The 72,089-nt window shown below is 40.1% G+C and overlaps 4 protein-coding genes across 6 annotated transcripts in view; 3 read left to right on the top strand and 1 right to left on the bottom strand.

The window, feature by feature from the left end:
* The first annotated feature begins 40,391 nt into the window (after positions 1-40,391).
* srp9 (signal recognition particle 9) lies at positions 40,392-42,405 on the top strand. Its single transcript, XM_044048602.1, has 3 exons — positions 40,392-40,579; positions 40,741-40,809; positions 41,593-42,405. The coding sequence occupies exons 1-3, from the start codon at positions 40,508-40,510 to the stop codon at positions 41,710-41,712; spliced, it is 261 nt and encodes an 86-aa protein (XP_043904537.1). The 5' UTR covers positions 40,392-40,507; the 3' UTR covers positions 41,713-42,405.
* Positions 42,406-44,565: 2,160 nt separating this feature from the next.
* ephx1 (epoxide hydrolase 1, microsomal (xenobiotic)) lies at positions 44,566-52,321 on the top strand. Its single transcript, XM_044049305.1, has 9 exons — positions 44,566-44,671; positions 48,067-48,261; positions 48,337-48,517; positions 48,606-48,824; positions 49,400-49,529; positions 49,704-49,918; positions 49,997-50,105; positions 50,190-50,312; positions 51,380-52,321. Exons 2-9 carry the CDS (start codon positions 48,079-48,081, stop codon positions 51,579-51,581), a joined length of 1,362 nt encoding a protein of 453 aa, XP_043905240.1. The 5' UTR covers positions 44,566-44,671; positions 48,067-48,078; the 3' UTR covers positions 51,582-52,321.
* A 78-nt stretch (positions 52,322-52,399) lies between these two features.
* On the top strand, positions 52,400-59,219 carry LOC122784167 (transcription factor 23-like). The gene is made up of 4 exons (XM_044049307.1): positions 52,400-54,532; positions 55,892-56,044; positions 56,772-56,936; positions 58,690-59,219. Exons 1-4 carry the CDS (start codon positions 54,359-54,361, stop codon positions 58,825-58,827), a joined length of 630 nt encoding a protein of 209 aa, XP_043905242.1. The 5' UTR covers positions 52,400-54,358; the 3' UTR covers positions 58,828-59,219.
* Positions 59,220-65,993: 6,774 nt separating this feature from the next.
* Positions 65,994-72,089, bottom strand: part of slc5a6a (solute carrier family 5 member 6a) — a 24,703-nt gene continuing 18,607 nt past the window's right edge. For all 3 annotated transcript variants that reach the window (XM_044048971.1, XM_044048970.1, XM_044048972.1), the window contains 6 exons: positions 72,063-72,089; positions 71,831-71,917; positions 71,538-71,731; positions 71,338-71,441; positions 70,594-70,715; positions 65,994-70,520 (listed from right to left, as the gene is read on the bottom strand). The exon at positions 72,063-72,089 is cut by the window's right edge and continues 41 nt beyond it. In XM_044048971.1, coding sequence (XP_043904906.1) covers positions 70,356-70,520; positions 70,594-70,715; positions 71,338-71,441; positions 71,538-71,731; positions 71,831-71,917; positions 72,063-72,089 — 699 coding nt within the window. In that variant the 3' untranslated portion in view covers positions 65,994-70,355. The remainder of the gene's footprint in view (positions 70,521-70,593; positions 70,716-71,337; positions 71,442-71,537; positions 71,732-71,830; positions 71,918-72,062) is intronic.

The following is a 72,089-nucleotide window of genomic DNA, read 5'->3' as shown; positions in this document are numbered from 1 at the left end:
AAAGTCATCCCAGTTTCACTCAGCTAGTGATGACTCCGCCCACGTTAAGTAGGTACTTTTTGTCATTGAGGTGCAACCGGCCGTGCCGAGGCGAGTAGAGCCGGTGGAAATAAGCAATAAATAACGATGTATAACCGTGAGGAATGTCTGATCGTTAATCTCAAAACTGTCCATCGTTTGGTTTCAAACTTGGCAGGTGACTTGCTAACGACACCAGCGTGCGCAGTGCCAACTCTGGCGCTGTTTGAATAAGACATGCACGAGATAGCGGCAGAAATGTGACAGCTATGTTGTTAAAAGTGCCGTTTTCCACAGCCTCAAAAAATAAGCACATACCGAACGGCTACTGCACAAGCAAGGGGAGGAGATTAAAGCTGGCCATGATTATAAAAGACAGCGCAGAGCTGCCTGCCAAAGCTTCATTAATCATGAATGTAGCTCAGCAAAGTGTCCCTGGGTGACTGGTTGTCCCCCTGTTGACTACGGCAAAAACACTGGGAGACGAGACAATTGTGACAGAGACGATCAGGTGACAAGGAGGAGGAGGTCACAAACTCATCCATCGCTGTCAAAGAGTATCCTTGAGCGGACAGTGAAGCACAGTAACCCCAACAATAACACACCCTCCTGCTGCTCAGAGACACACAGGCGTGAGTGTCAGGGGACATGAATAGCTAATAGCCTCCATATCAAGTAGCGGACAGGTGCACCGCGACTTCCATGGCGCCGGTTTCCCGGTAAGACTGCGCCGGCACTGTGATAACAATGGTGCATTTAACTCTCAACAAAGGAATCCTGACAAGACATGATGTAGTGAACTGTTCTCATGCTACAGACTGGACATGTGAGCAAAAAAGAAAAGAGAGAGAGCTGCCAGAAAGAACTGCCAGATCTGACAGTAGGAAAGGAAAGCTTTTGTCCTTGAATAAGAGGCCGGGATGTTTTCAGGTACATGCTGAAATGCTGGAAGATCATTTTACACGAGAGCTCAACAAAGAATGACCTGAAACACAAGCTGATGTTCTGCTTTGGCATTTTTTGGATATTGTATAACTCATTTAATTTCTCAGCTTGACCTCAAAGCGACAGCGTGAAGCAGAAGTAGATTGAAGGCTTGTTTGCATGCAAATTGAAAAACTTAATAAAGAGGAACGTTTCAACCTTGAATTATAGGCCCTGGTGGCAGGTCTGTCTGTCTGTCTGTCTGTCTGTCTGTCTGTCTGTCAGGTGTAATATCAGCTGTAACTACTAATGTAGAGTGTTTGGGTCACTAAGTCATTTTCATTCGATTATAAAAAAAAACATCTGCAATCATACCAACATTTCAGCCATGTATCAGAATCATCTGAACGCATACTAACACATCTTGTGACCATGTATGTACACCATGCATGCATATTTTCACAAAGTACTACCAATGAGGAATAAATAGCGCAAAGTAAGATCAAGAATTTCTATTTTTACCAAATTTCTTGAAATTAAAGGTATTAATGGAGCTTTTCATTCAAAGCTGATAGTCGAGTTGAGGTCAATAGGAGCCAATAAGGTGGTGAAGAGAGCATCGTTAGCTGATGTCATGACAAACAGTCGGGAATTTTCAGCAAATGTTCTGATTCCACCTTAAAATACAGACAAAGCAAACATACCAGACAGAGAGATGGGAACCCAAGTGCAACAGAATCCGCTTATGTAGTAATCACTTCATATCAGGTACAGAATCCAGTGCCTGCTACCTTAAATACATGTATGTATATCAGAATACTGCAGGTCTGCAATAATCTCTGCTACAGCTGTGTCCATATTTGCGAAAAGCACCACAAGGGCATAATAAGCGTCGGACGCATTCAATCTGTCAAGTTTCGTGATAAAGTGCTCGATCTCCATGGATTTACAGTGTGCAGGGAAAAACTACACTAGCACTGTTCATTTTTGCAGAAGCTGTTCCTGCAACCATGGTGGTGTTACCAACTTACATGGCACCCAGAGCTCTACGCGGGGTAACTGCATCATTGTCTTCAAAGGTCTCGGTGTCCAGAATAAAATGCAGCCCAAGGGTTTTCAAACAAAAAGAGTTTGTTTTTTAAGGGCTCAAAAACACTGGGGTATTGTAGAAAACAGGCGTATACAAAGTAGAATTTGTGCATTTTCAAATGAAAATGGTGTAGTTGGATGTAGCCTATATCTAATTTCCATTATTATCCCATAACGCTTCTAATCAGGAACCAGAACCCCTAACTCCATGAGGAAACAAGGGGCCAAAGGATTACATCATTGACAACAGCCTTAATGTGAACTTATGCTGCCCTATGCTTCTGTGTATGTTTGTTGGTAATGTCACTTTGTGTGGACTCTCTCTGCCCACAGCTCTTCTACTGTACCCCTTAAGGATTCAGGTACTTTCAACACAAATGGATTTGATAAGGGGCAGAATGTTTTTGGTCAAAGACCATCTGGTGTGGGTGTATCCTGTAGTGAGGATGACTGAGGCTGCAACAAGACAAACATGAAAGACTGACATAGCGTACACTGAATTTACAGGTCGTTGTTTGCTTCAAAATTCCTACTTTAATCCGACATTCAAAGTCCACAGAGCACAGAGACAGCGGGACACTAACGTTTTCTCTGTTGGACAGAAACACGACTCTGACATGCTGTCATTTGACCCGCACTGCTTTTGTTGTCCAGTCTGGACAATGATGTCATTGTTGCTGGGCGAGCTCGGCCGGCCGGCCGGCGGCAAGAACAGTGGAAGGTGACATGCAGATAGATGCTTAGTCAACGCTGACTGAAGCTTTTTACGAAACTACAGAAAAACATGCTCGTACGCTTTGAAAATCCACTACTGACAAAATACACTACAGCGTACAAGGCTGGCAAGGTGTTAACTACAAAAAAAGCTTGTGTTTACAAGATGAATGGAAGGGAGTGCTAATCTGCATGACCTGAAAGTAATGAAGAAGTAAACAGAACAAAAAAAAAAGCTTTAAAATGGATTTTGCAGCATTTCCACAGTGTTCACACTGATACAAATCAAAAGAGACATCAAACTAACCATCAACAATATGATAAGATCTTTTAAAACATATTTCTTCACATCTTTTAGGAAAGAAATCCGTAAAATCAGAGGTGTCCCATCAGCAGACTGTATGTGAAGACTTTAGCAGCCGCAGCAGGTCTATAATTATAGAAGTTTCCCATCCGGTGAGAGCGGCTGTTGTCGACAGAGCCTTCATATAATGAATGAATGAATAGGTGTCGTGCTAAAACGGAAAGCTAGGTTTATATTTTAGTGGGTAAGACAAAACAAACAAGAGCATGGACAGACGGGTAGAAGTAGAGAAGAAGACAAACTCAGAGACTGGGGAAATCCTTAAACAAATAAGACTATTTTACAGTCGCTAATAAATTATTTTGACTACCGCGATGTCTTGGCCTGTAAATTTCAAAGAACCGCTAAGACTTACGAGTCACGAGTCATCTTGGAACGGGTGAATCCGGCACCTCCACCTCAGAGAAAGTCTTTCTGTTGGAAGTCTAATTCTTCCAATGTCCACTTTCTCCAGCTGACTGGCAGACTGAGCAGCTGCTTGGCCTCTGGCTGTGGGACTGGTTGCCAGACTTCAGTGGAGGTGGTGTTGGAGGGGGGGGAAGTCAACCGGTGTTCAGACGGACAGTGACATACATCCGTCCTCCACTCGCTAACCTCGCTGGTGCCAGGGTTAAAAGTGGAGCAGCTCTGTGAGGGGGAGGTTTGGGATAGTGGTGGTGGTGGTGGTGGTGGTGGGCTCCAATGAGTCTTCAGTTGAGGAATGCCTCTCAACCCTGGACCAAAATAGATATTCTGACCTGCACTCGTCATCAACCTGGATTAGGTGCCGGATTGCTGAAACGCAGCCATGCAACCATCTGCTACTAAAAAAGGTAAATGAGTCATGTGTAAAAAATGTCAGTGAGTAAATCAATGACATCATACCTCCAGGATTTAGTCAGGCATGTGTGTTTGCCACAGTTTAAAATGTTAACCCACATTCCAGTCAGTCCTCAGAGCCACGTTCCATGTGCCAAACTTCTCTATAAAGACTAGGGAGGGGCATTAAAAATGCTTTTTGAATATTCAATAGTATCATTGGTTGAATATTTAAATAGTCTTAACTCCAGTGAATGAGAGCTAGTGGACGTAACGCAGGGTTCACAGCATGTTGAGCAGCGAGCGGCTAACGAGATGCATTCAAAGACCTTGGCTCTACATCATGTCGAAATCTCATAAAATCAGGCCGTTACTGGAGAACAGACATTTGTTTTTACAAATGCAGTCATTGATAAAACATTGATGTCGCACATTTTCAACAGATTATGAAAAGCCACAGAAAGTGATGGAATTTTTATAATGAAGCGAATAATCCAACAGTCACGTGTCAAGAGAGACACATCCTCGTTTTGAAGACTGATGTAATCACATTTTTGAGTTTAAAATATAACTAAGTGATGAAACATTTCCGCTCTTGTGGACACAGTCGCCTGAAGGGGGCATGGAATGAATGATGGCTGCTTGAGTTTCAGGGGTCACTTTCAAGGTCCTAGTTCATGCTGGCTCACTGTCGAACCAGCACGGCTCACTGGGACACTTGAATATGTCACGTCACAGTTGATCACGTTCCAGGACGAGTTGTGAAACCATGAGCAAGACCAGTTTTTGCTGTTTTAGCTGCTGCTAATCACTGCGACAATGATTCAAGACAGCATTGTGTGGCTTTAGGGGCATGTAAATAACAAAGCAAAATGTCTACAGACATTAAGTGCAGTTTGTCCTATTGTGTTTGACACGATTTATTTCGACACCAATAAAATGAAAGTGCAAATACACCATATAGTAAAGCAGCGTTCAATTATTTTAATGTGCTGAACAGCCAGGCTTTACTTATGATGTCAATTCATTGTGTATATTTACTGACATTTGTTTAAGGTGTGGTTAAATGTATTAAGTTCACACGCTTTACCTTAAAGCTGCAGCGTACCACATTCAAACATACAGCAAGTGAATGTCTGTTACATTTAAGCCGTTGCCAAACGGAAAAGGAGACCATGAAGCATTGCAGGAGTTGTCTTCAGCCCAAGAAGAGCAAGACTGAATTCTTAACATTTTAAAAAACTGACAAGGGAAGCAAATTTGGATTCTGTTTTTTTAATTTATTGACAACATTGTGTTTTATGTTGTAGTTGAAACTAAAATGTGTAACTTTTAACTATAAAAAAGTGTCCGCTACATTCAAATGATTGTCGAATGACATCACGCAGTGTTTTGACCCCTCCTACACTCTTTTCCTGCCTTCTCATTGCAGGACCCAGAGGAGGAGTGCAAACTTTGTTCCCTAGGCTTTTCTCCTTTTGAACTCTCTCATCGCTTAAATTGCCCCTCGGGGATAATAAAGTTTTCTGAATCTAAATCCGAAATTGTTTGCATGAATTCACACAGTGTTTCTCAATCTAACGTGGATTTGAAGCTTGTGTCACCCATCGAAATTCCCATAAAATTAAATCTTATGTCAAGACTGATAGAGGCATTGAACTCGCGTATCGTGACGGCTGCCACAGGTTGGGGTATGAAACTGGATGGAGATTGAAAACGCTCATGAAAAGTTTTTACAAGTAAATTCTACTACTCAAATAATCAAGATCTTATGTGAAATAAGTTACTCACAGCAGCTTTAATATCATTTGGAGGTTTGTGCACCATTTTTAAAGTACTGGTTTATCACCAAATGAAACCTAACACTAGTCACTTTTAATGTGAGAACGTCTTCCTGCAGAGACCAGCTGTCCAGCACACTGATTTGTTTCAGTTGTTCAATGTGTGAAAATGACATTTCTTAACGCTCAACTGAAAAGCAAAGACCTTCAAGACGACAATGAGACGTCATCATGACAACAAGTCAGTGTTGTCAGTTGTGCTCTGTATATAACCATCTTGCACTCAGTGATTGATTTGAAGCCCAATCAACTGAAACTAACCTTGGGTAGCACCGAAATAGTTCCCATCATGAACCTCATCCCAATTCCCTTGTGAGGAGTAAATGGTGAAGGATGCTGTCCTTCACAGATGGAGAGCGACCACCTGATTGGATGTTGTAGCTCATCATTCAGACAAAATGTGGCAGAACACAACCAGAGTTTTAACTCTATCACTATTCCCCATGTTACGGGATCTGAGTTCATTTCAGTTCTGATTAATGATCTCTCTGAAGGTTCCTCATCCAGGATTTTCAAACTTTCATGAACCAAAGAGCAAAAAATAGACGCAGTATGTTCTTCTTCCTCTTTGACAATGGAAGACAGATTGATTGGACGAAGAGAATTGAATGAGTCACATAGTATAATTATATTCATGAAAGGTGCTGAAATAAATCACCTAATCATCCACATAAGAGTTGAGACCCATCACTGCAGCATCCTAGTGAGTTTTAACACTATTATGAGGAGATTAAGTTGAACCCAAACCATGTTCTTTTCTTAATCCTTACCTGGTGCTTTCTGTGCCAATAATCACATCCATAAATCAGGGTGGCTAATTTAATCAAATTCAGTTCCTATTCTGATTCTGCTTATTGCAGGTTCTTATCTATTCAAATTTTCGATTGCAATATGTTGGAAAAAGAGAGGGTCAGAGATGAAATAAGTAAAAACCTTAATCATCATTATTTAGCAGCTGGATATTCTTACAACATTATACATCTGAGCTGTTCACTCTTGCAGAGACATAAGGACAGCATTTGAGCAAGCTGCAGCGGTCATTGACCCATGAACAACTCAGGACCGGACTATTGTCAGCATCGCTGGACGATGAGCCATCGGCATTTGTTGCTGTCCTTGCTGCAGTTTGCCTTGTGGCTGCTGACTGATGCAGTGGAACCAGACTTACTTTAGCCATGTATGCTAAGCGATGTAGTGTATCCTAATACAGATGCTGATGTCCTTGCAGATACAAAAAAAGAAAGAAAATAATAATAATATAACTTTTAGCCTGGTACATGGCATTAGGTACATGGGAATCACTTCTATTAGCAGGAAATGGTTATCTTCATGCTCATTTCCTCAAAATCCCAAAAGCATATAAAGCAATTAAAGCACTACCATGTTGATATTAGAGATAGGCATGAGTATTTGATTATTTGCTTGATTATGAAAAGCAGATCGGTTGCTGTGATTACTCATAATACCTTAAAAAGATACAAAACAAATGTTTTATCAATGATCGTTGTGTATGTTTGCAGAAGTGATGTCATTTATGAGATTTCTTGAATGCATCTTGAGGCTTCTCCTCTAAGCTCAGCACACTGCAGATCCCCCATGCTGCGCTCATGCACTAGAGTTTAGAACATTCAAATATTTGACAAAAACAATATCATAAAATATTCAACTATCATTTTTGCTAAGTGTCGTACGTCATCTGTAGCTAGTAAGACTATGCTAACAAATCAATACAGCAGAATAAGAACACTAGTTTTGAGACATAAACACTACCTACGGTAATGTATAGAGCAACTGACATGATGTCGTTCGGGCATTTAAAAGTTAATAAAGCAGCTGCTGTAATAAACTCTATGGTCATTATTCAAGATTACAGTGTATCGTGATATGTATCGTATCATGAGATTGTAGGAAATGCCTTGCTCATGCAGCAACAACCAATCAGTGTTTACTTATATAGCCCTTTACAACTCACACAAGGCATCCAAAGTGTTCTATATTAAATACTACAATAAGAAATAAGAAACATTAGCTCACAAGTGTTTGTAGTTTGCAGAAATGTAGAAGAAGACAACGAAACAGAAATGGAAGAAAAAATACGAGAAAGATACACACGTAGTGGCAAGGAAACCACAGTTATCTATGGCAATAAACCTTTCTCACTCCCCCAGCCTCCTTCTGCCCACTCTCAAACACTCCGTCCATTCATACACTTCTTTTATTCACTTTATTGCTTTTTAGCCATAGCTGACACTTTCCCCGGCAAGAAGCTGCCCTCTACAAGTTGTGTCCCTCACAGAGCAGGACCTGCTGCTGCTGCTGCTGCTGCTGCTGCTGCTGCTGCTGCTTTTGTTTCCCATACTAATCCTTTCTTTCCTGTTGTGAATCACCTATTTTCTGTTTATAAACAACTCTTAATAGTTCTTATGAATATAATTTTAGTCTGGCAGCTTTAATAAACTAGTGTGGGTGTCTGATGTCTCTCGGTCTGAAGTTTAGACCGAGAGAGAAAGAGAGAGGCCAGTGACCTGGATTTTACCTTTGACCCTGACGTTAACAACTATTATTTCCCTGCAGTTCATTCCTGTTGCTCCACCCCTCCCTCAATATCTTCTTTTTCCCCACTCTGTCCATCTTGCTCTCGCTCTCTTATTCACAGCCTCTCCTCAGTTCACCTCTTGTGCATTGATGTGGTCTCTATGGTGATGGGCTTTTCATTCCATTGAGAGACGAGTGGACCAATGGGCTGACAGGATTAAGGAGACACAGGGTGGGTGTGTGTGTACACATGACCCAATACATAGTTCAAAAACAACTTCCTTTCCATTAAGCTTTAGTTTCTTGGGCTTACACCCCAATGTGTTAATTACATAATATGAAATTAAGTTCTCCATAAGCACTGTGTTACAAATTGATATGTTCTAAGTTAAATTTATTTTTGTTTTAAACCTCTCTATTCACGCAGAGTGGAAACAAATCAATTCCATTCTTGAGACAAAAATCCCACGGTTAATTTAGAGACAGACAGATACAGATTCTGACAAGACATTCACAAAGCAGCGAAGGGTTCGAGAGGTCACTGCGACCAATGACCTTTCTTAAAGCCCAAGAAAAGCCAGTTCCCACCATTTTAAAGCCCAACTAGTTTTGGGGATGAACACAGCCATTTTTGACAGTATTGTGCAGGTAAAGAAAGACGACTGGAAACAGGCTAAAGTATGAAAGAAAACACAAACAAGAGTTTCAGAAATGAATTCTACTGCTCAGCTGAGATAAACACTTCCTGTCAACACCCACCCCAACAGTTGTATTTTCAGATTAGAGATGCACAATTTTGGACATTTTGCCAATATGATAATAATAATATAATATCATATACTATTCTTTGCCGATATCCAATAATACATTTAAAGCCAATATTGGCCAATATCGATAATTTGTGCATCCCCATTTCAGATTAAGAGCGTAGCATTAAAATAACGTTGCATTTTTTCTGTTCACAAAGACAAAGCAGAATAATAACAATCACAAATAAGTTACTTACTGCAGCTTTAACTTTGACTTTCATAATATTTTCATTAAATCAATATTAGCTACTTTAAGTTAACCTCTGCTAAAATCATTTCCTGGTGAGGTACTCATACTTCTACTCAACTGTGGTTTTCCGGTCCTACACTCAGGGCTGCATTTTCCTGCTCCTAGTATACTTCTAGAAGATCAGTTTTCCTTAAAACAAACCTATAAAACATTAAACATAACATCTTTAGTGGTCGGCGTGAGTTATCGGTTGCAGTGAAATCCAAAGGCAACAAAGTTTGTGGGAGAGGAGCAAAAGTATCAAATGTACATAAAAAAAAAAAAAACGTTGCTGCAATATAAACCACGACGCTGCTGTCAATCCATATGCTCAGTTATGTTCCAAAAGCTCAAGAGTTTTTGCCCAAATATAGTGAAATCCACTGCCTCTGACGGGTGATGCAACATGAGAGCAGTGTGCTAAGCTGCATTTTGATGAAACTATGAGTGTTTGGAACAGACGGAGCATAATCAAACACTGAGTCAAGAGTAAGAAATGTCTCAAAGCCCTCACTCTGCTTCCTCAGCCTTTCATTATTGAGACGTTTGTTGAACACATGTACTTTTTCACCGGAGCCTGAAAAACGGCAGTAATGTGGTCGCTGTCTGCTACGCGAGTGAGATGACATGAAATTTAATGTCAGGATTAAACGGACCAAAATAATCGCAGATGACGATCTGATTGTGGTGATTGTAAAAAAAAAATCGGATTGGCGCTCAATTTGTGAATTCATGAGCTGTCGGAAAATACAGACGATATGAATTAATCACATTAACTAATTAGGAATGCGCAGTATTATCGGCACAATATCGCTAACGGCAGATATTAGCTTTAAAATGTATTATCGTTTGGTCCATAAAATATCAGAAAACCTTAAAAATTGTTGATCGGTGTTCGTCAAACCTGGAAATGATGATGTTCTCAAATGTCTTGTTTTGTCAACAAACCAAAATGACTTATTTTTAATGATTTCTTTGTTATCCAGAGCAAAGAAATGAAGAAAATACTCACATTTAAGAAGCGTAAACAATGGGAAATCTTGTTTTAATCATGAAAAAAGCTTCAAAATAGTTGTCGATTAATTTAGTAATCGAATGGATGAATTGTTTCAGCTCTAGCTGCACGAGTATGCATTTTAAAGGGGAACAGGTTCTGCAGTCTTCCTGCCAGCACATTCACTCTTTTCCATCAACAGCAAAACTGCACCCATCAGTGTTTTTAATATAAACAGCAGATCGAGTGAATGTTTGAGGTCTGCTGTACCTGCAGTTCAGGTGCGTCCTCAGTGGAGGACAGGGGGGCAACTTTCCAGTTTTCCACTGTCTTTTCCACGTCTTGGTCAGGTCAAAATAGAGACCTGCTGTCTGTGGAGAGGAGGTTTTGTCTCGGCCGCCTCTGCAGCCAGTTTGTGCTGAGAACGAGGAATTCCTCTCACACTGGGTTCTGTTTGTGAGTGTGTGGCCGTTTCATTTCACGGACTCGTTGCCTGGGTTTTGTGAGGACATGCGACCTCGGTGTACAGTTACACAGGCTGCTGCTCCTGTGCAGAGTGATGGCATCTGCAGACAATTAAGGAGGTCAGAAGATACGAGGCCTCCACAGGAAAAAGTGGACACACTAATTACGTTTCTTAATGAAAGTCTCTCCAAGAGACAATCTTTGTTCTAAAAACTAGAGGGTCAACATATCGTTAACAGTTGTGGTTAAAGCTGCATTAGGGCAGGACACATAGACAAACAGCTGTCTGTTTAGTTTCATCTAAAGGCTTTTAATAAAGTACCATTTTGTGGTCGTAGCGCTCTGTCCTGAGCTCCTCGATTTAGACGAGCGCAGATCAACACAATCATTTCATTCGCAATGGAGGACTACAGGCAATCTTTCCATGTTCTGATGTGTTTTCTTGTGTTTATTGTCAGACTCTATTCCCTTTTATTTTGAGGTTTCTTTCCAGTTTAGGCAGTTGTCACCAGTGCTGTTCACACTACTATTGTGGCTACTCGCACTGGCTTTGTTTGAGAGCTCCAGGAGCTGTGTTGTACTACGTTGTTGTTTTTTATCGTATCAGCTTTTTATCCACACGGAACCAACATTTTGGCAGCACTGAAATGCTATTTTCGGAAAACGGGTCGCAGAGTGGGAAAATCTCAAAACGGCACCCATGCGTTTTCATGTAGACAACCAATCCGCTATTTTGGGGAAACGATGATGTCATAATCCCACCTCTCTCTTGCGCTAGTATTTGCTGCAGCTGAAGACATTCGTCTGTGGCGCCTATTTACTTGGACTTTATTTGGTCTATTCACTTTATGATAACTTTTATTTTCTTTCCTTAGTCGCCCTGGCTTTCTTCATCTTCATTCGGTCTCTGTGACTGTATCTGCTTTCAGGAGTTTAGCGTGGATGAAGACAATTCTAGAAACAATGTCACGTTTTAGTTTGAAGGCAAATTACAGCTAAAATGCTTGTCTGCATGCATTTTATTTGAAAACTCAGCTTTTAACTGGAAACATAGTGTGAATAAAGGCATGCATTTACAGTAATTGGACAGAGTCCATCAAATCAATGGATTTACATTATGCTGAAAAGCTGGAATTTTGATCAATAACGCCAAGAAATTCAAATCCTGCCTTCTGTACCTTTTGGTAGTAAATGTAAAAATTTGACAGATGGTGTTGTCAAAATAAAAGCACCTACAGTATATCATGGCCAACAGATCACATTCCGGAATGGGAGAAATTACATAAGTAATTTATTCATGTGGAGATGACGTGTAAGCAGAAGGGTCATCATTATAAGCCCCTTGTGAGGTTTTATGGTACATTTAGTGCTGTGCAGCTAATTCATTTATGTTCCACATATTAGCTACATGTGTCCCAGTCTTGTGCCCGTTCTCTGCCAGGTTTTCATCTTTCTTCTGAAAGCTTACTGATGCAGATGAAACAGAGGAAATGTAGTAGTGCAATGGGAAATGGGGACAGGGCACAGGTAAGAAATCACAATAATGGTGAAATTCTTCCACAAGAGACTATGCAAGTTGGTAAAAACAGCCGCTACAAAATAGTAGCCTTAAGCATAATACCACTACAACTTTCTCCACCACCACTATTACCATGTTTGTTATGCTGCCCTGAAAAGTAGTGGTTAATTAACGTAAAAATCTAAGGGTTAATTATCACAATAACAGAAATTCACCACAATTAACTTATTTTAAAGTGATTTATATCATTCCATCACTGGTCCAGACTGTAATAATATTATCAAATAATTTCTTTTAATCAGAGCACAATATTTGTTAAACTGTTGGTGAATTACGTTTTTGAAAAGGCCGGTTATGCATCGGCACAACTGGACTGATATCAGTATGCAGACAGTGTTACACACTGGGTCTGAGTCTCTAACCCAGGCTCCCTTTTAGGGCCTCAGCAGTTCATCCAGACCATGATATTAATAATCCTCAGAGACGACAGTGGTCAGACCATGGAGCTCTGATCCAGCCTGCTGCTGTAGTGTGGTGAGAGAATGAGAGAACGACCACAGAGGCTGCTAATAAGTTGATTGATGGTGGCGAGGCACAGAGAAATCCAGTCTCCAGAAAGGAAGCAAAGCTGTTTCGCAATTTACACGTTTTAGCTGACAGCTTTTTTTTTTTTTGTCCAGGCTACAGCAGTGAGCAGAACACGCCTTCATTAATCATCTTGTTCTTCCTTTTTATCATACAGTAGCACTCTGGTTTCATAATTTACATGTCATACACACTTTTTGGGGTAAGGGTTAGAAATGCATCACAAACACTATTGTTAGTTGCATGAGGAGGATTTCTGGATGCTGTAGTGAAATTAGGTTCTACAGTTAAATCACACCGTGCACAGGGAGACTCTTAGCTGATCATGGTTTTGCTGCTAGGGCCAACATTTTTTTATATCTGTCCCAACTTGGAGGGAAAGTTCAAACTCAAACCTTAAAAACCCTGTTAAAAAATATACTGCCTAGAACTGCAACAGACTGTCTGAAGTAACTACCGTACATCATCCAGCAGAGGGCACTGTGAGAACAGCTTGGCCTTGGATCCACTTTGAATGCCCTGTTGGCTCAAGAGGGAAAAACGGCGATGTTGATTTGCCGTAACAATGGAGGACACAAAGAAGCTGAACCGCTAAACGGCCAATCACAACATCAAAGCAGCTGCAAAGCACTTAGCAATACTAAGGGTAAATAAAAATTAATGAACTAGTGTCACAAAAAACACATTTAAGCATTTAAGCATGATTTCTGGAAATGTGACAGCCCTATTTGCAACTCTCTTGTCCTGTTGATGAATAGAAGAAAAATATTTTAAAGCTACGGTGGCCAGGATTGCTTGAAAAGTAGGTGATTATTGAGTTAAATTTGCAGTTAATCATGTTTTATTATCAACATTATTATTTTGATATGCTGCTTTTATTTGTAAACACTACATCTGGTTCCTCCATTGAGGAGAGACGTTTATGGAATTATTGATCAATCATGCCAAAAATCTTACCAACTGAAACTTTAAAGCCATTGTCCAAAGGTAATGAAGCTAGAGGGGAAAAAATTAAGAGGAAAAAAACTGGGAGAAGCCGATTCCTCTGGGTTTCTATACCTACTTGTGGTTTATGGTCCTGTGATTGGGTCCAGATGAGATGAGACCATGCTGACAGTCTGAACCAAACACATAAATCACCTGGGGAGTCATTAAACTTATTGGAGCACCATTGGAGTACGGTGTGTGTGTGTGTGTGTGTGTCCGCATATCTTGTTTCACATTCCTTTACGAAGTCTTGACAGTCAGTGGAAAAATTCAGTACATGTGCACAAACTGTAGAATAATCCACCCATGTGGCAAGATGCAAGAACTACTACACCACAGCAGGAAAGGAGGGGGGAAAAAAACTCGACTTGAGCCATCAGCTCACGGAAAGATTCCCAAGACAACAAATTCTCTGTCCTCCTCCGCCTTCCACAGATTTCACAGTGAGGCCCTGGACGGAAAAGCCACAGCAGTGACTAACAGAAACTAAATCCAGCAGCTAGTCCCACATCAATATTTTTTTAAACCAGTTAATCACAGCCACCTTCTCATATCCGAGGTGAACAGTATCTAGACAAACAAGGGCACTCAACACTTTGTCACCTGTGTTTTACCTGAAATCTTTACATTTTGATCCACTGGATCCAGGAGAACTTTGTGGATGCGTATAGAACTTTACCTGCTTAAAGCTGTTACCATCTTACATGAGCATGACCAAAATTCAATGGGAACATAAATGATATGGACAAAAGTATTTTGGACGTCTGACCAACAGGGAATAAAATGCCATATTCAAATACAGATACAGTACTTATGGACTTGGTGCCCCTTTTGCAGCTATAACAGCTTCCACACTTCCTGAAGACTCTTCAAGATTCTGAAGTGTTTTTATATGAATTTGTGTCCATTCATTCTGTAGAGCATTTACGGGGTCAGGCACTGATGTTGGACAAGAAGGCCTGGAACCGCAATCTCAGGTCAGTCAAGTTCCTGCACACCAAACTCAAGCCCTGTCTTTGTTGTCCTTGCTTTGTGCACCAGGGCACAATCATGTTGAAGGGCCTTTCTCAACTGTTGCCACAGAGTTGGAAGCCTAGCATTGTCCAAAATGTCTTGGTATGTTGAAGTGTTAAGATTGTCCTTCATTGGAGATACGGGGCCAAGCCCAAAGCCTGATTAAAACACCTGAATTAAATACTTAACATTGTGGCAAATACTTTCGTACCCATCACAGAAAAAAACTTGGTACTTGGCGGAAGTGATAAGTCGACCTTGAGAAGACAAGTCACTGAAAACACCAACAAAAGAAAAAAACAAAGGTAAAAGTTATTTGGGGCATCCATTCTGGTATGAAATGACAAAATTATAGGTTCTGTCTCCTTGGCGACAAAACAATAATACCAAATTAGGATAGAAGTAATTGTTGAACAACCTATGGGTGACTATTTCACTTTGCAAGGTTGACAACACAAAGAAACTGTTTCCAACAAGTTTGTATTAGATTTTTAATATTTATAGAATAAAGCAATTCGACTGCAGCCTTTGTATTTCGCTAATTTCAAGTTGAGTGCAGTTAAATGCAATTTACATAATGGCTGTACGTCCTTAAAATCTATGATTTTTATTTCTCTTATAATAAAGAAATGTACTGTATTTGCAACAAGTTTTGCTGTATTGTTCTGTTCCAAAAAGAAATGTACAGGTCGGTCATCACTGAAATTGTATTAGCTGTGTCAGACATGCTTTTTGAATTATCCTGCTGACAAACTGAGGTGAATGTCTTTCATATATTGGTGAGAATAGCAGTAATAAAACAAACTCTATGACATGTATTATCACAAACGGTGGAGGCTGCAATACCCTGGACAATCCCAGGCTTCATTACAGTGATGAATACTGTAATGATCTTCAGTGTGTGTGTGTGTGTGCCTTTGCTTATGTTTCTGTGTCTTTGCAACAGGTGGGAGTAAAAGTGAGGTGGCAGGAGACACACACACACACACACTGTTGTGTCAGCACCGAATTTCACAAAGACAACAGGAGTTAAAGCATCAGCAAGTAAAACAAAGACTCCTGATGAAGCGGACGCCTCCCTACTCTCACCTCTGCTTCACACTCTCTCGGGACAGTGTCTTCAATCACAATCAGTAAAAACAATCAACCATCCATGATTAAGTGTCTCAAGTGTTTAAGGTAAGTCTTTTAATCACTGTTCTTCTGTTTAAATACATTTTCTGCTGAGTTTGTGATGGGGTTCCTGGAGACACGGCGTCCTCCGAGAAGCCGGGTCCACCACAGTGGTAGGCCTATCAATGAAACACCAAGGAAAGAGGGTGCCCACTTGACTCCTTACCCGCTGAAGATGCAAGACACCAGTGCAAATTCTTGGGATTCCAACATCGAGTCCGAGTGGACTGATAGAGGGTGAGAGTGCAGAAGTGGATCCAAGTGCAGGGGAGGGGGTAAGGAAGGTGCTAGGACAGAAGATGCTCTTGGAAGAGCTGAGTCTTCAAGAGCTTCTTGAAGATAGACAGTTCTGGTAGCACTCGGTAGGTCAGTCCACCAGCGTGGAACGACACAACAATCCTTTGATGAACGGAACAGTCGAGGGGTAACATAGTGTAAGCCTTTAGAATAGCAGTTAAGTAGATGGGAGCAGACCCATGGAGCACTTTGTAGGCTAGTATCAGTGATTTGAATTTGGTAACCAGTGGAGCTCAATGAACAGAGGGGTGACATGTACCCTTTTAGGCTGGTTAAAGACATGGTGTGGCAGCACATTCTGGACCATCTGTAGCAGCTTCACAGCACAGGTCAGGAGTAATGCCCTGTTAGCAGGGCATTGCAGTAGTCGAGGCAGGAGATGACCAAAGTCTGTACTAGGAGCTGGGTAGCCTGTTCGGTTAGGTACGGCATGATTATTTTCATACTCAATTCATCAGTTGATAATTTTCTTGATTGAGTACTTGTTTGGTCCATAGAATGTCTGAAATATGTCATGTTTTGTCCACAAACCAAAATTGTCCACTTTCAATAACTGCTTTGAGCAAAGAAAACAGAACATGTTCACATTTAAGAAGCTGAAAGTTCAGAGAGCTTGTTCTAATGGCTACCCAACTCGAGCCCATCTGAACCTGACAGTACCTGATTGATCAGGTCAGATTCGGACAGAATAATCAGAATGTATTTGGGGTTCGATGAGTTAGTTCTCTCTCAGATTCAGGTCAGGTTTGGACACAAAACTGTGGCCAGAACTGCAACTCCCAACTATGGAGATTTGTCTCAGTCTCCAATACACACAGAAAGATATGAAACACACTAATAATTGCTGTCAGAGGCTTTAAAACCTGGCAATGTTTGCTGTGTGAAACAATAGCTATGACCCATCTGTTAGTGCGGGGGCGTGAGAAAGACGGAGAAAACCGAGAGAAGCGACTGAGAGGTGAGGTGTGAGAGGAGAAAAAGACGAGACAGGAGTGAATGAAAACAACCAGAGAATGAGACAGAGAGACAGAGAGGGAAACAAGTGAAAGACAGGCTGGAAAAAACAGCGCTCGCTTGACATAGAGCTGCTAAAGAGCTGATAATGCAAGAGATTTCACTGACGCAGAGCAACAGAAGCAAAGACGAGGTGGAAATTCAGCTTTTACTGTTCTGATGACAAGGATTCGCGCTGTGCAGAGAGCTGCATCAGCACAGAATCTAACACACTTCAACAACTAAGACGCTGGAGGGGAAACTGGGTGCATGTGTTACAGTAACATGCTGGAAGGTTTAATAATGTATACTGTTGTCGAACGAGCAATAGAACAAAAGAACACTATGTTTATCAAGATGTTTCAGCGTTGTAAAAACACACTATGAGACAGCCGTGCACGATATTGGACAGATTATGTGAATTATCGGGAGCGCTTGGGTTGATAGCGGGTACCGATATATTTGCATATATATCGGTATCGGTAAATGTGTATATCGTTACATATATTGTATATATAAACCTAGCCCCAATTAGGCAGAACCTCATTTCTTAGAAAATGGTTAAGTTTAGGTAAGTTTTTTTGTAAATGAAGTCAATGCAGCGTCCCAAGAAGAATAGAGGTCTTGTACTAAAATGTGGCCAGTTTTATTAACCATCATATGAAATAGTCTGACCCAGATAAAGCTGGTCTACTGTCTACATGCTCCAAACTTGGTCACTATTAATACAGCAGCACATGTTTGTGGAAAACCCTGCAGCTGGCGAAATGCTCGGGGTGATCGCTGATCTTTATTCAGTGAGAAAAACAAGAAGCACAGATCGACTCTGATTTAATATTTGAGAACAGCTTTATGACTTACTCAAACTAGCAATGTCCCAATCCTGTCCCAATCTATCCATAATTCCTTATCTGACATTTACTATGATAATTGCTAATAAACTGGTTTGAATTTTAACAATGAAAAGGCTGACATGTGTTAATGTTTGCATCAAATGACCTTCACTTTCATTGGAATACGGAATAATTGGCTATCAAAAGAAAGAGAGACAGAGAGAGGGAGGGAGAGAGGGAGGGAGAGAGGGAGTGAGGGGATAGATAAGCAGAACAGAGAACGTAAAGCATTTCTCTTTATCTTGAGCTGATAAAAGCAGACTTGACTCACACAGTACAAGCTGTAGGACAAACACTGCTCTGGGTTTCATATGCACACACACCATGAACACACACACACACACACATAGTCTGTTTTTCATGACTTCAGAGGACTTTACATTGACTTACATTCATTTCCCAGAGACTTACTCTACCCATAACCTTGACCTCATCACAATTCAAATCTTACTCCTAAACGTCATCAGTTCCTCAGAAATTAAGTTCTGCCTCATTAGGACCAGGATTTGGTCTTCATGAGGGCTACTGGTCCTCTCAGAGTGCGTGTTTATGCCAGCAAAGGTCCTTTCAGGAGTGTGCTTTTACACACTTGTGGTGATGAAATTGTTTGTTTAGCCCTTTGACTATTGCCTCATTTGATGAAACCATTCTTTAAATGTCAAGACTTTTAACACACTCTAAAACCAGAAGCAACAGACTTGCTGACTCTACAGATCATAGTTTGCGTCCCTTGACCTGAGCAGGAATAACACATGTGGAGGAGAGGACAGATGGACAAACAGAGCAGCCACCTGTTTTGACTCTTCACACACATTCACACTCAGTTGGCCAGTTCTCTTCAAACTAAAATCACAGCATCTCATCACAATGATGACAAAAATACACACAGACGTCCATACACGAAAAAGTAAGGTACACTGGGCATGTACAGGCCACTATAAGCCAGCCAGCATGTCCATGCTTGGTATGGGTCCCAAGCAGTGTTTGCCCCCTTAGGCTGCAGCGGACATGGGCTTAAAGTGGGCAAATTATGCAGGTTTCATGTGGTTTCAGTATCATGGGCCACACATGGGAAGCCCATGTGGGCAAACATGGGTTGGGGCCACTATGGAAATCATGAAAAAACCCACTTGGGACCGCTATAATGTGTTTCCATCATGGCACGTTTTGTTTAGTACAGTACGGCATGGTTTGGAACAGTAAAACCCTGGGTCAGGCTTGGTTTTCGACTGAGAACAGTATCTTTACTTGGTGGACTGTGCCCGATGGCCACATCAGCAAGATATGTAGTGTAACGTACCGGTGCAACGACAACAAACGACGACATTGAACGCAACACAACGGACAATAATGGAGGATGTTTCAGGGAGTGATATTGTCGTCCAATATCAGAACTAAATGTAAAGTTGTGGCCAATCAAAAAACAACAACCAGGAAGTGAATGGGAACTTCCTGTTTTTAAATGAAAACAAGCAGAGTGTGGATGAAGCCTTGTAAGCTGGCACTGCTTTCTACACTGGGAGAGCCTGTAGTGAGGGTGAGAGGAAGAACAGAGCATCCCACACACACACACATGCACATACAGCATACTTAATGAGGACACACATTGACATAATGTGTTCCATAGCTCCTTATCCTTACCTTAACTCTCAAAAAGCTCTTAAAGGTTGTGAGGACCAGCCAAAAATGTCCTCACAAAGATTGGTTTGAATCAAATCATTTCCATTATGGAGTTCTATTTATTTGGAGAGCCAAAACAATAATAATCTCTAAATTCTAACCTAACCACAATTCAAATCTTAGCCCTAAACTTAATCAGCTCCTCACAAATAAGGTTCCTTCTCATTAGCACCAGGTTTTGGTGTCAATGAGGACTACTGGTCCTGACAGAAAAGGTCCTAAAAGGGCAACAAATACAGAGATAGAGAGAGAGAGTGAAGCTCACTGGCAGGGCAGGGTATCGGGCATTAGTTTGGCAGTGACATTACGAGCTGCCTCATAAGCCTCTTCTAGTTTTTATTGCCAATGACATCTGCTGCCTGAGGTTACGTGTGTGGATACAGCACTTACACTGATAATTCATCAGCATTTACAGCAACACTTGCAATGTGATTTGCACAAATATTAAATATAAACAGACACCGAAGCTATTTCTGTTACTTTGGCAAAGAGAAACTGAATGACTGCAGGAAGTCGGATTTCGGATTTATTTGAGTTTGTATAATTAAAGCAGCTAAACAGCGACTTCTGTGTCACAAGGTTGTGCTATCTACTGTCAACAGAGCGGATACGTCAGGGCATCACTTCAGTGGAACTAATTACATCTTTAGGGTTGGTTATTTTGGTTTGTTTTTTAATCCTCACTTTCAAAAGTCAACTTTGTGAGACTGATATGGATTTCTGTTTTCTTCCCCAGTGTGCACAGTGCAGCTGGAGGCAAACAGAAATAATCTGAGGAAATTACCAGACACTAGATTATAAGCAAATTAAGAAAGGGAAAGGAAAAATCATATCCATATAGAAAATAAAAATAGAGAATCCCTGTCAGCTGCAGCTCAGTTGCTGACCCTGACAGTGGAAGTGTAAACAGGTGCAAATACAACACCGTCTATGACGAAGTGAGGCTGCTGTGCAGTGGAAAGCAGGCCAGAGAGCGTCTCTCCCGGCTGTGGTAAAACAGATTTATATCTTGCCCAGGTTCTCACCCCTATAATCCCATTAGACTGTCATCTTAACCCAGGCTCCTGCTGGTATTTGACACTGTGGGCCAACAGCCCAGGTGTACACCATGAACACAAACAGTAACATCATGAAGGCAGTGACATATGTAAACACTGATAAATGATGTGCTGATGTGTGGGAAGAGCTGGACTCTGTGACAGTGATGTCTGGAAACAAGGATGATGTCCCATTTACTGGTAATCTTGGACAATATTTACCACCCACTTCCTGTTATTGTGGCAAAACATATTATACTACAATCTACAGTGTAAGTGTGTTTCATACTGCATTGTGTAATAGGCCTGAGCAATTCATCTTTTTTTAAACACAAAATGTGCAATTTAAAACAATGCAGCTGGTAACGGTTGCAATTTATTTATGTTATGCAGCTCTTCTGGCACAGAGTTTATGTATAGTTTTGTTCATGGTTTATAAGAATATGATTTATTTATTCAACTTACTAAAAATAAAAAACAGTGAAGATTCAAGGTTCATTTTATGAAAAAAAAAGGAGCGGAATAAAAAACTAAATATAATTAAATAAACTTTAGGAGAAAAAAATGTTAACCTACATAAATAAGTAGTAATACCCATTATTAAAAATAGAATCAGCCCAAATAATCAGTCTAATAGTCTGTACTAACATCTATTTTTGGCTGCTGCAACCGTTATAAACCATATTTCCTCCTGGGATCAATAAAGATCTGATTCTGATCATATTCTAGATTAAATAAGGAAAAAGTAAGAGTTGTTTCCTTAAAAAAAGCTAACCTGGATGATTTTACAGTTCACTTGCTTTAATGTCCAAATAAACAGCATCTCTGTCTTGTAAGCAAAGGGTTACAGGAAAAAAACAAAACTAATCAAGCTCTGAAGCCTCCTGTGGCACTCGACTCTGCAGCAGAAAGAGAGCTGTAATCTGTTTTAATCTGACTAACGTCCACTATGAAGATTACTGCCTGACCTCCTCTGTCCCACACAAACAGGTAGAAATTCAAAAACAGCAGCATTAACAAAAAAGTGACGAGATGCAGTCGGAGTCAAACAACAAAAGCATCTGTCTGCTGTGATGAGAAAAGCTGACGCCCCTCGGTCAGGCCAACAACTAACGTACATCCACAACTGTGTGTTTGTTCTCGTGTGGCAACAGGTGTCGAGCAGCAGCTGTCAGAGGAGAAAGCATGGCACCGCACACACACACAGGGACACACACAGAGACGCACAAGGACACACACACCACTGAAATTTTAATTAGAGTCTTGTTTTAGAGATGAGGTGGAGAGGTGGATGTGAGGAGGAGGAGGAAGAGGAGGGGGAGGACTCCAGGTAGCTGACTGTCCTACACTGCGACACACACTCCAGTCTACGTCAGGTTCATCCATTTTTTATTTCTTTATTAAGAAATATGGTGTAAACTTTCAATAAATAGACATATAATGTACAAAATAAGTAATAATTTTTACAACAGCACAGTGAACACAACACACAGGCTATTAAAGCCATCCCCAATGAATGCTACCTCTACATCAACTCAAAATAAACCACAATAACTGGATTATGTAAATAGCCATCAGTTGTTACAGTTGTTGTTCTTAATTAAGAAGAACTGGTTGTTGTCATGAGTCTGAAAAGTGCTGGTGATAACCTTTGTCCTTGCCATAACCATTCAAAACAAAATGAAATTATGTATAAAAACATTACGTATCACTGTACAATTTAATTTAAATAAATGTCAGACTGACTGACGTTCATTGTGTTGATTTTGGAAATAAGACTCATGGGTTTAATGTCTCAACAAATTAGGGCCGAACGATTGTCGAAATTTGAAATGACAATTTTCAAATTGCAATTAAATTATTCCATTTGTGACTGTTTTTGTTCAACATCAGTTTTAAAAGATGCAACACATAATGTTCCCATCCCCAAATTAGATTATAGTCCTTCACATTTAGATTATATCTCATGTGGTAATGCTCAGTCTTAAATCTAACAGTAAACAATGACCTTAAATTACAAATTGAATCAATACCCATGTATCGTGGTAACATACAATCTGTAAAGATCAATCTTAATTGCAGATTATTTTTCTTCCAGTCCACAGCATCAGCATAATCTCTCCCTGCAGGCTGTTCTCCATGTACTGTACATGTCCCCGTGTGAGGACACAATGGACTCTGAACTCAAGATGTCCAGGACATTCATATGAAACCAAGTTGTTGTCTTTGCACATAATTAAATGTTCTCTTAACTTTTGTTTAATCCAGGGTCATCCAACATCACAGCAGGACATTAAAGCTACACTACGTAACCACTGCTGGAAGTTCTGTCCCTGTAGCAAACAAACCACGATGAAAATGTTTTTATTCACGAGTGTTTTTGATCAATCTTAGTTCAGTACAACTCTTGACATGATTTTAAAACCATTATATAACGTTCTGATTCAACAACAACAACAAAAACAAGAAGCTTGATATCTCCACTTTAATTTCAAGGTTTTTCGTGCACCCTGGCCAATTTAGCCGATTTAAAGTCGAATGCTATTAAACAGCTTTGAATTCACATCGCCAGGCATTTTGCTATAGCACCCCCACTGGGTCACATTGCAAACTCGGAATTGTGAAACCAAAGTGAAGATTAATGGATATTAAAATGCAATATTTTCACTCTAGCATCAAAACAACACTTTTCCAGTATCTCGAATTGAGGAACATGAATTTGTTTTTCACCTTTTATTAATATTTTGACTAAATTAGCCAAGAATAGCAATTAACTCTCCGAAAACAGAGCTCTAGGTTAGGATTACTGTTTGAAATTGGTCAAACACAACAAACAGACTGTTATCAACACATACTATGGTGGAAAACAAGTGAACAGCTTAGTTTGTTGTGCTTCCGACAAATTTCCATTGAATAACATGTAGCCCTACATTCAGACGGTTCAACAGTTGGTGGAGTCACGGTGAATAAAAGGGGGAGCAGAGAGCAAACAGGGCAGACCCTCTCATCACATCATAGACACATATACAAAGCTGATCATGTAGGGTCGACTCAGTCAGAGCAAACATCACTGGCAGGTTCACTGGACCAAAGGTCAGTCGCTGAGGACATAAGGAGACTCAACAGTTTCAGTGGATCACACGCTCAACACGATCTCTTTAACTGGGCCTTTCAAATTAAAGGCGCGATAGGACGACAAGATGAAAGACGGTGGTACAAAACCCTAAGACAGCGGCGCTTACTTCAGATCAGCAAAGAAGAACAATGTTTTCAAATGTAACCGCACAATGACTCAGCTGCACAGAGAAACACTGAAGGATGGAAGAAGTAAACTCAAGAGTCGCTATGAGCCAAGTGCAAACTGCGGTCCCAAACAAAATGAATTATTCAGCACACACACACACACACACATGCAAACAAATAAACAGAGAGACAGCAAGGGAGGAAGGAGAGAGAGAGAGATTCACACCGCAACGGGGAGCCAGAGCGTGCCTCATTTTCATAATACCTAATTAGAAAACCATTTCCTAGAATCGCTCCTAACCCTAAATTAAAGAGGGACTTTGAGAGTGTGTGTGAGTGTTTGTTACCACTTTAGGACCTTGTGGAGACCAAAACCTGGTCCTTATGAGGCAGAACCTCATTTCTGAGGAACTGGTTATGTTTTGGGCTAAGAATTGAATTGTAGTTAGGTTTAAGCCTTAACTTGTTAAGGATAATGCTTCGTTAAGGCTGTCCAAATGAAGTCATAAGCAGATTAAACTGAAAACTGCCATGGTGGAACCATGTCTTGTTCGATTATTCAAGCACTCATTTTGATATTCAAACATAATGACATGTAGATTTCATGCAAAATCTCAAAAGAAAAAGCCTGAACTATCATTTTAACAACATTAGTTTAATGGTTTGATTTAAAGTAATGCAACTTCCACATCTAATGATGTACTTATATGAATGAAATCTGTACAAGTTATGCTAATGACAATTATTGCTTCAGCACTAGGGTTCCGGGAATTTTCAAAACTGGAAAATTTCCGTGGGAATTACTTGTAATAAAAAGGGAGTTTTTGTTGGGAACTTAAATATAGTTGGTAAATAATATATTTTAGCATAACATTTTATCTATGGTCTTAAAGTTTAACTAGCAACTCGTTAGCCTAATAGCATAGTTGCCTAAGTCATATTTGAACGTAGGACAAAGGGAATAAGGTAGGGTGATGCCGCAGTGGTAGAAGCGTTAAGCTAGGCAGATATCACAATTACCAAAAAAATGACTTAGGCAATTATGCTATTAGGCTAACAAACTATTAAATCAAAACTTATTACATTAGCTAGCTAGCAATTAAAGCAGATATGCTAAATGTAAGCTAGCTAGCACTATTTCTAGCTACCTCGAGTATTCTGCCTCCTGCTGGACAGTTTTCTGTAACCATACAATCATTTATACAAAATCAGTTATTTTGAAGACTATTCCATTTGTTCAGCTAACTATCTATAGCTAGATACAATAATGTAGTTTCTGGAAATTTACCGGGAACTTTCCACCCCTTTGAAACCCTATTCAGCACACATTAGCATTCAAATGACACTATAAACATAGAGATTATGAAATAATATTGTACAACATCAACATGCAAAGATGTTTCCCCTAATATGGACTGTAGCTAGAAGGCCACTTGTACTGCAGTAAGTGTTCATACAGTGTGGGAAACAAAGTTTTCTTTAAATTGCGAGCAGATTTCAGAGGATTGTGGGATATTTTAAAAAACAATTTGACCTTTATCTCGCAGTTTAAATAAATGTAATAGGTGTGACAGAGCATGGCAATGATTATCTTTAAGGAGACAGAACACAGCTCATTATTCTGCAGGACTAAGAGTTTAATGAGTCTGGCAGTTTCCTTAACTTTTTTTTAATCTCATTTATTCACACACACATCAGTGATTCCACAGATAGTGTGTGTGTGTATGTGCACTCGTTCATGCTCAACAGAGCCCAAGTGATAGGTACACAAGACAAGAGCTCCCACGCGTAACCTCAGCACACCTGAAGGTGAGAAAGGTCTTGCTCTCAGCTGACAGTGACAGCTTTATTAACAACTGCGCGACTGTACAACAGCATAATCGCACAAACAAGACAAACTGCAGAGCCGTACACAGATCGGCAACTGAGCTTTGACGTTATGACAGCTTCTGTTATTATGGGAACTGTTAAAAACTGTTTTGGATCATTAAAAAACTGTGGCAAGGCGAATTAGACGACGGCAGAGTAACACAGTGTTCAGAATTAAACCGTGAAAGAGCCTTTCTTGCTGTCATCTACCCACTGCAAGGGCAGGGAAAGTAATATTAGACGAGTGAGAACACTAGAACTGCATATGCACAGACTATATAAAAAGGGACATAGTCTTTGGGTTTGAAAAGTAGGACAGAATTAACCACTAGGTGGCAACTCCACAGGTTGCAGAAAGATCTCAGTTAACAGAAGTGAATGGTAAAATGACATTCTACTAAGTCATGAGACATTTTCCTTAGGGGTTAATGGCCTCAATCACTAGTTTTAGGTCTTCATTAATAGAACGTGTAGATTTTTAAGTCAACAGAGTCAACACCACTGATAGCTGGTATTAGGTACCCGGGTTTTAAGGGAACCATGAACTAACCATGAAGCCAAGTCTTCTTGTTCTTCTTCTATGGGGTTTAAAGGCAGCTTGTCAAGTCTTAACCCTTAAATCTAGCCTAAACCCACAATTCAAATCTTAGTCCTAAACTTCTGCCTCATTAGGATCAGGTCTCCATGAGGACTACTGGTCCTGATAAGGTCAGTTTTCATGCCAGAAAAGGACCTAAAGACCTCAAGTACACACGCTCACACACATTCATGTACAGTATGGATATGATGCATTCAATGACCCTTAACCCAAACCTTAACCATTACAACTGAAGGCCTCTCCCTAACTCTTAAACCAAGTCTTCTTCTTCTATGGGGTTTAACCGCAGCTAGCCAAAATCTGGTTCCTCAAAAATGAGGCCTGACTGCGATGTGTCACAGCTCGCTCTTTTTTTCCCACATGCCTCCTCTTCCTCCTCCACCGCCATGTTTTTGTCTTCCCTCATCATCTTCCTGGAGCTGTGACTCTCATCTCCACTCTCTGCTCATTCAACATCTATCAAGGGCACAATTGGCTGCAAACGGAGCATCGACTCAGCGGCATTGTTGTGTTGCCGGGACGACCACTTCTGCTGACAGAAGTATTTGTTTCTCTGTGTGTGTGTGTGTGCAGTGTCTCTGTTATAGGCCAACTTGAAGGACAAATTTGAGACTAAAAACAAAGTATTTGCACACAGCTTTTTCAAATGGGGACAAAACTGTGTCCTCATTTGTTTGTGATTCATTTAGTCGCCTAATACTAATTGATTAATTGTTGCAAGCCTACATTCTCAGTTAGGGCTGCAACAATTTACCAAATAATGGATTGACTATGAAATAATCATCTATTTTTAAATTAAGTTTTCAGATTATTCTGATACATTTTGGTGGACAAAACTACACAGATCAACATTTTCTGACAGTTTCTGGCATTTTCTAGACCTGACGACTAATCGATTAATTGAGAAACTAATCATCAGATAATCAAGTATGAAAACTTGTTGCAGCCCTACTCTCGATCACTCACTAGTCATTATCCGTTTGAACTTTTCTAGTAAAAAAGCCTAGAAACACAGCAGACATTACGGTGTAGTGCAGCAGATTGCCCATATGCTGCCTTCCATTGATATGAAAACTCGGAATTGGGAGTTGAGAAATCACCTCAGAGTTGACCCCGTTCTAGTTGAGATGTCAGAAAATATATTTGCAAACGTATCCTGGGCTAACCAACGTTAGCAATAACAGTCAATCACGACACTACACATTCTTTTGCACAAACAATTTAAAACAAACTAATTTCAAAAGGAATTTACTGTACTATGTGTACAAATGATTTACCGTGAAACAAGGAAAGAGTCATCATGTCACTCAATATTCATGCAAACGTGATTTTTGGAAAGTGAGAGCCTTGTCATGCAGCACATATTTGTGGTCAGTGACTGATGCTTCAGAGCTGGAACTCTGCTCCAGTGGCAGACACCACACACACACACACACACACACAGGTTCATAGCATTCCACCCTCCTGCCCTCAGAAGGTGATGTCAGTCACAGGAGCTCACCAAAGCCACAGTAAGGTGAGGGAATTTCACCTCACAAGCTCAACACACAAGCGTCCTGTCAATCACACACACACACACACACACACACAGACATACTGACAAGACAGCGTCAGTGCTGTCGTCTGTGACCTTTCTAAATGGACACATTGTTCCACCTTAAAACTTTAACAACCACATAAACACTTCACGTTACCTTCATAAGAACAAACATTCTTCATCTCAGTACAGCCAGTCAAGTATAGCTGTTTTTAAGTTTTATTGAGCTGGTAAATAAATTATTCAAATAAAACAGTTGATTTTTTTCTCAAAAATCTTCTTAAAGGTGGATATTTTAGGGGGGTTCTGTATTCTCTGTATATGAAAGACAGTTTGTATGGTGTGGGAAACACTGATTGACTTTTTAAAATAATTTGAGCCCAAACAACTAATCAATCATTCAAGAAAGTAATGAAAACATTAATCGATGATGAAAATAATCCTTAGCCACTGTTCAATTATAACTACATTACAGTAGGATTAAAACAACCATTCTATTAACTGATTACTAAATTAATTGTCAACCATTTTGATGGTTTTAATCAGTTTGAGTTTTTAATTATTAGCGTTAATGAAAAGAATCATTGGCTGCAGCCCTGCATGACAGCCATCATGCTGGAATTATACCACTTCCATTAGAAAACAGAAATATCAAGTGTGCGGTTTTGACAGGTGGGTCCAAGCTTGTGTGTGAAAAGTGAAAAAGACGTGTCAAAGCGACGCAGCTGCTAATCCAACAACAGACCTTGACTACTTGATATTCTGTAACACAAACGTGAGAGAGGGAAATGTGAAGCAAAGTTGGTTGGAACACAACGTCTTTATAGTGCATCACCACTTATTGACCTACAGTAAAAGGTCCAATAGCCCTCAGTATGGATGAGTTGACTTTTAAATAGCTTTCATTATTGATCGGGAGTTGTCAATCACCATCTTCACCCAGTGTGAACAATACCAGATTTGTTCCTTCTACAGATCAATGAAACGGACTGCTGCTCATCTCATGTTCTCACGAACAGAAGCTTCATATTCTGCCATTTCATTTCAGAGGAAAGAGACTGAGGGTGTGGTAAACCCAAGGAAAGAAGTCTTGCAACAATTCATCAATTACTAAATGAATTACCAGCAATTTTGCTAATAATAATAATAATAATTAAATGTGAATATGTTTTGGTTTCTTTGCTCTTCTATCACCATCATCCATCAACTGATTGACATTTTACACAACTTTCTTGGACAAAAACTATTATTATTCAAAAAAAGAATCCACAACCAGGGTAGACAGGCCGATATTTGCCATATTTTAGTCGCTTATTACTTTATAATCTCTCATAAACTTGATAAATGCTGCCAAATTACTTGCACTTTATTTTTTGATCACCTTTTTCATGTATTTAATATTTAGTTTTAGACATGAGTTTTATTGAAAATGCATTATACAATTAAACTGCAGTGCAGACATAAAATGTAGATTGGAGAAACAGACCCTTAGTGTTGTTCAATAGCTGGTTACTAAAGTTAAGCTTTTTTGAATTTATCTTTAAACACTTGTATTTTATCAAATGGAGGAATCAATTATCAGACATACAAAAAAAAAACATATCCTCCAACCTTTAATCCACGGATTAATCAATGATTAAAAACACACAGATGAATCAATGATAAAAATAAATCCCTCGTCTCCAACACAACACTAAGTTTGATGGAAAAACAGGGCTGAGTGATATGGCATCATTAGCGTCTGCTGTCTTTCATCACTCGACATGACGAAAGACACTGAAACGCTGAACATGACCTTCAGCGTGGCGCGAAGGAGAAATCAAATCAGCGATAATGTCAAATATTTTAGGGGGAAAAAAAAATGTGCTTCAAAAACATTTGAGCAACAACACAGACGGAGATCTTCATTCACTTTCTGCTCTGCTCATATATTTACAGGTTAAATCATCAGGGACATGTCAGGTTTGTTCAACAATGCATTCTGGGAAGAGAAAACAACATGACAATGACTAATTAAATTATATTATATGTCAAATGTCAGGATTTTGACATTTGTTTCTCATTAAAAGACGACATTTTGACTTAAATTCCAAGGTTTTTCCATATGATGCAGCTCTGGTATAGGACCTGTTATTACAGTATACAGTAATGATGCTCCACATAGTGGGCCATATGTTTGCTGGTTAAAAATGCATCGTAAGTGTGTTATATTTGCCATCTGCTTCCAAATAAGGCGAAACAATAGCACGGAGAAATACCATCGGAATAGCAATTTCCTGCTACTTCACAGCACATCACTTTTAATTGGTTCTTTTCATCTTCCTTTAACATCTAATAAAGAAGAAATACCATAGATCACATTATGACCACAGTGAAGCAGCTACAACTAAAGCTCAGGGTCATGTCTTACAGAACTGAATCTGCCTCAAACATGAGCTGTGATTCATTTTCTGTCTGCCGTGACCTTAGATCTACAAACAGTTGGACGGCAGACGGCTGGGAAATAAGACACAAGATGTCACGACGTTTGACTTGACTTGGAATGAATTAGAAAACGCAGGAGGAACAGAAATCCAAGCTGGCAAAAGCCTGCAAACCGCCCCCACCACCCTCCCTTTTCTTTTTAGAGTGAGACTGAGGATGGTTTGGCAGAGAGAGAGAGAGAGAGAGAGGCTGAGGAGGGAGGACAGAAGGAAGGAGATAAGGAGGGCAAGGGGCAGATGGTGGCGGGAAGCCAGTAGCAATTAAAAATCAACCCAAAAACTTCAAAAAGGAGACGAGTTGAGCACAGCAACTCAATTTTCCCACTGATGTGCATTCAATTTATTATACAGTTTAATGTTGGATGCATTCAAAATAGCAGGATATAAGGAAATACAGAGGAAATTGGCAAAGGCTTTCAAAGAAAATGTGTTCACTGGCCATGAAATTGACTCATTTTCAGGAGGAAATGCAGAAGGGGAAAAAGGGACATTTCCAAATTTTTCCAGCTTATTAGTCAATTGACTTTTTCAATATTGCAGTCACGCCTCTATTCGGGTTGGTAAATTACAGCTCCGGGATCTATCGATCTATTTATCAGACCATTTCTATGTATCTCATTCTCTGTTTAGACTCAATAAAAGTCAAGACTTGAGCCAGTGACTGTCGTTTTAAATCAATGTCGATGACAAACGTATTCTCCTTTCAATTTAGCCTCCGGGCGACCTCATTAAGACCTCATTTAGATGAGATAATATACAGTGATTGGCCACAGTCCAGCTTGGACTCCACAGTAACTGGGGGGGGGTGTTTGTCAGCACATACTATCCATCCCACAGCTGTAGCAGACAGATAACAAAGAGGAAAAAAAGGTTCCGGACCGGACATAGCCCGGAACTCAGCTCCTGACTGTCGTCACTGGTGTGAACCTGCAGCGGCTGCGAGGCTATGAGGCCTTTCAGCGACTGTCAAGGCTTGTTGCCATGACACTTCACAGTCCCCGTCCGTCACCCTGACGATGCAGCTTATCAAACAGTCTGAGATAAGCTGACATCAGTGCTACATGTGGCCCGACACAACACAGAGAAACTCAAATGGAACGCAGGTATAAATAATTCTTATCCTCATGATTTAGGAATGTGCTCTGGCCCAATTTGACCTTAACGGTCAGGTCAAAACGGGATTATTCAGATTTGTTTGACGTGAGGTTGAATAAGGTACGCTTGCAGACACTTGCTCTTAAACAAGAGTTTAGCCACTTAAGAAAAAGTTAAATCTCAACATAAGAGTATTTTTGCCACTTTTTCTCACTGTTCGACAGACTTTTTGACTGAAAATTGAAGATTGTAGACCGCTCACTCTCAATCTGCATTTTTAGCTCATTCCAAACAGTGAAGTAAAAAAAATGACACAACTCCACGATGCCATGATGTAAAATTGCTGTTTTTCTCAAGACTAGAAAAGCTCATTATAAATACAGACCATTTACCATTGGTTCGATGCAAACACTCTTCAAAACATCTGAACTGTGCTACTGAATATCACCTAGGCCTAAAAGACCTGTCAGTACACTTAAAAGGTTCTTTACTGGTGCAGATGACATTGTTCAAGCCAAGTTACCACCAACACATCGCCATCAGGCCGGATAGCTGACTGGAGCCAACTCTAGCCAATCAGAGGCCAGGACGGGAGGGGGGTCATGTGGTAGATTGAAACCCAGTATGGTAACACCAATCTGCCACAGAGAGGAAGAAGCAGCAACCCGATGTGTGCCGTCTCCATCTCGTGCCAGACGGATCACCTATTTGAATTTACTGTTGATGGTTAATGACGGTGAAAAGTTCAAACGTGACAAATATCTCTCCGGTTACATTTGTCCACTCAGCTGTTCCTTCATCAATAAACTTCTGGTGACAGGATGTTTAAAGAGAGTCGGTCTCGACACCATGTCGAGAGACTTTATTTTCCACACCTCACAGTACGGCACACTGACACACTGACACGACTGTCCCGCATGAGTCGGCTCCAAACAGCTGAGGCACACCTGTTCCAACGCTTGGACACACAGTACATGTCCCCTTCTGGACACTGCATGTCTCCCTTCAAAAAGCAGCAGGGGAAAACAACTACAGCAGTCTGGAGAACAACAAGTTACTGTGTCCCTGCTCAGCTCAGCTGCCTTCAGTGGTGCCGAGATGTTCTCCTTCAACACCGCTCCAGTTTCAGGAGAAATATGATCTGAAATATTGGTTGCCAAACTGGGAGCCGGGGCTTGAGACATTCAAGGTTGGCTGCAAGACTGATCTCCATAAGTCAAACCCAATTTATAACTGCATTAGACAACTTTTTGGCTTTGATTTGTCACTATAATGTTAAAAAGAATATGACCGTCTTAATGGTGATAAAAAAATTAAAAAAAAAAAGATTTATATCGGTGCCCTATGAGTCTTACTTTCACTGTCGGCTAAAGAGTTGGGACTTTGGCAGAAAAACAGCTTATGACTGTGTATTTAAAACACTACAGAGACGTGCGTTCACCTCATATCTACACGCTTATGATGACGCAACACCACGTCTGGCTCAGGAAATGTGGGAAGTTTTATTAGTGCTGCATCTTTAGGACGAGGAGCAAATGGGAACAGATGGGAACAAATGTGTTGTCTCTTGTCCCTTAAAAAAAACAGGAAAATGTGGGGGTTAGTGTGAATGCCGAGTCATCACAAAGCTGCCTTCAGCATCATGTTTGACTTGTGTGCGTCCAGCCTTGATCTCCGTTCATTTGCAATGGGGACAAACGGCAGAAAAGAGCTGAAAATGTAAAATTGGGGATGACACAATATGACTTTTAACCGATATCACAACCTGGAGTATGTACCGATGCCGGTCTGATAGTCTTTTTGGGAGCCGTTAAAACTATGAAGCTGTTTAGAAAACATTTGTGCTAGACATTTCAAAGACAATTCTCCAACTGTGTAACAAATATTCTGCTCCGAAAAAGGAATAACTGGCCAAAAACATGACTCAGCAGCTGAAATGCTGTTATACTTACACTTCAATAGTCCTACAGTGAGTTTGACCAGTATTAGACCGATACTGATACTGATACTGATACTGATACTCATCATCTGAATCATACGAGTAAAAATATGTCATCATCCTGCTGATTTCCCTTCCTCACATGACCCCTGGGAGTGATTATGACAGACAGGTTGACAGTATCACATGTAAAAGGTCAATTTACAACAACACAGGAAACAGTATGACATCAATCTGGGGATACTAGGAGTCTCCAAATGTTACTTGAGGGCTGAAAGGTTTGGGATTTCCTGCTCCAAAACACGCTAATCTGGCTAAATACAAGTAATGGCACCATTCATGTACAGTGCAAAGAAGAAGATGAAGAAGAGAGAGATGAAAAGTTTGTGGTTTCCACCCTGGGGCATGGACACAACATAAGAATCTCTGAAACAAACAAAGCTATTGTTAACTGCAGTTTGGCCGAAAGAGAGATTCCAACAGCTGGATTCAATTAGGGGCTTTTTTTTGTTAAAGGGGGGGCCAGCCTGTCCACACTGCACGTCTCACTTCTTAACACATAAATACAATGTTAGGTTATGAACAAAAAAAAAAACCCCAAACATCGACACAAGCTCTTCTGACATCTTAACTTTCAAGATCCAAAAGGAAATTTTGTAACCCAACGTGCTACGCTACGCTACGTTAGCCCACGTCCAACAGACTCCTGCTTTTTTTTTGCTTTATCAGCAACCTCGGGCATTTTTTTTCACGGGTCGCATTCCTGAGGGGCAGGGAACTCGACAAGAACAGCTTCAAGCCTGCTGTCAAAACTGAACCAGGGCAGTTGTGGACCTTGGGTGGTAACATGACATCGTGTTTGAGGCTGTCAGAGACGGTTAAAGCTCAAGTGCAACAATAATTTTACAGGGGATTTGGTGTCTTGAAAGAGAAAACAGCAGAGTAGATAATAGGGGGAAAACTATAAATAGAAATAAAACTGCATCTCTGACTTCCTGTGTGGAAATGTGGTTGTATAAAGTACTGACACAGTCAGTGCTGACTGTGCTATGCATGTCCCCTGTACCAAGACACCAGCGAGGACAGGCAGGCATGCTCTTGGTAGACGCATGGCTGCCATTAAGAGCAGGAAAAAATTGATTTTAGCCACTTAATAAAAAGCACACCTAATAAAATATGTCAGCTTAATGGGCACAGCACAATTTCACCATTAGAAGTTTGTAAAGCAAGAAAATCAGTGATTTTAACTCACGGGAGCTGCTGTTTAGTACGTTTGTGACACTTAGGTCATTCAAAATGAAATATTTCAAACACCAAAGTCACAACAGTGGATCAGCAACTGCTATGTGCCGCGACGTAACATTGTCGACTTTTTGTGTAGACTTTGGTGCAGGACATCAAGCAGTTTGGAAGACAACGCAAACTTCAGAGAGAGATAGGTGTTAAAAATATGCTTTTCTCTGCTGTCATCCGTGTTTTCATTGTGTCTCAAGCTCAGGTTCTCAGTGCATGGCGCACCAAAAAGTGTGTATTGAGGTCTTCTGACCAGTTGTGTGTTGATTTGATTCCGCATGGACCGTATGTGGCACAACACTTTCTCATCCACTTGGTCGCACACTCTTGTTTTGGTCCAAAGAGACAATGAAGAAGACAGTAACCACGGAGACTTGCTCGAGGTTATATGAGGAAGTCCACCAGTACCCAGACATGCACCAAAAAAATAACCATTCACACAGCCATTAGGAACAACTTGGAGTTAAGTGTCTCGCCTAGAAGACCAGCAAAATCTGAAACTGGGAATCAAACCCCAACCTACCCAGTTGAAGGGCGTCTTCCTTTACCACTGGGCCACCCTCACTGTCGTCAGGTGTGGTCCAGACCTCAACAAACCACTGATGTATGAGTAATTTAAGTCCATGTATATATGTTTGTGTTTTATATGGTTGTTATTGCCATTTCCCAGCATGCACTAGTGCTTTAACACATGGTGTGTGTGTGTATCTATACTCATATCTGTCATGGGGACCAAAACCTGGTCCTATTGAGACAGAACCAGGGTAATTATGGGAATTATGTTTAGGTTAAGGTTGAGATTATATATTAAATGGCTGGGATTGAAGTTAGAAATACGGTTTTGGTTAGGCTGAGCAAATGGACAGAATTCAGTGTGGTGTCCAAACAAGGACAGCTGCACGAGCGTGTGTTAACGTGTGTGTGAGACAGCATCACACCAATGAAACCAAATCGCCAGATAATCTTTAAGTGCTGTGTGTGTGTGTGTGTGTGTGTGTCGGTTGAAGAACGAGCGAAGCTCCATTCCGCGAACCCAAGCACGTCCACAAATGCACCACGTTTCCGAACCTGGCTGTGAAGAGTCGAGCTGATAATACACACAGTTTATACACTAACAGCTGACATGGAAACACTTTTTTCAAAGAAAAACAGACGCTGTCCATCACATTTAAGAGCAGCATTACCTAAAGACATGTCAGCTGCCGCTTTTCCCACCCGCTGCTGTGGTCCCTGAACTCCCCACTCCACACAGAACCGACACACTTCTCCAGCATTACTTGATATTTGACACATTTGACAGCTTTTCTTACCTCATGACGCTGCTGTTGTCAGGCCGAGTGTTTCACAGGCGGCAGGTAATTTAGCAGCGGCTCACTTCTTCTGTACTTCTCAATAAAGTTCACCGCTCGGTTCAAGGCTACAGGCGACCAGATGAATGGGGGACTCCGTCCGTCCGTCCGTCCGTCTGACGAGGTTTCACAGTTTGCAGGCTATCCGGTGAAAGTAGAAAAAATAATAGAAAAAAAATAAAATATGAGTTGAAAAGAGTGGAACAGTCGAATCCTACATGTTCCAGCAGCGTCGCGGCTCCGCGGACGGCGAAGAGTCACGGGCGGGAGGAGAGTGGGACTGTCGCGGCGTGTCTTTGAAGCACTGCTGGTGTCAGGGGCTGTGCTGCGGCTCTGTGGCGGAGTCTGTGCCGCTCTCACACCGCGCCGCTGCCGCTGCCTGCTGCCGCGACGCGTGCTGCGTTCACGGACGCACTGGAGGCTCCGACACTCCGCTGTCAAAAACAATTTAAACGTAGCGGCCGATTAGTGACAAATCTTGAAATGATATAAAATGAAATGTGGTTCTTCTACTCATAATCAACTAAATAAACGGACGGAATGATGCGATTAGTCCTTCTTTATTATAGATTATTATTAAAGGTGCAGTAGGGACTATGATATACTGTAGATATAGATTTAGATTTAGAATAAAAATCGGAAGTGCCTTTGATGTCACTGTATTTTCATACAAATTAAAATTATATGGTACAAACGTAAACAAACACACACACACAAGCAAGATAAATTGAATACATTATAGGACATGAAATAATATGAATCCACTTACTACTTAACACAGTATATAACATTATTGTGTCTATTATTTATTTGCACATTTATTCTTGTTTTCTGATGTTGTATTTGTAAAGTAAAAATAGAACAATTTGGCTTTGTTTAAGACCTCACCTATAACAACGCAAACATAAAATATTTAAAAACAATAATATTATGAACAAACATTACAAGAGAAAATAATAGTAACCTTGTTTCAAATGAGGTAACGTTATATGTTGTGTCTTTTGTTATTTACTATGTTTACCTTTGAAGAACTAGCAATTTCTTTATACACTTTGATGACAATAAAGGCACGTGTTTAAGTAGCTTTTATTTAACATCAAAGGTTAAAGGTGACTCTTTAATTTTCAAGACAGAATTATGCTATTAGACCTATGATCTGGTGATATGCTAGAAAGCATTGCTTCATGTTGTCCTAATTAACTTATCATTCAAATGTATCAAGCAACATTTGTGACCTTTAAATTCTGTAATGTTATATAATAGCGTGCAGCCTATAAAAAGTATCGTGTTATTGCTGTTTTTATGGGGAGCCTTTTTCATGAGTTGATTATTTCCGACGGGCCCTGAAGGTAGCAGTCCACGCAACTTGTGGGACGTAGCGCGCACAGGTTGCCATTGGCAACCAAGTTGGATCTCTTGCTGTGCCTGTGATGTGAGCCGGGGACCAGAGAAGCTGCTGACATTACAGACCTGAGAGGCAGCAGGTTTCATTCACTCCTCATGCGACACATCATTAATCACATATAATAACGATCCACTCATGTTTCTACACATTCTGACGTAAAATACGAAACATCTGATGAACTGTGATGGGAGTTGTATGTGAAAAGTCTGAATTAAGATTAAGGTTTTTATGCAAATCTGCTAAATAAAGCTGCTTTTTTAACAATTTATGACATGTGCTTAAAAGAAAAGTTATCCACGTGTCAAAATATTGCATCATGAAGAACCAAAGCTGTTCTGAGAATCTGAAATGTTAATTTAACAACGCAACATATTTCAAACACCATTCAAGGCACCTTTACAGAATAAGCATCTGAAATACAGTAAAAACAATCATATTGTATAATTAAAAAAACGAAGTAAAAAATAAGAAATTTAAACAAATCCCACAACAGAAACAGTGACATCAGTGACGTCTCTGTAAAGGAATGTGAGTGGACATGTGAAAAGACTTTAATAACCCACAATTTTAGGTAATGTAATTAGAGTTAGCATTTTTATGGAAATAAACAAAAATAATAATAATAATGAATGCACATTACTTCATAAATTAAATACAAATAAAACTAACAATGATGAAAGACTTAACTGTTTTTTTTTAATCAGACCTATAATGCCTTTCTATTTTATATTTGTATCTATTTATGTTGTCTCTTTATCCATTATCTACAGTATTCATTTAATAAATATTATTACATTATTGTATTCATCATTTTAATTGATAGTTAATGTATTGACTTCTCTCTCTCTTTCAAACAATTGTGCTGATCAACTGTATGTGTGTGTGTACGTGTTTGTACTGGACTGTATGGAAAATACAGTATGATTTAAGTTTGGATTAGAAGTCTGAAAACATGAAAACAGGCAGTAGAAAACATCAGACAACACACCAGCATGCAGTATGAAAACAGTCAAATCATCAATAATCTCCATCTTGCTCAGGGCCATGAGAATGCTGATGAGGAAATATAGATTGTGGACGGTCCCTTAGTTTCCCTTTAAGAAATATAAAAATTAAGCCCTTTTTTTTGGCCTTTTTGGGGGCTGTGTTCTGAACATTGATCCCACTTCAACTCATCATCCCCCAGATACACTCACTGACAGACTGTATGAGCTGTGCTGTGACAGCTGTCGGACAGGAAGTTGTCTCTCTCTTTCTTTCCGTCTCTTAAAAATCAATAAACAACTCTTTTGGCGATTTTCTAAATGAGTAAAGTGACATGAATATGACAGGTGAGTCCTCTCTGACCTCTAAAATGACAGCTGGAGCCACAACTCTGCTCAGGTCCACTGTCTCCACTGAGGTGTCATGTGACCTGCAGAGTGTTGAAGACAGTGATGCACAGTAACATGATAGATGAGGACCAGTTGTCTGCTCTGCTTGTTTTGCAGACTCACCGCCTCAAATTGCTCCTGGAGGAACGATTAAAGCGTCGGGATTTAATTAAATTAAAGTTGTGGGTGTGTTAACTCAGACACTGACTTGTTTATTTATTCATGCACGTATGCATTGTTGCTGATGTGGGTTCAGGAATAGACGCACTGTCGTGCATTGGTGTGACTGAGCTGCGACTGACTCAGATCATGATTAATGAGCCACGGGTGAAACACCCACTCCTCACCTGCTCTGTTACTGTGACATCAGCTGTGTTTGTGCACATTACTCCTCTGAGGACGCTGACGGCACTGACTTCCACTCATTTCATTTGGACAGCCTGAACATACCCTTATCCCAAACCTTAACTTAAGCCTTTAAACTTAACCAGCTCCTCAGAAATGAGGTTTTTTGGACCTTAAATGCAAGTACACTCTGCTCTCTTGAGTCTATTAAACTCTCTTAATTAGTCAACTACAGCAACCCATGTGCTTTGCCTGCCATCTAGTGTATAAAATATGGAATTACAAATGTAGCCACCTAACATGAAAACCGGTTGGGGTTTTTTCTACTAACCTTTTTTCATCCAGTTTTAACTATTCAATTTTGTACAAAAAAATTGCAAATTTAAGAAAATTACTTAAAAAAAAAGAATTCTTGTTTTTACCCGACAAAACAAACAGAAAAACCAGATTGTTTTCACATTGAGGTATTACTCTTTTTTTAAAAGTAGGTAGATATCGATTATGTCAGAGTAAACTTTCAATTAAATTCAAAACTGCAATAAAGGTCAGACTGAGTCAGATAATAGACGGGACATATTTTGTATGTATTGTATATTAACAATATTATGTTAATATTGGCCACTAGATGGTGACATGTAAGAATTAATCATCAAAAACAGCACAGGAAAACGCCTGTAACTTTTTCAAAATAAAGCTTGGTCGCAGTTAGAAAGGCTCTGACTAGAGACCAAGTGTATAAGTAGCGCTTTTGTATGTTTTATTACTGTTAATCAAAGTATATGTTAATGTGACCTTTGTTATTTATTTTACCAGAGGACGAAAGTTAGAGACGAGACCTAAAATATTATGTTGTTTGAAAGGTCAACCCGGAAGTACTTCATCACTACGCATTCTTCACTGTGATTGGCTGTGATCTCGCTGCTGCTGATGTGGTGTTCACTGCTCTGAAGGCTGCGGACCCGAGTCCACGATTCAAACTGTTTTTTCGGTCGAATATCTGCTCTGTTGTATATAAAAACAATGCCTTACTATCAAACTTGGGAGGAGTTCGCCCGCGCAGCAGAAAAACTATATCTGACAGACCCCATGAAGGTAAAGCATGTTAAACCCGTCCTACAAGCAGAGTAGTATGCTATCTGGGTAGCCTGTTAGCCGATTAGCTCACCAGCGACATGGCTATGCTAACTGTGTAGCTCTGATTTGTTTTGGAAAGTAAAAAGTTGTGAAATGTATTGACTGGTGTGTGTTTTCAGGTCAGAGTGGTCCTCAAGTACAGACACTGCGACGGTAACCTGTGCATAAAAGTGACGGACAATGCTGTGGTAAGTCCCGGCCTGAACATGGTTGATTTCACCTGCTGTTAGACATTGATACGCATTTAACTTTTTAAAACGAATGATATCTTATTACGTCACTGTGGCTTCTGGTAGGTTTATTGAAAATTAGTTTGGCTACTATTTTATGGAGAAAAAGTTCTAAAAAAGTACTATTTATTACATGGCCACGTAGGTTTATCTAAAGCAGGGGTCTCATACTCAAATGACCTGGGAGCCACATGAGCTTCAAGTCTGGTCAAGTGAACAAAAAAAAATCCAATGTTTGGTAGTAGTGGGCGATATGATCTTAAAATGATATGGTATTGCGTCATGATATAGCAGTGATGACGTCTGCGACTATATTTCACATTATTTCAAAATAAAAGTCTTTGTGTTCACACAGAACAATGTATAGTTCACAATTAAACCAATAAAATCAGTCTATAATGATCAAAAATCCATCTAATGAAATTCATTGAGGGGCCACGAGACCTCTGATCTTAAATGTGGCGAATGTAATACAGTACATGAACAGTACATGAACACAGTGGACTAGTTGCCAAGAAAACAAACCAATAGTTTTTATAGAAACATGTTTTAGCTTTTTAAGCTGTAAGAAAAAAATGTTTTTTGCATGCTTAGAAAAAGTGATGGATCTAATAAACTGACATTTACAGGTTCAGAAAACACAATATGCATGTTTCTTTTTTATAAGATGATGGAAGACTGATATTAATCTAATGTTCATCTTTACCACCCTCATGTTTTTTCTTTTATTCTTGTCTCCAGTGTTTACAGTACAAGACAGATCAGGCTCAAGATGTGAAGAAGATCGAGAAGCTCCACGGGAAATTGATGCGACTCATGGTGTCCAAGGAGACGCACACTGGCGCCATGGAGACGGATTAAAAGCTCTGCTCTAGCGGCACTCGCCCTCTAGAAGCACCTGGACTGAGTTCAGAGGACACTGATTGTTGAGCGCACAGTACTATCAGAGTACGATGTGGAGTCTTGAGAGAATCTGACCACCTACACTCATTTAATACCATCAGAGATGTGATATAAAGGTTTACTGTATATATTTTATCCTCTCAGGTTTTCTGTTAATTACAAAACATTCTTAGTCATCACATCTCTCTTGATATTCTTAGTCAGGCATTTTGATGACATCTCTGATGGTATTAATGTGAAATAGGGAAGGCTGCCGGGAAAGTTAAGGGGAATATAAAGATGGGAAATGCGTCAGATTTGGGAAAACGTGGGGAAAAAATGTACAAAATGATAAATCCCCTGCTGTGATGAAGCAGGTTTAGCACCTTTATTTCATTAGGTGTTTGTCTTTGATTGCCTTTACTTATTTATAAAGGGGATGAAAAGGATGGACATGGAGGCCACAGCATGTCTCATCTATTGACACAAGTTGTTTTTTTTTTTTCTTCTTCATGGACTTGTGCCACCTGAATGAAACAAGACCTTCTGATTTCTCAAACAGAGTGTGGAGAAACCTACGATTTCTAAAGAGGAACCTCCACACACCTCAAAATGCCATCTCATATACTGAGAATAGTTGTGTTCAATAAATGCTCATTTACCCCAGAATAATTGGCATCTCTACTGTATTTGTTACATGCCAGATTTTTTTGAGTGCTGCTGTTTGTAAAGCCTATTGTGTTGAGTTCAATATTCTTTAAAAGATCAAGTGTCTTAGGAGCAAAGTGAGATTCAAGGGTTAAACATGGGTTGACAGGGTTAACATGGAGCAGAAAAAAACTTTTCTCCATAAATATACAGTAAACTTGACTTGAACAATATGGGCGACCACCACATTATCACATCAATTTACAAGCAGTCAACACTAATGTGCAAGTTCACTGTGGCCTACTGTAACATATTATTTTTTTAATATTTTATCAATAGTATCAATTGTTAATATTCCATTGTGTAGACACTACTGTGAAAATACAGTTATTTCAGCAGGATATTAAAATTTCCACAGTAAAATGAGTTCAAAATCACCAAAGCAGTAGTGACAGAATTGTTCTACAATAATATGAAGTTTGCAGAAAACAATTTGATTTCATATATTTATAGAATTTTTGGTAACACTTTATTTACTTTATTAACTAGGTGTTCACTAACATGCATAAACAGCACACTAGCCCTTTATTAGTAATTATTAAGCACATATTAACACCTTATTCTACATAACCTTATTCCACCTCTATTACGACATGAATTAAGATTTTTCTTGATTAAGCTGTTAATACGTGCTTAATAATCACGGATAAAGGTATGGTATGCTACTTATGCATGTTAGTAAGCACCTAGTTAATGGTGAATATGTGTTCCCTAATCTAAAGTGTTACAGAATTTTTAATATCCCCTCTTATAGAAAATGAATGTAAAAAAAAAAATACACATACTTTTGCCACAGTAAAATCATCATAAATAGTTGTAGATATTTACTGCAGGAATATGATGAAAAAAACATTTAAAATGTTCAATATCCCCTCATGCAGTATGAGTGAGATGATCAAAAAAGCTGCATTATAATAGTAGTTGGAGACATGTTCTTCAAAAATATTGCAGAATTTGCAGAAAACTATTCGATTTTTAATTTGTATGTATATCCTAATGCCTGACTAAGTTCAGATAAAAGGAGATATTTCACAAACCAAATATTTATTTGCAATTTCAGTCAATTTATAACCTTGTTTTGCATTTACCAGCAGCAACATGTTAAGTTTGTTTTTAAACCAGACTGTTGAAGGTTGTTTATTTTTCCATGGACATGAATGAATGTAATATTTGCCCAAGGCAAGTTTGAGGTTCTGCACTCAAGTGGTCCCAGCCCTGTACCTGGCAGACCAGAGCTTCTGTGTACAAATGGGGGATTATTCATCTGAGAGGGCCCCCCTTACTTGTGGTGCACCTCAGGGCTCTGTTTAAGGGTCCATCTTGTTTTATTTGTACACGCTGCCTCTGGGATCAATATTTCGAAAACATGGTGTATCTTTCCAGGGACTCTGTTCAGCCCCTTACTTGATTTTATTCATGACTTTAGAGCATGGATCTAAATGATCTCAACCTTAGTTGTGCCAAAATAAAAACACTGGTGCGACTGGACTTTTTGTGTAGCTGCCCCCAAACTTTGGAACGAGTTACCCATGGAAATGAAATCTGCCCCCACTCACTTTTAAACACCCACCTCTTCTCCTTAGCCTTCACTTCAGGATAAGAGTAGTCAACCCATAATACTTCCATCTAGATTGTATTACTTAAATTGGATTATATTTTACTGTTTTACTGTTGTGTTTTTATTAATTTTGTTTTATACCTTTTATATTGCTGTGCCTTTAACTCTGTACAGCAGAGATATGGGACGTCCTTGTCTGATGTCTCTATTATTGGGGACATTCCTGCATTAAGAGAAATATGTCATTATAAAACATTCTCATAACTTTGCAACACCAAAAAAAACATGTTTAAGTTAACACAAGAGCCGATATTTAATAATCATTAAAGTGTTATTGGCCTCCTTATCTAGTTTCATGAGATCCTTATTTGGTTTTGGTAAAAGAGTTAACAGCCCTGGTTTCATGGTAGAGGAGAGACATCGTCCTCAATCAGGTTTGTTCGTGTAGAGATAGTGTGGCGAAAGTGCAGCTTCGGTGACCGCTGTGTACGTGAACGCACCCCACCCTCATTCTCTACTCCTTTATTTCCTCACTTCACTCGGCCAGGGCGCAAGGAAGGAAGGAAGGAAGGAAGGAAGGAAGGAAGGAAGGCTGCTGCACATATAAATAATCGATCGTGACCAGTACAGCAGCTCTGTCTCTTCTCAGCCGTGCAGCAGCAGCAGCAACAGGTAAAGTAATAAAGTCGACCGTGTCTTCTAGTTAAACGTGATTATTTCACTATCACTATCATCTTATATCTGAAATAGATACTGTTTATATAGTTGCCGCACTCGTTAATAAATAAACAGGATAATGGTTTGGAATGTAGGGCAAAGGCTGACTGACAGTATACTGACCTCCAAATTCCAAATGTTTAGCTAGCACGCGTATTTAATAAATAGCATTGCACAGTTAGTTCACTTTTGAGAGGCTAAATAGAAGGAAACACGTCGATTTCAGTAAGCGCCCGTTACATAATTCATCACTGCTTAACTACAGTGTACTTTAGCTCGTCAGTACAGAGTGTATCGTGATTTATTTGACCTGTCAAGTGTCGAGTTTTTGCTCATTTTAGGCGAAACGAGGCCATAGCAGCAACACACAAGCTAGTTTAGCCGTTATACTAAATAATAACAGTGCTGTTGTTGGTGACGCAGACTGTTCTAGAAAGCAGCAAACAAACACGTTTTGTTTCAGGCTAAACTCTAATGTTGACACTGTGTGTCCTTTGTGTTACTGTAGCATATGCTTATTATTATTATTTATTATGAAAGACAAGCAGTGATTCATTTAAGAGTTGTGGAAATGTGCTGTGTGCGTGCGTGCGTGCGCGCGTGCTGGCCAAATGTGGGTAAAAGGCACAGTTCAAGTTTTTTGTGTGCAGGACTCTGTTTACTATTGACAGCTGTCAGCAGCGACACTAGTAAAGACTGGTTTAGTTGCTTAACAAACGTTACTTATACACCTGCTTGTATGTTATCTTTAGAATATGTTTGCTATTAGAGAACCTTTTCAGACTGGAAACTGAAGTTTCATATGCTTTGTTAACTGTTAAAGCCTGAACTAAAGCCTGTAGAGAAAATAAGTGATTTTGTGTCACGGCACACAGGTTGTTGATCCACCACTGCCTATTGTGTCACTTTGTGACTTTGTTAAAATTATTTATTTAAACTGGAATCAGAATCAGATTTATTGCCAAGTAAAGCTTTCACAATGCAAGGACAAGAGCCAAAAAACTGTATAAATATTAGAAATGAAGATTGAATGAATGTAATAAAATAAAGACCAGTGTGCCATCATGTACAATATCAATATAAAATAAACACAAAAACTGTGCTGTATGGATACTGTGTAAAATGACAGAAGCAGAGTATAAGGGACACTGTACAAAATGTGCAATTAGCTGTGCAAAATCAAGAGTATATATGTAAGTACTAATGTAAGTAGTACGAATCTAATGTAAGTCAGAGGAGGACCCTGGCCTGATTGAGGAAGCTGGCAGCTGAGGGGAAGATGTTCTAAGTGACAAGTAGAAATACATATTTTCTCAATGGAATTTGGTGCAGGAGAGTAAGTGGTTTACAAGCTTCACTTTACAATTGAAAAAGGCTGTCAAATGGCGAGATAATGTATACTCTTCATATATATATATATATATATATATATATGTTAGACTTTCAGCTGGAGTACATTGGATTAGGTGAGTCATTTGATGTGGCTTAAACAGTTTTTTGGTGTATTTCCATTGTGGTGGCTCTCCTGAATGACTTTTCGTCATACAGCTCTCAGGAGCTATAGCAGAGGGGCCTGGTCAGCTAGTGCTTTACTAAATCCTCTCAGTGAGGCCACAACCACAGCAACAGTGCAACACTAACAAAAACTCCTTTGTGTGCTTCCATATTTATCTCTACACTCATGACTAAAACACTCACTCTGTCTGTGGCCCAGACTCAAATTACCTCATCCTGATTTATTGACTACTTATTTACTTAGAACAAAAGATCCAGTGTTTTTTATTAGTTTAATTTAGGGATGCACGATAAAACTCGATACATTGCCATTTCGAAGACACAATTCTCCAACTGTGGAACAAATATTATTTTCCTATTGAAAAGAAATAAGCATCCCTCAACATGACTCTGCTAAAATGCTGTTGCATGTGAGTGAGTATCACATCGGCTCATCCCTAGTTTAGCTAGTGTTGGTCACATTTGCACAACTTTGCCCCAGATGTGTGATTTACGGTGGCCTGGAAGTGCCAACCAGTATTACAAAACTTGAAACAAATTTACAAATACAGAAACAAATGAACAAAACTTGAAACAAATTTACATTTTTGGAGCCAAATTTACATTTTTGGAGCCAAATTTACAAATGGCAAAACACTTTAACAAATACCAAACTAATTAACAAAAGTTACAACAAATTTACAAAATGCAAAACACTTTCACAAATACTGAAACAAAAGCCACAGTCCTTAGGGAAAGTGAATGTCCCAATTGCTGCGAGTGACCCGGAAATTATACTTGAGATTGATATTGATATGATATTTTGTAAATTTGTTTCAAGTTTTGTTAATTTGTTTCTGTATTTGTAATACTAGTTTGCACTTCCAGGCCACCGTAGTGATTCATTTAAACAAACAATTCACTTGTTTCTACAACTTTCACCCAGAAGCAAGATCTTAAATTATCTCATAACAATAACTATAATTAACCATTGACTTGTTTGACATTTTCTTTTTATCATAACACATCACCCAGCCTTGTATTTGAGTTTTTTATTATATAAACAGAGATTGTTTGATAAGGAGACACACCCTTTGTGGACATAAGGTCCCACAATTCTCACCATTAGTGGAGGAAGAACTTTAGACCACTGTGATAAAATGACACATATTTATCAGAGCAAAGGTATATATACCCGTTTGTCATGCTCAGAGTGTTCATCCACTTCAGTGATCACATAACAGAAGTTTGCAAACACCACAATGAGTTCGCTTAAGGGTAAATGTGTGAGAGGCTATATACACAGTATGATCAGGGAGGTGAATATGACTCACTCTGTTTGACTTTAACTTTGTGTGTTAAAATGTCACCTGGAGAAACCTGGAGGCCTCAGAGCAGGAGGCAGACACATATTTGATGCAGGGCTGTAACTAAGTTTTTGAGGGGCCCAAGATTACATTTACAAATGGATTTTTTTGGGTGAATTAATCCTTTATTTAAGAGGCTTTTAGACATGCAAGCAAGTTGTTTTATAAGTATAATTTTAAGGACATTAAAGTTGAAGGGGAAGCTGGGATGGAAAGGCTCTACAGTAGGGGGGCAGTTGCCTCCACTTGCCCCCCTTTAGATCAACCCCTGATGCCTGGATGGAAGCCTTTTTAAGTAGAACACATGAAAGCCTGATTAAGCTAAAGGGCATTTGAAGGACTGTGAGGAAGTTTGAGTTTGAACTGAGACTAAAGCTCCAGTTGCTGAACTGCTTAAGTTAAAACATTAAAAAACCTTGAATACTTACCTACATATCTTATCTCAGCATTTGCCTTAGCTCTTTGTTTCTCCTTCCATTTTTCTTGCAGACACTGAGCACCATGTTCACAGCAGTGCTGGTTGGTATTGTGCTTGGAGGACTCATCTACTTCCTGGTTCAGAGGAACAAGAACCAGGTTTTGAAGGTAGAGGATGGCTGGTGGGGAGCTGGAGCACCCCCTGATGGCGAGGAGGACGACACCATACGACCATTTAAAGTCAACACCAGCGATGAAGAGCTGGAGGTTAGATTTTGTCATTGTTGAGTAGACTTTGTTGAAGACAGTGAGAGAGTTCACATCACCTCTCTTTTCCACCAGGACCTGCACAGAAGAATAGACCAGACGCGTCCTGTTGCTGCTCTGGAGGACAGCCAGTTCCATTATGGCTTCAACTCGCAGTATTTGGAGAAAGTGATCTCTTACTGGAGAAATGACTTCAACTGGAAGAGTCAAGTTGACAAACTCAACCAATTCCCTCACTTTAAAACCACAATTGAAGGTGAGGCTTGACACACACTCTTAAAACATCCACAATGAAGGCTTTGTCCTCTCTCTAAGCATCTGTGGCTTATTCATCTCCCATACAGGCATTGATATCCACTACCTGCACGTGAAGCCCAAGAAAGTGCCTCAGGGAAAAACTGCCATTCCTCTGATCATGGTTCACGGCTGGCCTGGTTCCTTCTATGAGTTCTACAGGCTGATCCCACTGCTAACAGAGCCTTCAAACCCAGACGACCTCGTGTTTGAGGTGGTGTGTCCCTCCATACCTGGATATGGCTTCTCTGAAGCGCCGCACAAGAAAGGTGAGAGCATGTGTGGAGCGTTTCAGTCTCTGGTGCCCAGTAAAGTGTATTAACACGCTTTAGTTGGAACCAAAGCAGGTGAATGTTGCTTTTTTTACACGTCTGTTGAATACGAAGTTTGATACTGGTGCGTTTACATTAATATTCTGCAATGTTTGCAGATTTTGGTCCCCACTGAAGGCCCATTCATACTCCATTTTCTTCAGTTTTACATCCATCTTAACCAAACATTATCTCCGTCACTATCCTACATACCTGTAGCAAATTTCTGTGAGGTGACAAAGTCAGATGAGATGTTTCTATCACTTTGTAGGGCCTGTAGTATTTTGTGCATTAGTGTTATTTGGTCGTCCTTCATCTTGTTTATAAGTATATCAGCAAATATTAAACTTAAACTTTACTAAAGGACTTATAATTGCAAATTAAATTGTCAGAAAGATCGCAAATTACATACCACATTGTTAAGCCCTAGACTGGAGGAGCCTGGGATGAACCTACCGGCCTTCAGTTTCTAAGATGACTCGCTCTTCTTATTCAGTCACTGAAGGTTCTAATGTGTGTTTGTGTGTGAACAGGCTTCAATACAGTTTCTGCAGCAAACATCTTCGTGAAGCTCATGAAGCGTCTGGGCTTCCAGCAGTTCTATGCTCAAGGTGGAGACTGGGGTTCATTGATCACCACCAACATGGCTCAGCTGGAGCCCCAGTAAGAAACACACATCTGCTTCCTCAACACCTGAAAATCATAATTGTACCTAGAAATGTTGCTGTATATGTGTGTAACATTATTTGTGTAGTATTTTTGTGTGTTTTGTTTGATGCACATGCTTCAATGCTTCAAAAGCTACATTGCCTTGTTTCACTGTCTTTTTATACCCAGGACAGTCAAGGGCTTGCATGTAAACTTTGCCCCAATCGCAAAGCCTAGCATACAAATGATTTTGTCCATGATGTTCGGCCGCTACTTCCCTAATCTCTTTGGCTTCAACGACATGGATGTCAAGGGCGTCTTTCCTTGCAAGGAGAAAATGTTGGTGAACGTCCTCAAAGAGAGTGGCTACATGCACATCCAAGCCACCAAGCCTGACACTGTGGGTAAGGACAGAGAGGTTTTTACACCCCACAGCAAATGCACTGCACGCAATTGTTTTTATTCATCCAATTTTCTTTCAGGCCGAGGACTGAATGATTCTCCCGTGGGTCTGGCGACCTACATCCTGGAGAAGTTCTCCACATGGACCAAAGGTGAATTTAGGAACCTGGAGGATGGAGGACTCACCAGGTACTAATTCACAAACAGGTGTGCATAGCCGAACTGTAATGTGCAATAATATAAACTCTTGTATGTTTCTGTCATGTGTTGTAGGAAGTTCTCTCTGGATGACCTGCTGACTAATGTGATGATCTACTGGGTTTCTGAATGCATCATCCCATCAATGAGGTTCTACAAAGAAAACCTCGGCAAAGGCCTCAACCCGCCACACACCAAGTGAGTGACAACGACCATCTGGTTTCTCTAAGGCTAATCCATACCACAGTTTTCAAACCAATCAATCAGTGTGTCTACCCGTGTAAACAGAGCACGTATGTTGTCACTAATGAGGCAAAAGTAAAAGTTAGTTTGTACAGAGCTTTTTGTTGACCACTGACAGTCAAGTCGTGACTGATGAGAACCAATCAGGAAGCGAATAATCGGTAACTGCGGTAACTTAGTTTTCAGACTAAAACTTAGTCATATAGTTTTGAAACTTCAACGAAGCTAGCAGCTAGCATTGAAATTCAGGCTGGGTATGGAACTTGTGTCTGACTTGTGCGAGTAGCATCCAGCTGCAGCCCCAGAGAACAACACCCTGGCATGACGGAAGTAATTAAAAAAAAAAAACTTTGTTTACACACCGAAACAGAGCATTCCACCGAAGAAGAAGAAGAAGAAACAAAGAGAAAACTAGAAACGAGCTTGGCCTATATGAAGGAAGAAAGAAAGAACTTTTGCTGTTTGAAGCAAAACATCAACCAATTCATATACAATAGTAAATATAAGCCATAACGCACAGCACTCATAACGCCCAGGCCTGCGACCTTTAAAAGTGTTTAATTACAATAAATAATAAATTACACCAGGTTTTTATTTTTTATTGTTTGAACGGTAATTACTGTTGTAAGTTTATTTGTCTAAATAAAGTAAAAAAAATTCTGAGGCAACCTCCGTCACACCAGGGTGTTGTTCTCCGGGGCTGTGGGTGTGTCATTGGATGTCAAGTGATAATATCTAAAAACAGTGCTCATGATTGGCTTCCCCAAGGTTTGCAGGAGGTTAGGACCAGATACAGAGTTCATTCCCTAAAGGAGAAGAGGAAGATGGTTCTAAAACACACGTGTGTGTGTGTGTGTGTGTTTTAGAGGCTGGTGCTTGTTTGATCCAGCCTGAGTGAGGACACCAGACATATCTAAAGCTGAATTTGTGGTTGTGTTGATGAATCCCGAACATGTAGTTATTGTAAAGAAAAAAACTCTCTCTTTTGAAACTGATATGAATCCATCGTCATCTCTTGAAAGGATACCCGTCGTGGTTCCCACTGGGATCGCCTGCTTCCCCGACGAGCTTGTGTACACGCCTGAATTATGGGCCAAAAAGAAGTTCCACAATATTGTGAGCTTCAGTCACATGGCCCGCGGCGGCCACTTTGCTGCCATGGAAGAGCCTCAACTGATGGCAGAGGACATTCAGAAGTTCACCAAGATCGTGGAGAAGAAATAGTGGAACAGATGGAACAGGTGAATGACCTAAAAGTAACGTAGGCACACGATGAGAAGCTTAATGGATGAAAACAAATAAAAGGTTGACACACGCATACAGTGTATGAACATATGAATGAAGCACTGTATATTATATAGTGTATTCATACTTCTTCATGATTAAAGCCTGATTTATACCCTGGCACATGACCTGAGCCACAGACATTACATATGTTTTGTGTGTGATTGGGTCAAAACTTATTCTCTCTGTTACTCTCTTGTTTAATGGACACACTTCCACGTCTACCTCCTGTCTATAATTTTTTAAAATCTCTTCCTCTTCACTAAATTCACCAGTTTCATCAAATCTATCAATTAACCTCATGAAGGAAAAAGTAGCAGTAGAAAATAATGCACTTGACAGAAGGATATACAGTGCTATACTACACACTATACTACTAATATCACATTGCTGTAATGCATGTTTGGAGCTGTGTGGTTACCATGGAGACAACTGGAGTATAAATTGAAGAAAAACATTTTTCATTTGTCAAGTATAAATCAGGCTTAAGTCGGTATAATGCAGTGACAACATATATATTCCTGATTCTGCTCTGTTAACTCATGCAAAACTGAAAAAAATATTTGCAGTTATTGTAAACAACTCTCCAGCTTCAGGTTTGTTCACCTGTTATATAGCCAGCCATTTCACTGGTATCTAACACATTAAAACATATTAAAGTTTATAAAAAAACAACAACAGATACCGATGCATCTATTCAGTAATTCTCCCTGTGATCTTTTATTGTGTGTCTGACTTCTTCATAACAAGCTTTGTAGTCCTGGGAACAGTTTACTTAGCAGCTGCAGATGGGAGGTCAGCGGTTACTCGCTGTTACAGTGTTGACTGCATGGACATTCCTCTAACCAAACAACATAAAACAACTTTGTAACTGTGTAACTAGGCCCCTAAATCACTCTTTTCAGGTGAAAACCAGTGTATATGGGGATCTATTAATGTTTATTGATCTTGACAGTGTTAAATATTTGAATTACTCAGATTTGTGCACCTTCTGGCCAAACACCAGCTCTTTTGTCACTAATTGTCCTCTTTCTGGCTGAACCCCTGTCCATGTGTGATATAAAAACCCTCTCCCACTCATTTAAAGTGGAGGAGAGTAGAGTGCACATTGAGTGACTCACAGGGCAGAAAAGTCGCCGAAATCAGAGTCGCACGTGAAAGTGTCGTCTCTCAAAGCTGATTTTATAGGATAGAGCGTTATCACACTGAAAAGTGACTATGAATGACACTCCTCTATCTTGAAAAATGACCACGCCCACTGCAGTACTCCCTGCCCACTTTTTTGGCATTTTTTCAAAGCCAGTGGAAATACGCCATTAGCCTCTGATTAAGGTTGACATGCTCTGATTGATTGATATTACGCTCCTTTTTTACATTTTTAATTAAATATATTTTACATTTTTATATTTAATACTTTTGTGATTTTTATCTACTGGAACATTTCTTATATTGCTTGTTTGGTTATGGTTAGCACATTCACTTTCTGCCTGTAAACCCCCCTAAACATTACACACTAGACCTTTAAAATTGTTTACGATCAAAAAGGGCAGAACAACTAATTGAAATATTATTGAAATCACAACATGGCCCATTTGTTTAAGCTAGAATGTGTCTCACAATACCATTTTAGATCAAATATTGTCCTGACTTACACGTCATATTCTACACACTGAAGAAAACACCTTTTATTTTTGCACAGATCTGTACAAATAACCCACGTCATAATCATTTTAAATGTTTTTTAATGTAAAAATGACTAATATCGCAATCGCAATTTCAGTCAAAATATCCTATATATATAATATAATATATTCTGTGGTCAAGTTGTTAGCTGTTATGATTCAAAACACGTGTGTACGTAGTATAAGGAGTTGACCATGGTGGGACTTATGAAACCCTGTCAGGTGATGAGCTGGTACTGTGTCACAAACCCAGTTATTTTGAATATGTCCAATTATGTCACAAATCTGTCACAAAAACACATTTGTTGTCCTTGTTGCTGTTGAACATGAAGGTCACAGCAAAGTTAAGACGCCCCAAAATGCATATCCGCCTCCCTTTCGCTATATTGGTAAAAGTCGCAGCGTCCCGAGCCCCTGACCCCCTCAGGCCGTCCAGCTGCTAGCAGAGCTTTTCAGTTTCCCAAGCCCCCCAGTGCCCTGGCTCTATACACCCTCCCACCCAGTGTTGTACTCCCCCAGGCCCGACTGCCTGCCTGCCTGCTCGTCTTGGCAGAGAATCAGCCAAGGGAGGATCAGGACGACCGGGCGGCCGAGATAAGGAGCATATGAAGTTCTCCACATTACCTCACCCGATAAGGAAACAAGCAGAGAGAGAGAGCGAGAGACAGAGAGAGGGTCAGACTGGGAGGAATTCTCTAGATGGACAGTGATGCACAGAGAAGCAGCAAGTGACGATGGTGTTTTCACCACTTCTTTGGGGACCTGAGTGGAAGTGGGGCATCTTAAAGGTGTGGTGAACGTTTAATTGAATATAGCAGGGGTTTTTTTTTTTTTGGTTGCTGCAAAGGAATAGAATGTCATCCTTTTAAAACAGTCTCTTTTGAAAGATGTATTTTAAAAACATGTTCTCAGACCAGGTATAAAAAAGTGCATAAAGTGACCGTTTGACAACAATATTCAAAGCAAACTTAAATACAGACTGAACAACACAGCCGGTGAACAAAGTCCTCAAGGAGAGACACTGCCGCTGCATCCATGGCTGTGAATCCTCTGGAAGGTCTCACAAAGGTTGCAGCGAACCACCAGCTGGACTCCAGCTTCACGGAGGAGCCGCGGGTCCAGGAGCCCGGTGCAGCCAGCAGCCCGGCATCTGTGCACCGACACAGGCAGCACACACACAGCAGCGGCCGCCGCGAGCCAAGGAAGTGGGTGAGTCTGTGTTAACTGTCCAATTTAAAGCAGGATTACGATGTGTTCTAGTCAACAATAATAATAATAACAAACAATATCAGATAAGTTGTAATTTAAGTTTAAATAGAATATAAGTCACATGGTTTTCACAAATGAAGGACAAACGCTGGGTTCCAGAATGGACTGAGAGAAACCCGAAATGTCATCACAAGAAAACATAGTAACAAATGATATTATTGATAAAGTACAAACTAGGGCTGCAGTGCCAGCTATTATAAGAGTTAAAGTGGGTTTTTAAGTAAGACAAAACCCAGTTCTGTAACTTCTGCTTCGTAAATGTGAATATTTTCTGGTTTCTTTAATCCAGGGGTTTCCTCTGTATCAATTTGACTTTAAATTGGTATTGATAATAGTATTTGTTGTACTCTATAGCTTTTTGTAAACACATGATCATTTTAATAAATTAATCTAGAAACAGTTTGTGGACTTAAGCTGCATCGGATGCCGATTTAAAGAAGACTGCTCTATACGACAGTGAACAGTGAAGTTTGGGAAACACCTAATGCCATTTTACACTCTTTTCTAATCAAGTGACTGAGGAAATAATCAACAGATTAATCTCTCTATTAGTTACAACCACAGGGAAAACATCCAATACTTGATTTATTACACGGATTATATATATATATATATATATATATATATATGTATATATATATAATAAGGTTGTGAACCTTTCTGAGGCTGCATGTGTTTACAAGAAAAAGGACAACACACTTTTAAATGTGCTGCAGTCAAATGAAGCAGGACTTGCTGCCTTAAAGGTGCAGTATTTATTGGTGATTGATGATGACAGTCTATTCTCTGCGGCAATGACTCCTCAGGTCTTATAAAAAATGTCTTACAGCATGAAGCCCTAGTAAGTCTTTAAATTGTGTGTAAAGTGATAAAAAAACAACTACTAACCACCTATGTAGTAGGTGGTTAGTAGTTCTGAAACGCTGGGGCTTTGTGCAGCATTCGTAGTGAGGACACTCAGAGACGTAATGCATCCCCTTATCCTAACATTAACCATCACAACTACTGTAAGTGCCTAATCCTAATCTAATTCTAAAAATCTTAACCCTGAAAGAAAAGCCTTTAAAGTTGTGAGGACCAGAAAAAAATGTCTCAAAGAAAACTCTAACTTTAACCTAACCAGAGTTAAAATCTCAGCCCTAAACATAACCATTTCCTCCGAAATGAGGTTCTGCCTCATTAGGACCAGGTTTTGGTCTCCATGAGGACTACTGGCCAGTATTTATGCCAGAAAAGCTCCTAAAGAAATCCCATTACTTCAAATGCTTGACCACTGGTTTTATTGTCCTCTGCATTTAGGTCCAGTCAAAGTGTGGGTCCAGGACAAACCCTGGTGCCAGCTGTTGGTCTGTGGTCCAGTCCAGGACCCTGAGGAGTCAACACTCGCCACAAATTGCAGAACGAGAGAGGAACCGTGTTCAAAGCCTACGACAGGCATTCCACAGCCTGCAGGTATTCACACACTAAACTACACATACACATACACAAAGAGATTTATCTGTTGACTTAAGTGTGATGTATTTTATTCTATTAACAGTATGAAATTACACATTTTGGACACTTTTTCCTGTAAGTTTTACCTCTACGTCTAACTTTACCTTGTTAAAAACGTGTTTTTATTTGTCAACCTACTCATCAAGTCAACTCAGGACAGTGTTTTCAAACAGATTCATGTTATATTTGCAAATCCTTTTTGATTTCCATACTAGGGCTATATATACTAATATATACCAACTAGGGCTCAACAAAAAAGAATTCTTTGCACATTCAGGTCAAGAGTTCAGTAAGACGACCATATCAGGACAAAAGCATCAGTGCAATCACACTGTGTCGCACTGCAATAATGATTTATTTTGTCCTATTATTTTCTCAATTCATCAGAACTTGTTTGTGTTTCCCAAACCTCAAAAATGATGATGTTCTTAAGTGTGTTGTTGGATTTCTTCATCAGGGGCTAAAAAAACTGAAAATATTCACATTTAAGATAATAAAAACACTACAAAGTTTTATTATTGTTATATAGACATGAGTGGTTGATTGGTTAATTGTGTTTTGGATCAAATATACCCTCTATAATCCAGAAACGTACAATAGAAACGGCAAAAGACATTGAAACATCTCCAGAAGCACCACCATGGTTGAATGAGAGCTGATCCACTTCATCCTCTCACCACCACAGGCTGCTCTGCCCTCAGTTCCACCTGACACCAAGTTATCAAAGCTGGATGTTCTGATTCTGGCCACCAACTACATCGCTTACCTAACACAGACTCTGGACCAGGGAGGGACGTTGGCTGAGAACACGCTGTCCTCCAGGTCAGACGGGTACCTGCATCCTGTGAAGGTGAAGCTGAATGACTAATTATGCAGAGCACATGATAACTGACAGAGAGAGAGAGATAAACATGCTGTGCATATAAAGCAAGTGCTGAAGTGTAGTTGCAGTATATGAATAACATTTTAACCACTTATGAAAACACTCATTGACCTTCAGATTACCAGCAGATTTAACACCGAAGCATCAAAATGTCCATCTGGATTTATTATTTTTTTTTGTTGCTTATTTTAACCGTAAAAGGGCCAGAAAATGTCTTGTCAGTAAGTGCTTTTGCCCATTTTTCCAGAATTACTTTCAATATCTGGCAGTTATTTACAATTTACTGCATGTTAAAATCATGTAGTAACAATTTAAAATGAAGAAAAACAAAACGTTTTATTTAGAAAATCACTGCAGTTGTACATGAACACCAGATTGAAATATAAAACATATTTAAAATAACATTTGCCTGAGTTTTTTTGTCTCAATGTCCAACAACAGGCCAAAAACGATGTACATCCGTTTTTCCAACTCTTTCCTCTCTGATTTTCCAGCGTCCTGCAACAGTAAAGCTGCGACGCGTAATTACGGTGATGCGCAACTGCACAAACGTGTCGTCTGCGATACGCTCAGTGTTACTGTTACTGTTACTTTTAGATCAGTGTTTCCCAAAATGTTCTACATAGGGACCTTTTTTACGATCATTGTTACACAAATCACAACATGAATCGTGACAGAAGCAAATTTACAGCCATTTAGAACATAAATGTAATAATAATAATAATAATAATTCAATACTTGGACAGTCAGAATGTTTCTCTGTAATTTTACGTTACTGTACATCTGAGAATTAGCATTAGAATTAGCAACTCACACTTGTATTTACATTCTGCCATCATGACTGATAATCAAACACAATTGTTGTAAAATGACCAATTAAGTTCATACAAGTAGTCGTACAAATACTATTGTAATAACATGTTTTGTAGTTATATGTTAACAGTGTTACAGTTACATTTGTTTATTTGGGTGAAAGGCGCGGACACTGGCGACCTGTCCTGCGCCTTTCACCCAAGTTCCTATGGTTTGTTTCCCTTTTGCCTTGGGCCCCCAAATTCGTTAGACACGCCACTGCATGGGATATGTATATCTAGCAAAAATGCTATTTGAATATTCACTTGTATTTTTTGTTGAATATTAAATATTCTAGTGCATGAGAGCTAGTGAAAGTAATACAGGGCTCACACCCTGTTGTGCCAACGGGAGCAGCTAACAAGATGCGTTCAAAGACCCCGGTAAATGTCATTACTCGAACAAGATCTAGACGATCTAGAGTTTAAAAGGAGCCGCTCAAGAAACCTCATTAATTCTATTACTTCTGCAAACACACATGACGTGCACTCACTTGTGATAATAGATGCAAATTCAATGAAATTAAAATAATTTCCTTGATTTCAGCCTCTTAAATGTGAATATTTTGAATAAAACCATCTTTTTTATGTATTTCAAAAAGAAATGTATGACTTCAGCGTCAAAGTTTTCAGTCTGAGTTAATGTTCAAAGTCAGAAAATCATGTCCGCCAGTAAAGATAATGTATATATTGGATTTAAACATTTTCTTGACGTTATGTTGATCATAAAGCTGCTCTAACTCTCTCTAAATAAGCTTTAACCTCATCATATTACAAGTAAATGTTCTTTCTGTATTGATGTGAGCACAGCATGTTAAAATAAAGTGATAAAAGTGTAACTTTGTCTTCATGTTGTGTCCTCTCCTCAGAAGTGGCCCATGCGTTCGCTGCTCTACTGCGGCAGCATAGGTGAGCTGCTCTCAGGCGTCTCAGCCAATCAGGCGCCCCCACCTGGACAGGACGGGACACAACCTCTGACCGCCGTCATAAAAGCAGACAAAGAGTGATATTAGACCACGTGACCACAACTTTCACCCACTTTCTTATCTTTACCCTGTAGCCGCTATCGCTGGCAAAAGGACACATCAAAGTTTAATTTATGTGGCGACGCTGATGAGTAAAGAAAAAGCTACTTTCAAAGCTAATTGTTAGCGTGGATCCGTGTGAATGCAGTCACTGAATACAATCTTTCTGTTTGTGCTTTATATCAGTATGAAGGGCCGGAACTTCAGTGAGCGTGCAGCTACAAGGACAGTCGCTCTTTTATTTTATGTTTTATCTCCAGCTGTTGAAAAGAAAATCAATAAATTATGAAAGCCGATGTGCTTTGTAGTCATCTAATTAAATTACTCAACTCAAGAACTGGTTACATGTCCTGAATCATGTGATAGTTCAAGGTCTGATACTGTATATTATGTGTATCTTGCTTGTAAAAGTGTGAAGCAAATGGAGGAGGATCGCACACACACACACACACACACACACACTTATCCTTTTAAGGACTCTCATTGACTTCCATTCATTTGGACTAAGCCTAAAGAAAGCCTTATCATTAAACTTAACCATAAATGTTAGTGCCTTAACCTGACCATCATTCAAACCTTGTCATAAACTTAACCTTAACCATCACAACTAGGTGCCTAACCATAACATAAACCGTACACTAACCCTTAAACCAAGTCTTAACCCTGAAAAGGCCCTTACAAAACATCAAAATGTCCTCAAAAGATAATTTATTTTGTCTTAATAAAGATATAAATACTTGTACACATGTATACACACACACACAGTGTTGTAGAGAGAGTTCCAATGAAGGTAAAAGGTCACAGTCTGCACTGCAAAAACTGCCCTATAGAAATAAGTCAAATTTTTTTACATTACACTAAATTACATTTAGAAAAATAATCTTTCATTGGGGTAAGATCACTTTACAACTGTAATGTGCTCTAAAGTAATAAAAAAAACAGGCCAAAAACTATTGAAAATATCAAATTACTACACTATATAATGAATACTATTATACTATACTACTGTGGTGTAGTGCAGTGAATATGTTGTCGGCATTGACTTCCATTCATTTAGACAACATAACCAAAACATGATACTTTATCCTTTAAAGGTGCAAATCTGCAACATTCTGCATCACAAGATAACAAAACATGTGGCTATACAGTAGTTTATATAGTGACGTCACACTCCTGCCACCGTGTGTTATTGTCCAGCTCTGTTTTGTTTGGCAGGCTGGTTGCTGGCAGGAAATGCCAGCTCCTGTACATAATTATGTTTATTTAAGCCCTTTTCACACATAAACTTGTTTCTTTTTTGAAAGCCTTGATTTCAGGATGTCGCGTATACACAAGTTCCCCATGCACACAGTGAGTGGCTCTGTGGTGGGAGTAAAGTAGGTCAAATGTCCAACTCTTCCAAACAAAGCTTGTGCTGTGGCTAAAAAGGCTTTCAATAAGAAGAGAGACACAATCAGGGACAATATTTGTCTGCCATTTCCATGATGGAGCGCTCTATGACTCCAAAATGACTCAGAGCTCCGCCTCCTCTCCTGGAGTTGTTGGTTTATACTCCATTTTTGTCTGTTTTACATCCATCCCAAACATCTCAGTCACAACTTTACATCTTTTGTGTTGCGATGGGCGTTACACAATACTTCCTCTAGAGGGCAGTGCCGAGTGTCACGTTGCAGGCATCAACAAACATGGCGACCACTGAAATGCACACGTGAGACCACTGAATCTAAGTCGTCCAGTTCACATCATACAGAGACACTCCATTTTTAAATGCCCGTTTTCACTCTTTGTTGTTTTCCTGACTGACTCTCTACTGCCCCCACCATTTCCCATGGTATTGCGCCGTTTCTTCCATCCTCGAACGGAGTATAAACGGACCTTTAGTGGTAACTGGCAGACACAGTAGCATTAGCTGTCACAGTTGCAACATGGTCTAACTAAAAGGTCCAACGGGACAGGTACATATTGGACCTTTAAAGCCGTAGTACGTAACTTTAAAACACTCAAGCTGTTGTCAAATGTCGTGACCAGTGGAAGGAAGTCAGAATCAAACGCTTGGAACATGAACGTGATGTTCGTATTGTTTTGGAGACAGAAGTTACACACTGGAGCTTTAAACACAAATGAGGTCCTCAGACAAAATGTCCTCACTCACAAAGACACAAGAACACTAAGAATCCTTTTTTTTTTCAGAGCACACAGAGGATTAAACTCTTCCATGAAGTGGATGTAAAATGAAAACACAGCTTTAAATCAAGATAACAGGTTACACACTGTTCCTACCATCCAGTGATTTGTGGCTTCATTAGTCAAAGTGAAGCAGCCTTTTCATTTCCCAACCTGACGTCTACTGCTCACATAATATTTTACCATCACCAGGTGAGTGAGTGTGTGATTGTGTGTGTGTCTGGCATAAACACTCACCCTGTCAGGACCAGCAGTCCTCATGGAGACCAAAACCTGGTCCTAATGAGGCTGAAATGGGGCTAAGATTTGAATTGTGGTTAGGTTAAGATTAGGGTTAGGCATTAACTGCTTATATGGTTAAGTTAAGGGGAAAATGCTTTGTTTAGGTTGTCCAAATGCAGTGTCTTAAGAAGAATAGCTGTGTGTGTGTGTGTGTGGTAATGTGGGGGTGTGTATAAGGATGGACAGACCGATGAGCAGTGAGGGCGGGTTTGTTGTGGGAACACAGCAGCTGTACTTTATATCTGTGTAGTAATGACCACTTAGTTCTCTGCTACAGAATGTGACCTTTGACCTTCATTAAAGCAACGTCTACAATAACAGCATGTGTGTGTGTGTGTGTGTGTGGGTTAGGGTAGAGTTTGGCTCCTCTTTAGGACATTTTCTAGACTAAAAGTTCTGGAATAAATGGTGGTTTAGTGGGGACCAAAGTCCGTAAACGTTGTTGTGTTTATACAGTATGTTAATTTAACCGTGCACCTGTATCGTACTTCCTGTTCAGCAAACATGTCAAAAAGTGACATACTGTACACACACACACACACACACACACACGCACACACACAGAGCAAGAGAGAAGAGAATGAAGCTATGCTCCACCTAACATCCTAGCATCATTTGTCCAGACAACACCCAGGAAGCTCAGTTGGAGCTGCATAGTGACGTAACAGCAGCAACCGTGATTGACAAATGCAGGCGTTTAAAATGTCACACCATTATATTGGCTAGGCACCAAAATCGCGATCATGTGCAACTGAACGTCCAGGTTTATGTCACCACAGACACTACAGCAACAAAAAAACGCTACACTGAAAGACACAGAAAGAGTCACGTGGAGCTAATTGACGTATTACGTAACTACAACTTTTAAACTTTATTCTTGTTACTGAATAATTAGAGCCTCAGAACTGGCAAAACATCATATACAATATATGAATGTATGTAAAAGTGGCGCAAAATGCCTCAGTAGCGCCCCTAAAGTTGAAACCTGGTAGGACAAAGTTGAAACTAAGCTGCACCAAATATCACAAAACTTGGTGGAAACCTGTCGCAGCCCAAGACGAACAAAAAAGTCTATGAGGACCATGGCCTCAACTCAACAGGAAGTGCGCCAGTTGGCGTCCATCTTTGTGATTTGCACGTTTCTTAAATATACGACCTCATCTGAGCACGTTCATTGTACCAACATTAAAAAAAGTGTCAAAATGTTTCCTCAAAGCTGAACACGCCTACAAACGGTCTACAGTACAGACGGCCATTTTGAATTACTGAAGTAACAAAGTTATTGAACATCAGCACAAGACGACGAGAAGATACAAAACTAACGTTTGCACACAAGTTGATGAATGTTTGGATGAACAGCTGTAAAAACACAAGTCCCAGTGTTCTCCGTGTAGTTTGTGTATCTCGTCTCATAATTCACTGAGTATATTTAGTTGCGGTGCTGTGTGAGTTCAGTGTAATTCCAAAAATACGAGCTCAGAACTGAGATCCAAGCCCAGTAATTCATGTTGATTTGTCTGAGAAGCTGACAACAGATGAGAGAACAGACCAACTGAAATCTTCTCCCTCTCCAGCAGAATGGGCTCCGCTCCACAAGCAACAGTCCCGCGTTCAAGGCTGGATCTATAAATCAGCTGTGGAGGAGGAGGAGGAGGAGGAGGAGGAGCTGCTCCCGATGTGCAGTGATCACAAACTTGGAGCTGCTCGGGTCTTAACGGCGCTGAGGTTAGAGAAGGACAGGAGAGGCCACATGGTTTGGTGACGGAGGAGAAACGAAAAGCAGGAGCAGAATCACGACTGGAATTGGTCGCAGCTTTGAAAACACTGAGCCGAGGACAAAACAAACAAACTTCCAACACGTTTGTTGACATTCTGCAGGAAACCACGTAGACCACGCCACGGTCCACACAGATAGTTAGAAATAAATGTGACACTTTATGGTAGAAAGTGTCTTCTTCAATATGTTAATTTCTAATCCTGTCCATCCTGGTCACTACCAAAGAAAATCCCAGCGTGGTGGAAACAAGGCCACACTGTATATGTGATCATTTTAAACCTTTGACCTTTGACCTTTGAGCATGAGCTCTCGCAGAGCATCTCTACCATCTGTCTGCAGTGTCCAGACAGGACGGCATGTCTGTCCTCTCACGGTGGACGATAATCAACAAATATTTGCACTATCTCCTGCTCATTATGGCTGGAAACACGCTGATTACACATGGGATTTATGGAGCGCTGTGGCATGAGAAGCCTCCTCCGTCCCGCCGATGCTCCCCGTGCTTCAGCTGGAACTGGGCAGGAGTCAAGGGAAGAGGAGGAGGAAGAGGGGGGTGACAGCAGACACAGAGAGAGCGAGAGAATGAAAGGAAGAGATCACAGGAGAGTAAATCATCAGACAGGAAGTGGACGGTCAAGGAAAAATATGACCTTAGCGATAGAAACGTTGTAATGAATTCATAAAATCATCAGCATCAAATAAAGTTGTATTTATTTGCTTTTGTCAGATGAATGTGTTTACGTTCAAATTCTGATGATTGTGTGTGTGTGTCTGGCACCTTCACTGAACCCAGCCAATCACAGCAGAACTGTGTTATTTTGAAACTACACACACACACACACACACACAAAGCAGCGCACAAACAAGTTTTAATAACATCTTAACTCATGGACCTGAAGTACGTACATCCAAGGGACGATGAAACAAAAGTCACTTTTTACATTTAACAGTGTTCTTACTGGAATATTACAGCAACACAATGTAGGATTTCAACCTTTAAAGAATGTTTTTATTTTCATTTCATTTATTTTTATTTGCATTACATCAGGGTGAATGGAAAACCTCTGTCAAAGCCTGCATTGGCTCTGTGGAACAGGGAAAGGAACTGGGCTTGTAACCAGAGGGTCAAATCCCAAGAAGATGGAGTGCCCCTGAGCAAGGCACCCGCATCCCTGTTGCTCCTGCAGCCGGCTGGTGTGTAAAACAGGAAGGGTTTAAATGCAGAGGTCAAATTCACTGCCAAAATAACCAATTCTAATACCATTAACCAACTGTAGGGGGACCCTGAGAGCAAATCCTACATTGTGTTACTTTTTTCCTCTTATTTATGGCATTATTGATAAATTAATCTATAATCACCTTTCAGTATAATAACTCTGTTTACAACCTTCATAAAGTCTGTACAGTTACAGGAAGCTTTGACCAATCACAGAGACGGTCAGAGAGGACGTGGACACTGTTCTTCTACAATGACATGTCCCCTTTGTGGACAAGACCAGTCGTCCAGCACTGGTTAGAATGTTTACCTGAAAAAAAAGGAGTCATCCCCTAAAATACATACATAATACATCGATCCGCAGGGTTGTGTATCGAAACGCGGCGCCAATAGGGCCCTGGTGTTCCGGCGTCAACTTGCTCGCCGCCTCCCGGGGCCGCCGACATGTGACATGTGTGCTTGCTGCGCCTTTTCCCTCCTGCCGGCCGCTCCCCCTTCCCAGGGCCTTGTTGGTAGGATCCTGGGGACGGGGGACGACTATAGATCAGAGTGGACTGTCCTCAGTGTGCTTCAACTGCGTCGAGTAGCCAGGGCGGGGAGCGTCCCACGTAAACTGGGCGCCAGGGGGTCTGCGGCGATGTCGTCAACCCACCCGACCAGTCAGGCGGCACACACATGAAACCCCGTGGCGCAAAGAAAGTGAAGGCCGGCACGCGGTGGGATCCGGGCCCCCTTCTCACGGAGGGGCCAGGCGCACCACCGGCTCGTCTCGTCCCGCAGCGACGGGGAGGTGGAGCATGAGTGACAGGAGAGGCCAGAGGAAACTTTGGTGGGGACAAATTGTTGATCATAAATAGTGCTGGGGACATGTCACTAAAAGGGTTTCGTTTTTTTAATTACCAGTTTGAGAACCTTTTAAGCATCGGAACCGAGTAGGCACCGGTATTGGATAAAACCCAACCGATACCCAACCCCACCCCACGTAAGACAATAATTGGCCAGATTTTGGTCCCAATCTGGCTCTTCCAACAACCATGGGAGCTTCTGATTTGAGGCTGGTTTTGAACAGATTATCTAGCCAAATAATCCTGTAGTGTGAGGGATTAACAGATGTCATTGGACACATCAGAATCTTCCAGATTTCAAATATAAATGACTGAACTGATGACTGATTGGGGGAGTGAGCAGAACCCTGAAACCACCAATGAGAGCGAGGTGACCGGGAAACCGATGCTGCGTACCCAAAATCTCCTCCCTGAAATGGTTGGATTAAACGCCGTGTGGTCCTGCGTCTGGACTGGATCGTCTAATCTGTGCTTTCTCAGGATTAGAATATTGAAAATCAGTTTCAAAGGTTGTTTTTAAAATCAAGTCAGATTTGAAAACGCTCCGGCTTTTCACTCCAGAAAAGAGCGTCTTGATTGATGCATGTTTTTCCCCTCGTGATCCTGCGTACTGTAGCTTTAAACCGTCGTGACAATTAAAAACTAGGAAAACCATAAGTTTCACAAATAGAAACAAACATGTAGGAGTCTTGTTTGTACTGAAAGGGAATAAATCTGTGTTTATTCCAGAAACAGACTCTTACATGCGTGTGATTTCATTCATTCACTCACTCATGCAGGTTTTGTGTATGAAACCATCACTCGTTGTTCAGGATACAGAAAAAAAACAACACACGGACAGAAATGAAGGCACAGGCCAAAGCAGAGCAGCCGTCCCGGCTTCAGTGCTTATGGAGGTCTTGTTTTATTGGAATGCAAAACAGTGAGAATTCTTGTGGGTGGGGAAAACAATCAGAATAAATATTGTTTTGAAAATAGAAACAATATTTATTGTTGCTGGAAATTACTGTGACAGTGTTTCCCTGCTTTTTTCTCTCTCGGCTGTTACAGTGAGTCGGTCTGCGACGCACAATAAGAAGAAGAAGAAAATAAAAGAAAAGAAAAGAAAGGCCACGTGTGTAAATGGAAGCTGCTTTACAACATTTCTGTCTCGTCTTCAGTCAGACTCTGACCTGCTTGTGCTTTATTTGACTATATTAAAGAGGACATGTTTCTTTTATAGCAATTATTTTTCAACTCATTTCACAGCTCCCTCACCTCGTTTATGATTGCATCATTATTATTATTATTATTATTATTGTTGTTGACATCTCACGCTCACACTTCAAGTAATTTCAGGTATGAAGGAGGATTCCACATTAGAATATAATAATCACAACAATGGAATTTAAAAAACTGGAAGAAAACCAAAAGGACAAACTCGGAACCATTGAATGTTTTTTTGAATAAATGTGAATTTTTGAGTTAGAATTTGGAATGTAACGCACAAACACACCTGCCGTGTGATGAAGACACTGCAGTTATATACAGTACGCAGGGGCGTTTCAAGGGAGTTTGGGGGCCCTAGGCAAAATTGGGGAGCCCTATATCAAAGGTTCTACTCAAATTAAACTGCATAATCGATTTATTTATTATTTAAATGTATGCATGTCTGCTTATGACAAAAAACAAACATGTTTCTTCCAAATTATCCAGATTTTGACTTCATTCTCATTAATTCCCAAAATAAAGTTCCCATGGAAGGTTTCTGGAAATTTACAGGGAATTATTAAGTATACATTAAAAGAAGATTTTACTTTTACTTCTCATTTGATTTATACTTTACATTTTTCTGAGTTAATTGTCTTTATCACTAGTTCTGAGTTTTCTTCAATGCAACACGGTGTTCATTTTGTAAATTATGCTCCCACTAAGTGGAAAACAGACTTCAATGAGGAATTCTGACATCATAGGTGGTGGCTCCGCCCCTGAATGTACGCGTGCTGTATGCGGTCGCTACAGTTCGACCGTTACATTCCCAATTCTCCCCGACATTCACCATCAAAACAAACATTTCACGGCTCTTGCATATAGAATTCAACATTTCAGTCTTAGGAAATGTCTGTAGGCTTTTTGTGAAGTTACAAAAATATACAAATGAGATCTTAAATACAAAACCTGTTGGTTAAAAAAAAAAAAAGAAATTCATATTTCTATATGCTTTGGGATACAATGAGGTATTTCTAAGTGTCAGAGTGATGGTTCTGTAATGGGACTGTGCTGAACTGGGGTTTCTGTAAAAAAAGAGTGGACCTCATTCAACAAGTGCTCTCATGATAAAACACACAGATCAAGATTTAGTGTTTGCTTCTCTGGGATTTGTTGGGGGAAGAACTAAAGATTTATTCTTTTTATAAATAGTGTTAATAATGTGACCATTCATAATTGGATTAAACAGTAATACAAAACGGTCACTGACATGATGTGTTGTCTCCCCCTGCTGTTGACCAATGAAAACTACAGTGGTGCTCAGTGTCCACAGCTTCCTTCATCATCATCATCATCATCATCATCACTCCCAGTTGTGTATCAACTCTTTACTCATTACATAATCACTTTTTTTGCAAAAGGACATAACAAAAGATCTGTAAGAGGATCAAACTCATCAAACATATGCACGTAGGGATATTTTGCATGAATAAATAATAAATTAAGGCAAAAGAAAAACTCAGTCCTTTTGATGCTCGTCTCAGCTCAACATGCTGTAAATCCTGCATTACCTTTACTAGATTCAACGAAAAATCCCATTAAATATTGGAACAATTAATTAACTAATGGTTTAATACTTTAATATTCAATTAAAATTAACTATATGGAGTTCTGGGGTTTCAACTTTGTTCATGTGAACATGGCAGTAAATTAAATATCACATTAGACTGATCAATTAATTATGAAAATAACAGATTAATTGATGAAGAGAATATGGCCTTTTAGAACACTCCATGAATTTGAAGTTAAGTTTTAATTCCAAGAACTAAATATATAAACATTTTTAATCCATTTTGGATAAAGACAATAAATTGGAGCAGGAAACTGGGTGAGAAATGAGAGCCGTGTGGCCACTGAGCAGCTGCATCACCGCTGTGATCTGTGTCCTAACATCACAGCTATCGTACACTGTTTTAAGGGGAAAAGTGAGTGAATGAATGAATGAATGAATGAATGAGGTCCACTGTTACCTGAAGTGTCACATAGAAGGAAAGTATAAGGCCAGAGAGACGCGGCATCTCCAAACACATTACACATGAACTCACTTCACAACACGGTGTCTTGACATGGAGTCCACTGTCAAGATCACACACACACACACAACAATGAATGAGTGAAAATGGCAAAATGGAGATGGCCAAGAATTCTGCGATTCCAAAAACACGGTCACCACAATAACGACCACAGAAACTAAACGTTAAATGAAGTGCGTCACATGACGCCGACAACCTTAAACAACGGAGACAGACGTGCACTAGTGTTTCAAAGTCACTACAGGTGACTCCAACAACAGGAAGTCAGGTCAGGTAGACGTGATACGCGTGCTGGAAGCTCTACAGCACACAGGGGTGACCTATGACCCCAGATCTGACCCACAGACCAACAACATCTCCAGAGGAAAAAAAAACTGAATAAAAGCAGCATCATGACCAGTGACGGATCAGTATGTGCAGAGCGCTGTGGAGCGTATTCCATTACTAATAAATAAAAGCACTTTTATTTTGAAGTTGTCACAGGAAGTGCAATGTTAACCATTTATCTAAAAGTGAGTATGTTATGAAAGTGACAGCTGCTTATGTCGATATTTCTACAGTCACATGAAGCTGTAAGTTTATGATTATGTGAACAAACGATTCATTACTTATCAACTATCTGTTAAATCAATTCAATCTCTTTGAGTTAGAGTTTATTTAAGAATGTCCTGAAAGTTTTCAGCTTCTTAAATGTGACTGTTCCCTGGTTTCTTTGCGCCAAATAAAGAAATTATTAAGTCTGATTCACTTTGGTTTGTGGACATAAAGACATTTAAGAGCATCATTATTTTTGAGGTTTAGCAAACACTGATCATTTAAAAAATAAAAATAAAAATAAAAATTCTGCCACTTTGTGGAGCAAACCACTGATTTATCAAGCAATCGACAGATGAATCGATATCTGATGCTCATATCATCAGATCATCACATGATTATTCAGTCAGATTTAGAGGCTCCAATCGTGCAGCTGCAACTCAGTGTCAAGGCCACGCCTCCTGCACTGCTCCCCCCCTCAGCTCTCTGCCCACTTCTTGGCATTTTTCAGGCATTGGGTGGAGTTACCCTCAGGGGGGAGACACAAATATACATATTATGGTACGTTTCAACAGATCCACTCTTGGATTTAGTGTCATTTAGTGTCATTTAGGTGTAATTCAGTGTAATTCCTCCTCTCGTCAATACTGGCTATTAAGAGAGCCATAACTTTAGTGTACTGCAAACACTGAAACATCAGGTTTGCTCTGGTCTACACACACACACACACACACACACACTTGGTTTGCGTGGCTCCCGATCACTGGACGGCTAGAACAGCAGCAAAAAGGCGATTCTAAGTATTAAACCAAGGCCGTACAAAGACACTACACCATCACAGTGACACAGACATGAAACTCTGTCCTTCTCTTCATAATATATCCTTAGATTCCATGACTCTATCTTCTCTACAAAAATAAAAAGAATCATTTTTTTACAACTCATGACTACCTGAATGTTTTTCTCCAGCCACAGTGGTGCAGCTCATTGTGCACGTAAAGCTGCCCAGTCTCCAACTTCAAACCCCTACACAACATCTGCACACATGTGGACAGAGCCAGAGTCTGTGACTCAGCACAGGCAAGTGCTTCCTAAATATCCTGTCATCTTTTGCACATTTCCAGTTTTTTTTTTTCCCAGTCATCTTTGTTTGAGGACAAAAGTGGGTACCTAAAGAAAAACTCCCACTCACAAATACTAAAGTGTCCATAAGGCTTTTCTGTAGTAAGATTCAAACGACTTAAAAAAGACTTAATAATTACTCATTACACTTCACATCTATGACCTGTCTTTGTGGCTCCTCTCAAAAAACAAAAACTGACAACCACAGACATTGACGATGTGTATGCGTGCTATTCATAACCAAAAAAAAAAAAACAAAACCCAAAAGATCATAAGGACGTCTCCTGGACCGTGTGAGTTGCCGGTTGGTATTGAGACAGAGCTTCTACGTCCTCGGTCTGTGCTCGGTCGCTCTCCGTCTCGTCTTTGTAGTAAGACGCTCCGTTGCCTTCTTTGCTGGCCACGTTATACGTCTGCATCTTGGATTCTTTGGGCTGGCAGACGAGGGACAGATGTTAAAAAAAAAAAGCACATTGGTACAAAGAGGGACCGTGAATCTGAATTTACCTTCCGAGCCAGAGGAGTGACGCAGCAGAGCTTCTCTTTGTAGCGCTCGGGCAGGAAGAAGAGCAGCGTGCCCAGGACTGGAAACACTGTCCCTGGAGTCAGCTCCTTCTCCTTCATAGGTCCTAACACATCAACAGGACACAGGTTTATCTTTGGTCTTTCAAAAGTGACCCATATCTGTATTTATACTGGTTAACACGTGGTGTTACTGGGATATTTAGAAACCCTTGCCCCAAAGGTTTAAAAGGATTGAAACCTCACAAGAGTCCACTGGTTCGAGCCCTCGTCCTCCATTACACAGGTTGAAAGAGAGTCATGTGATCAGAGATGGTGTGAACATTTTGCCTCTTTCTCTTGGTTTTCTTGGTGCTCTTTTCAGCTCTATTTTTAACCATGAATCGCACATGTTTCACAGCGACATAAAACTCCACATCTATTCTGTAGAAATGTGCTGAGAAATCAGATCAGATTTTGTTTTCATTATTTTATTTATTTTTAAACACAAACTGATCAATTATCAACTAATTTATTAATTGTTTCAGCATATTGATAATATGACATTCTAATGTAATATATAATTAGAATGCGCTACTTGAATGTGATGAAGCTCCAACATTCAGACTATAGCTGTGTCTCAATCCAACAGTTGCCTCCTTTAGAGGCCGTCCTATTCAGAAGTGTATAAGGGTATAGTGTAGGCCTAAGGCATGTTGATACAGCTAGTTTTGAACTTGTGTGTATTACCTGTGAGCAAGCTGACTATTAGTCCCACCACCACCACAGTGGTGGAGTTATGAGCACTGTACCACATGTAGGACAGTGAGTAAAGCGCTTCCACACCCGTCGGCCTGAAGGGAGCACGAAAGACGGGAAAGATTCAGGAAAATAGACAACAGACACATTTAAAAGCTGTAAAGAATTAGTTCTGGACATCTATGAGTTACCTTGGCTTGGCAGTGATAGTGGAGGTGGTGGCGCTGACCAGTGCGGTCATAACAGTAGTGGTCATGTTACCAAACGGAGGCAGAGCAGTGGCGTTAAGAGGTGGTAGAGCGGGACCAGACATGCGCATCACATAACTGCCAATGCCGATCCAGAAGGCCATGATGAGACCTGCTGCTAAACCAACAACTGCACCCTGAGGAGGAGGACACTCAGCTGTCATTATCATCTCATTACTGTAGTGTTCATCAGTGGTCACAAAAACAAAAACAGGACTAATTAAAGTGGGACTCACGATAGGGTTTGCCCACGGGAAGAACAACCCTAAACAGAAGAGGCCCAGCAGGGGGCCACCCACCATGCCGAAGATACTGAGGGCTGCCTGTGAGGATAGATGACCCAGTGTGTCAGTGCGGTCAAGGACTATTAAAAAAATAATTCATAAATAAAGGACGTTCAAAGAGTCTAATCAAGACAAACACCTTATTTAGAGATGGAATTGTACATAACAGTGAAGACATCATTACCTGCAGCACAGATCCCATGAGAGAGGC

The sequence above is a fragment of the Solea senegalensis genome, linkage group LG17 (genome assembly GCF_019176455.1).
Source record: "Solea senegalensis isolate Sse05_10M linkage group LG17, IFAPA_SoseM_1, whole genome shotgun sequence".
Classification (NCBI taxonomy): domain Eukaryota; kingdom Metazoa; phylum Chordata; class Actinopteri; order Pleuronectiformes; family Soleidae; genus Solea; species Solea senegalensis.
The sequence above is the reverse complement of the archived record's forward strand: the minus strand, read 5'-3'. Positions and strand labels throughout refer to the sequence as shown.

Coding starts and splice junctions, on each gene's coding strand:
- srp9 (XM_044048602.1), top strand. CDS start 40,508: ATGCCTTACTATCAAACTTGGGAGGAGTTCGCCCGCGCAGCAGAAAAA. Junction 40,580..40,740: donor ATCTGACAGACCCCATGAAG/GTAAAGCATGTT, acceptor GTGTGTTTTCAG/GTCAGAGTGGTCCTCAAGTA. Junction 40,810..41,592: donor AAGTGACGGACAATGCTGTG/GTAAGTCCCGGC, acceptor TCTTGTCTCCAG/TGTTTACAGTACAAGACAGA.
- ephx1 (XM_044049305.1), top strand. CDS start 48,079: ATGTTCACAGCAGTGCTGGTTGGTATTGTGCTTGGAGGACTCATCTAC. Junction 48,262..48,336: donor CCAGCGATGAAGAGCTGGAG/GTTAGATTTTGT, acceptor CTTTTCCACCAG/GACCTGCACAGAAGAATAGA. Junction 50,313..51,379: donor CTCAACCCGCCACACACCAA/GTGAGTGACAAC, acceptor ATCTCTTGAAAG/GATACCCGTCGTGGTTCCCA.
- LOC122784167 (XM_044049307.1), top strand. CDS start 54,359: ATGGCTGTGAATCCTCTGGAAGGTCTCACAAAGGTTGCAGCGAACCAC. Junction 54,533..55,891: donor GCCGCGAGCCAAGGAAGTGG/GTGAGTCTGTGT, acceptor CTCTGCATTTAG/GTCCAGTCAAAGTGTGGGTC. Junction 56,937..58,689: donor GGTACCTGCATCCTGTGAAG/GTGAAGCTGAAT, acceptor TCCTCTCCTCAG/AAGTGGCCCATGCGTTCGCT.